At 45.1% G+C, this 71701-nt stretch overlaps 1 protein-coding gene across 8 annotated transcripts; it reads left to right on the plus strand.

The window, feature by feature from the left end:
- The first annotated feature begins 11734 nt into the window (after positions 1–11734).
- IGSF5 (immunoglobulin superfamily member 5) lies at positions 11735–52088 on the plus strand. 8 transcript variants are annotated; one of them, XM_032355302.1, is made up of 9 exons: positions 11745–12336; positions 16454–16532; positions 22632–22949; positions 27727–28026; positions 37718–37861; positions 40633–40657; positions 44084–44184; positions 45450–45523; positions 51122–52088. In XM_032355302.1, the coding sequence occupies exons 2-9, from the start codon at positions 16475–16477 to the stop codon at positions 51215–51217; spliced, it is 1116 nt and encodes a 371-aa protein (XP_032211193.1). In that variant the 5' UTR covers positions 11745–12336; positions 16454–16474; the 3' UTR covers positions 51218–52088. The 8 variants fall into 8 exon arrangements, with proteins under 8 accessions (XP_032211227.1, XP_032211246.1, XP_032211210.1 ...); XM_032355336.1 differs by lacking the exon at positions 44084–44184 and having other exon boundaries at positions 11735–12336; positions 51122–51208; XM_032355319.1 differs by lacking the exon at positions 16454–16532 and having other exon boundaries at positions 11744–12336.
- The last annotated feature ends 19613 nt before the right edge of the window (positions 52089–71701 follow it).

Consider the following 71701-nt stretch of genomic DNA (forward strand, 5'->3'; position numbering starts at 1 on the left):
AAACAGTTGTCATTTGTTTAAGCCACCCAGTATTTAGAATTTTGTAGTGGCATCTTGAGCAGACTAAGACAGTCTCCCTTTCCCTCTCCTTCCCTCTCTCTCTCTGACAGTCTCTCTTTCTCACTCCCCACCCCCATAAACATCCATATACATACATTTTTAAAAATTGCAATTATGTTGCACAATTTTTCTCTATTTTTTCCTTTTCTTTAAAAAATTTTTTTTTCATTATATTCAGTTAGCAAGCATATAGTACATCATAAGTTTTTGATGTAGTGTTCAGTGATTCCTTACTTTAGAGTCTATCCCGTCTCATGACATGGTTCTGCAACTTGGTTCTTATCAACTTTATAAAGTTCCACTAAAGAATTTCCCATTCTTTATTTATTTAGTTAAAGGATCACTATACTACATTTAAGCAATTTCTGCTTTGCTGGTTTGCTTCCATTCTCTCTCTCATATCTATCTATGACAAACTCTCCTTGTTTCTCCTCTACTCAATATTCACCTTGAACACTACTGCGAGGTGTTTCTCCCTGACATCAACAATTCTGTGACACCAGCTGAGTGTCTTCTGATTTGATTCAATTCTGATTTATCTGCCTGGATAGCATCAGATTCACAGGTGAAGGGCAGATGTCGGGACCAGACTATGTTATGTGGGTGAGATGTAGACTTGGGCAATGTGAGGCCACCAAGATTTGGGGTCATTCATTCATGTACACAGAGCCTAGCCCACCCTGACTGATATACTTAACATCAACCACACCCTTAGCTGAAAGAGTATCCCATTACTGTCTTTTGTACCCTCTCTTGTCTTCATAACATATACCACAATCCAACATACACTTATCTGTTCATTTATTGGTGGTTTCCCTCTCAAGCATATGAGCTTCTCCAAAGGGGAGATTTCTGTTCATCACTGTCAAAGCTTAGTATGTAAGTATTATGTGAATTAACCATTATGGAGATCATCAACAATATAAAGAAGCACAAGTACCAGGTGTTGCATAAGGAGTTTATAGTTAGTATCTCAGTCAGTCCTCACAAAGCTGGGTGAGGTTGAGTATTGTTAAGCTTCTTTTTCCTTATAGGTGAATTTTTCTCATTTTATGTACAGGTAATGTATTTGTTAGCTATTTCTGTGTAACAAATGACCACCACAGCAGCTTTAAACAGCACACACTTATTATTTTCTTAGTTGCTGTGGGTCAGGAATCCAGACGCAGCCTGCTGGGTCTCTGTTCAGGGTCCTTGCATGACTGCAGTCAAGAAGTCAGTTAGGACTGATGTCTCATCTGAAGGCATGGCTGGGGAAGGGTCCTCTTCCCAGCTCACATGGCTGCTGGCAGGATACGGTTCCTTGTAAGCTGTTGAACTGAGGGCCTCGGTTCCTAGCTGGCTGCTGACTACTGGAGTCTGGCCTCAGTCACAGTCCTTTGCCCTTGGACATCCCCAGCCTGACTGTGTTCTCCATCAAGGGTGCTGGCAGAGAAGGCAGCAGTGAGCTTCTGCTGGCAAGATCGATGTTACAATCTTACATGATTATGGAGGGGATGTCCCATCACTTTTGCTGTGGTTTGTGGGTTAGAAGCTATTCAGAAATCCCACTCATGCCCAATGAGAGGAATGTACCCCAAAGGCATGATTACCAGAATGCAGGGTCACTGGAGCCATCTGGGAGATCAGAGAGGAGAAGTTACCTGCCCAAGGCCATGTGGCAGGTACATTGGTAAAGACCTTGCTCCCTAGAACTTACCTTACTGAGATGGTAGCAGAACTAAAGGTGAGGGGCACCTGGGTGCCTCAGTCAGTTAAGAGTCCGACTCTTGATTTTGGCTCAGGTCATGATCTCAGGGTTGTGGGATCAAGCCTGGGGTTGGGCTCTGTGCTGAGAATGGAGCCTGCTTGAGATTCTCTCTCCCTCTCTCTACCCCCTGCTCCTGTATGCTCTGTCTTTAAAAACAAAACAAAACAAAACAAAACAAAACAAAACAAACTATTGGTGATTATGGATCAAAAAGACTGTATGCCCTGAAGCATGATGCAAATATTCACGTTGTTCCCATGAGGGTCAGAATCAGGGCTTTGACTAATACACATCCTCTCTTTTCTTTTTTTTTTTTAAATATGAAATAAAAAATTTAGACTTACTTTAAGAAAAAAATCAGTTTTTAATGGTCTGAAATGATAAACAAATTTCTTAAACCTAAAAGTACTTTGTGTCTTCAGGAAATGTAATAAGTTTGTATCCCTACGCGGGTCACAGAAGCCAGTGGACCTATTTCTGTTCACCCCCTTTTTGTCTTTTTATTTGGGCCAACAATGTGTCCAGCTGAAAGATGCAAAAGAGTGCATTTCGCATCCTCTGTGGGCGGCGTGGACATCTGACTGAAGTCTGGCCACAGTGTTATGTGGGGCTCCCAGGAGGTGCCTTGCAGCCGGGTGGCCCAGCCCGCCTGCATGTCCTCTTCAGCTTTCTTCCTTGACGCTCCAGCCTCCAGCTGGGCAGGGAGAGGATGCTGGGAATGAGAGCTTCATGCTGAGGACAGAGAAGAAAAAAGGGCTCTTGGAACTGGTTCAGGACCACGTACCTATAGACTTCTTCTTCTTCTTTTCTTTCCTTTCCTTTTTTTTTTTTTTTTTTTAAGATTTCATTTATTTATTTGAGAGAGAGAGGAAGAGAGAAAGCATGAGCGGGGCGGCAGGGGGCAGAGTGAGAGGGAGAAGCAGCCTTCTCACTGAGCGGGGAGCCTGGCCAGAATTCTGACCTACAGAAATAAATAGGTACTCGGGAAAAAAAAAAAAAAAGAAAGAAAGAAAGAAAAGAAAAGAAATAAATAGGAAATGGGTACTCTTTTAAACCACCAAGTATGTGGTAGTGTGTCACAGAAAACTAATCCAGCGACAGTGTACGAATTTCCTGGTCCAGGCTTTAAAAGACTAGCCGCTTCCGTTTTTTGTATAATGGACCAAAGGCTCTTGGACCCCAGCAGCCGTGCTGTGAGCAAGCTCAGCAGCTCCGAGGAGATGCCCACCTGGAGAAGGACGAAGACCCTCTGTGTAACCACAGCCCCGCTCCCACCACTCCCCAGCCTGGGAACCAGCCGCCTTGTCAGGGGAGCGGCAGGGGTGGGGGTCCTGCAGCCGCAGCTGATCCGTCCCAGCTACAAGCAGACAGGCCACCTCCACTGAGTCCTGCCCAGATTTCAAAATCAATGACTATCCTTGTTTCCAGCCACAAACTTTTGGGGCTCTTGGCCCTGGGCCAGGATTGTTAATTGTTTTTCCCATGGTATGAATGACATTAAAAAGAGGGTAAAGACACTAGCACATTTCTACCTCCAGGGAGAGAAAACAGCCCTGCAACTTCAAGGGCACATTATTCTACCGACTTTCCTCCTGGATTTTATGAATCAAGGACAGGCAGCATTTTGCAAATTCCTACTCACAAGAGGGGTTTATTAACTTTGCATTCTAATGAACCAAGAGGGGTTTATTATTATTCCAATTAACCACACTCACAAATATGGCCGCATCCCATGATGTGGAGGGTGGGGTGAAACAAGTCATCTTCGAAACTGCATATGGGATCCCAAGTTGGCATGGTTCTGGAAACTCTCATAACTTTATCAGTCATTTTAAAGTGACTAATGTTTTCACATGATCCTAAATGAAAAGAGTCTAATGTTGCTATGCACCCCCTGCCCTCTCTGTATATAAATAATGCATGCCGGTGTAATCTGCAACACTAAAAAGATGAAGCCACATGAGGTCTAACCACATGGGTATTCTTATTGTCATTACGATACACTTGTAATGATGCTGTATTCTGTATCATAATAGAGCATGTTATTATGACATTAAGAAGGTGCTCATGAATGGTTTTTAATGATAGGGAACAATGCTTATGATGTAGCGTTAAATTAAGAAGCTATAAAATTACGTTCTACTATAAAATCATGAAAGTAAAACGTGATTCTTCAGGTAAAAGATTTCTAGTCGCTGAAATGTAGATGCAAGTTCATGTTTAATAATAAAGAATTCTTTAAATAACTGATGGTACAGCCACAGACAAGACTTTTTAGGCACCTAAAATTGTTTTGTAAGGGCACACATTTATGGAAAGACACTTAGGCCATGTGGTAAAGTGCTTTTATGAGTTGCCTAGGGCTACTGTCACAAAGTACCACAAAATAAGACACATTAATTCTCTCTGTTCTGGAGGCTGGAGGTCTGACAACGAGGTGCTGGCTTGGCCATACTCCCTCTGATGGCTCTAGGGGAGATGCCTTCCTTGTCTCTCATAGCTTCTGGGGGTCACCAGCAGTCCTTGGTATTTCTGGTAGGTACAACACACCCATCTCCATCTCTGTTGTCACGTGGTACATTCCTGTGTGTGTCTTCACGCAAACGTTCTTCTGTATGTGTATCTGGGTCCACCTTTCTCTCCTCTCCTAAGGACACCAGTCATACTGGATTAGGGCTCTCTGTAATGCAATATGATCTCACCTAATGTAACCAGTTATATCTGCTGAGACCCTATTTCCAAATAAGAACACATTCTGAAGTTCTAGGCAGATAGGAATTTTGGGGAGACACTATCCAATCCAGTTTAGTGGGTTAGGTAAAAAACAAACAGCAGATTTTGTATATAAGATGATATATAATACTTAAATAAAAAGTTATAAGTTATACTCGTCATACACATGTAGACACAGTCATAGACATACACACACACATACACACACATTCAAGATTGGAAGGCTTTATAACAAGTACTCCATAGTGGGTCTCTCTGGATGGCAAGGTTTTGGGTTCTGCCTTTAATGAACTGTTATTATTTTTCCTGAATTTTCCACATTTTCTACATTGACAACACAGTCCTTTTGTAATGAAGACAATACCAAATTAAACAAAATTTGCCAAGTTGTCAAAAATTAAAATAACTGACCGTGTTGATTGCATTGGACATTAGCTGCTGGGGGCTACTGTAACTATCTTGGGAGATTTTGCTAATCCAGAGTATTTTAGACTTCTTGCAATGTGCATGTCTTTTTTTGCAGAGATGCATTAAAAAATAGACTTTTCTTTTCTAGGGCTGTTTTGGGGTCACAGCAAAATTGAACAGACAGACAGTACCAAGAGTCCTCTCCACACATGTATAGTCTGTCCACCGATGCGTCCCAGGCCAGAATGGTACATTCTTTGCAACCGATGCATCTGTAACAACACGTCATAATCACATGAAGTCCACAGTGGGCCTTAGCGTTCACTCTTGGTGTTGTCCATGGTACAGGTTTTGCCAAATGTGTAATGCCACCCACCCACCAGTACGGCACCAGGCAGAGCACTTCCACTGTCCTAAAATTCCTCTTTTTTCTGCTTATTTATTCACCCACCTCCCCAGCAATCATAGACCTTTTTACTGTTTCCATAATAGCAGTTGCATTGTTCAGAATGGATCATAGGGAAATCTTTAGGGGTAGACCCCGGTCCAGCTGCCATGGGGTTCACCACCCACATACGGTGCAAAGCCCGATAGGATCGGCTTTGGTAAGTGGTGCTGCCTTCCGCTGATGCCATTATGCTTAGTCACTCAAAACCCTGTATTTTCTGACTGGGAATAGAGGTTTATAATATATTAAGTAAATAAAAATTGTCTATTAAACAGTGGATCCATATGAACATTTTTTAGCAGATACTCACTGTGTTGTTGACAGCGCTTGTCTGCGTGGTGCGCTTAAAAGCAAGAGGGGAGGGGAAGGGGGCCGCGCTGGCCTGGTGGTGGGTGTGAAGGAGGCACGATTGCATGGAGCCCCGGGGGTGGTGCGTAAACAATGAATCTTGGAACACTGTGTCAAAAACTAGTGGTGTCCTGTATGGTGACTAACAACAGACACACACACACACACACACACACACACACACACAAGCAAGGTGTTTTTAATTTTTCTCCTTTTGGATTACCTGTATTTTCTAACTCTTTTTGAGAGTGACTACGTCTCACTTTGTAAGTAGGGGAACTAATAGGAGCCATTCGTTAAAAGTGGATAATACTCACCCGTGGGTGAATTGGGAGTGTCGATGGTCTTTATTTTATTCCTTATATTAGCTTGAGCCTCATATGAAACTGTTTTCTGTAAGAAAAATAATGGCTACATGTAGGCACTTTTCTATCATTTAAGCTACTACTTCTAGTATTTTAAGAAAGTTCTGTAGGGATTATGACACTTGTTCACTTAAGTTCCTCGAAGGTCTCCTGTTAACGGGATTTAAGACCGTGGCTCTCATACAAATCTAAAAGGAAGACGTGTCCAAGATTTTATTGAACTCTCTAATTGACGAAGGAACCAACCAGCATGATATTGCAACAGGTTCAAAGGAAATTTAAAGAAATTTACACACACATGCTGTTGTAATGTTGAAAATTTATGAATAGATGCAAAACTGGTCCATGTCCAAAGAGCAAGGGTCAGCTGCCTCTCCACCAAATTCACTAGCATATCTGCGTACTAGATCGGTATTACTATCAGTTTCTTACAGCTTTGTGTCAGTCAGGTTCTTTAGAAATAGACCCAGTAGGTGTGTTGTGTGGTACGTGCCGGTGCCTCCACATCCCTGCACACCCCGAGCATCCTGTTGATCACTGTCTGGAGAGTACACAGATCCTGTCCTCCCACTGGATTCCCATCAAGCAGGAAGTGTAGAAAAATATGTTGCTCAAGGGGCGCCTGGGTGGCTCAGTTGGTTAAGTCTCTGCCTTCAGCTCAGGTCATGATCCCAGGGTTCTGGGATTGAACCCCTCATGGGGATCTCTGCTCAGTGGGAGCCTGCTTCTCCCTCTCCCCCATCCTCCCCTGGCTTGTGCTTTCTCAATCTCTCTCAAATAAATAAAATCTTAAGAAAAGAAAGCAGAAAGAAAGAAAGAAAGGAAGAAAGAAAGAAAAAAGGAAGAAAGAAAGAAAAAAGGAAGAAAGAAAGAAAGAAAGAAAGAAAGAAAGAAAGAAAGAGAAAGAGAAAGAAAGAAAGATGTGTTGTTCAGTGTTTGAGGTCAGGCGCTCTGGGGGCAATGAACATGGAATGACCACCTCTGTAATAAGGGTGTCCAGATGGCAGGCCTTGATGTCTTTGGAACGGTGGCCATACAAGGAAAGGAGAGATGACACGAAGTTGCTAAGCTACTTGGTATCTTATGAAAGCAGCAGAAGCTTTGTCCTGTCACCTGCTCCTGGACTCCTTATACGTAAGCTCCGCCAAGAAACCTGCATCTTGATTCCTGTCTCCAAGTCAATTCTCTGGTCTTGTGGGACTGTCATCTGCCCTGGGCTTAGAGTCCGCTGGGGAGCGGCTGAACGGTATGGATGGATTATGAGAAATTAACTCATGCAGTTTTGGAGGCTCAGGAAGTGCAGACCCAGGAGGCCTGGTGCTGTGGGTCCTGTCCAAGTCTGAAGTCCTCACTCCAAGGTCCAAGGGCAGGAGAAGATGGCTGTCCCAGCTAATAAGCAGGGAGAGAAATTTTTCCCTTCTTCACCCTTTTGTCCTATTCAGGCCCTCGTGGATGAGATGAAGTCCACTCACACTGGGGAGGGATATCTGCTTTACTCAGTGTCCTGATTCAAATGCTAACATCTTACAGAGACACCGTCACAGACACACCCAGCCATAATGTCTAACCAGCTCTCTGGGCACCTCTGGCCCACTTTGTACAAACTGTCTCACATTTAAAGTTTTCATTAGCTCAAAGACAGCTCAGGTCCTGTTACACCAGGTCACCACATGTGGACAGCAAGAAGCAGTCACTTACGTCAGACATGACAGAAGGAGCCGAGGGCCTGCAGGGAAGACCAGATATCACCTAGAGCAGCACCGGCCGACCACGCCCCAGAACCGACAACCAGCAGAAGCAGGGGAGGTCTGCAGATCCCAGGACTGACAGCCCTTTACAAAGGGAGAATTTTTGTGGCAAACCGTCAGACTCCTCAGACTCTGACCTCTGCATGTCTGACCACTTCAAACGGCAGCTGCTGCCCAGGACTCTGCCCCACTGATCTCCCGGAAGAACCGAGATCCTTCCCTGTTGGGACATAAGCAGCAGTAAGCGCCGGGAGCTGACCTGAACAGGACCGAGACCTTATCTCAACCACGCGCCCACAGACTGATGTTGTGTGGGGATTGCTGGCTTCTACGTCCTGTTCTACCCAATGTGTTGTGTGGCCCGTGTCGTGCTGTGCTCTGTGTGACCTGTAAGAAGCCGAGGTCAACACGTGGGGAGATGTGACTGTGGAATCCTGACCCTGCCTCATCAGCACGCTAACCTGGAGAAATGAATAAAGCCGGGGCTGGGAAAGATGCACCCTATGTGCACCTTCACACTCACACCATGATCTTTGCTCATTTCCAAGCTTTTTTTTTTTTTTTAACCACTTTTTATGACATTCCTTTTTATACGTGAAGTTAAAAACCCAATTCTTGACTGTAGCTTTCGGTTCGGACCCTGCTTCTCCTCTGGGCTCAGGGAAGGACCTCTCCCCGCCACCAACTCTCACCCTTTTGCATTCAGGCCCCTCTAGGGTCTCCAACTTCTTCTGGCTTGGCTTGTGGGCCTCTGGCCACCCGTCGCAGGAAGCCACCCTTCCCCCCGATCCAGGAGGCAGTCCTCCCCACTCTGCCTTCCTACCCAGTGACCTAACGTGCCCACCGCCACCTGAGCTCAAACTCTGTTTCTCCAGGGAAACCCCCTCCCAGCCCCAGCACCTTTATCAAAGCTTTTTCTTCTTCTTCTTCTTTTTTTTTTTTTTTTGAGATTTTATTTATTTATTTGAAGAGAGAGACATACAGTGAGAGAAGGAACAGGAGCCGGGGGAGTGGGAGAGGGAGAAGCAGGCTCTCCTCCAAGCTAGGAGCCCAATGCGGGCTTGATCCCAGGATCCTGGGATCATGACCCAAACAGAAGGCAGATGCTAAACCGACTGAGCCACCCAACAGCCCCTGTCAAAGCTTTCTTTAGAGCCTTTATCCCAATTTGAGTTTGAGTGTGTATGTTTTATGTAAATTTGAACTTTGTGATTTTCGAATAGCATAGGCTAAAAATATTAGTAAATCCATCTTTATGCTTAAACTTAGAAATAATGCAAACCTCCCAAAGTAACCCCCCCCCCAAAAAAAAACAAGTCCCTTGGAGCTGCATTGCTTCAGAGTTGTGTTTCCAGTGACCTATAAACTGGGTTTCCACTCTGGGTGGCTGTACCCAGGATTAGCAGCGCAGGGGGTAGGGGGGTGGGGGGTGGTGGGGAGAAGACCACCTGTTGTGATGCTTCTCAGCGGGCATTACTATTGTAGTGTATGCATGTAATTGTGGCACTTGCAGGGGGCCGGAACATACTGGAATTATTGTAAGCTGAAAATAACTGAGGAACAGGAGACCCCAAACAAAGTGTGCCCTCTCCTCTCCTGTATGGAGAAGGGCAAAGCTGTGATTTTAACCATGGGACACTCTTACCAGGTTCTACAAAACAAACCTTGCACAACCTCCTCTTCCTTTAAGTCTCCCCCAAGCATTCACCTATCCACGGTTTGCCATGTGTAGAAGCCTACCTTTCTTCTCCTTGGTCATGTCAGTTCTCTTCAGATGTATTGTCTTGTGAAGACTCCTTTGGGTTCCTCAGCACTGAGTTTCCCCTGTCTGTATGCAGGCTGTCTATATCAATAAACTCTCACTATTCTCTCGTTTTTCTCTTGTTAATCTATCTTTTGTGAGTTTAATTTTCAGAACCCACGCCACAAAACCAAGGAGGATGTAAGAACATTCCCCCCCCCCACACACATAGCTATCATAACTTAAAGTTTCTAGAAGGTCTTAACCATATTCTCCAGTAGTCGTGCTGAGGCTAAGACTGTGCTCCGAAGGCCAGTCTTCCTGACTTTTGGTACTGACTGAGACTAAATAGTAGGATTGGAACTGAGGAAATTTTAAAAGCTGTATCAGGGGAAAAAAATCAGCTACACTGGTCTTGGGTTTTCATGTTGTACGATTGTAGAGTTGTCTCACTGAGTTGAAGAATGAGTCTCTCGTGGACAATAGGGTGATGTGAAGTGAAAGTTTATTAAGTGAAGGTGAGAACAGAGAAGGAAAGCTCTTTAGAGTGACAGAGGTCCTGAGTGGGTTCCCACTATGGTTAGTCTTTTCTAGAAAACTGATCAAGGAATTTAAATCTTGACAAGTCACTGGTAGCACCATTGTCTACTTTGAGAGAAAGTTTGGTAACTTTCAGTGGTCCGTTTGTAACTATGATGAAAATACCTGTCTATGACATTTGTGACAAACAAAGTGGTCTCCTTATGTTTCCTTCTCTCTGGTTTCGGACCCCTCAGCATTTCCATATCTGGGTTTTCTGTGAGCCTGGTCACAGAGCCACCTATGTGGGTCTAGTCAGGGGAAAGCGGACCTCCTATCTCTCCCTGCCTATACCTTAACCCTTTTCTTAGTCATTCATTTTTGTGGCTCATTGTTCTGGAATTATTTGAGTTTTGAACTATGCTTGGCCTTTGAGGACATAACTCATAAATAAAAGGCTACAGCCCTGGGTGTATTGGGGAGATTATTTGACTCATGCATGGCCTCCTGGAATCTGTTTTGCTCACCATTTTTTATGACCAGCTTCTAGCACAGGACCTTGTAGGGAAGAGGAAAAAAAAATGCTTTCCTTAACCCTCTTAGGTGCCATGCCTGGGACTTGAGAATTAAATGGACAGAAGACAGGTTAACAAGATAAAGGTTTATTCTGCATGCATATGCATGCATAAAGGTTTATTCTGCATGCATAACAAAGGATTTTTCTGGCTTACTAAGTGGTTAGTTACTGACTTACATACTTTAGTAGGGGAAAGTGAAGGGGACAAAGGAAGGCTTCTTATGGGAAAAACAAGCAGGTTTTGTCTTGTTTTGTTTTTGTTTTTGTTTTTGGAAGGACAAATAGATTTTCAGGAGAAGCGAAAGGAGATGGGAAAATTTGTGATAATGTTTATCTATACATTATCTATACTATCTATATCTATATATATCTATACTATCTATCTATACTATCTATAGTATCTATCTATACTATCTGTATCTATATCTATATAAGAGTGGTCTTTCAATCTTATTCTGGGTCACAAGCTCCCTGTGGAGAAGGGGTCTGGAATAGGCTTTATTTGTGTTCTCCTTTCTGGGGGTAGATCCATCCTGAAGAAGAATTTATGGCAGCCTTATTTCCCAGTAGTGACTGCTTTCAGTCAGCAAAGGGAAGCTCTGAGAAGGCTTTTCAAAAAAGTTGGTTAAATGTCAAATATTTTCAGCTTAAAGTAATCTTCATGCCAAAGGTGCATCTTTTGGAACATATTCTGATCCTGTTCAACCGGGGAGAAACATCCCCTCCCCACCGGGACTGATTTGTGTCGGTGTCTTCCGCGGAGCACATGACCCACATGTTGGTGGCTATTCTGTTTAGAGGCCCTTGACCCTGAGTCCCCTGACAAGATGAAAACGCATCGAGGGAGACAAGCCAGACGCTTAGAGAGAACCGCAGAGAGCGAACAGTTCAGGACCGGGCTACGCAGCGGATTCCAGGTGGTGGCCTTTTCCAGAAGTTTCCACAGTGGTTGGAGAAGCCAAGTTCCTCTGTTCACGCAGAGTGCGGGGTGGCCACATTCCAGAAGGCTCCCCCCTCAGGGCTTCTTTCCTTTCAGCCAAAAACCTGTTCTTGCAGAGGTGCGGGTGCCAGGCCCAGAGAAGGAACCGGCTCCGCCAGCCCCGGGCCCGCACTGACGCCAGAGGGCGGCAAGGTTGTCCAGACCCGCGTCCTGGGGCGGGAAGGCCCCCCAGCCTGGGCAAGAGTGACCACCGGCCAGGCCCACGGGGCACAGGCAGGGCTGCGGGACCAGGACCGAGAGCGGCCCGGGGGAGGAGCCGGGGCGGAGGCCCAGGGCCCGCGGCCGTGACCCCGAGGCGGCCGTGGCGTGTCCAGCCCCACCGCACAGCCCAGGCTGCTGTTTGGGGCTGGCTAATGATTAGCAGGAAAAATGTCAACTCTGGGGCACGCTCACCTTCCGGGAGCGAGAGGCGGGTGGCAGGCAGAGGCCACCTCTGTGTTTATAGCCTGGCCTGTGACGTGGGAGAGCCATTTCGCCGGGAACTTCCTGTTAGCGGGTGACGTGGGTCGGGATTCTCCGGGGGCCGCACAGGTGCGTTCCTGCGTCCGCGCGGAATGGGACCGAACCGTGGCCAGAAGCCCCGGGGGTCCGAGAACCTCCTCTGAAGCCCCGAAGAGGAAGGAGGCCTTCGGGCCCGAGGTAAGGCAGCTCCAGCCAGCGGCCGGGCGTCTGTCTGTCCAGCGGGCTGGTCCCCAGGCACCTGTCTCGGCTGAGGGGCGGGTCGCCCGGCCGCAGGCCTCTAGCTGCTGTCCCAGGAAAAGCGCCCCGCCAGCAAACACACACTCGTTGTGTGTGCGCAAGGGACACAGAGTTAAACATTAAGAGGGGGCTGCCCTGGGCGTTTCGGGACTCAGGAGACTTTCTCCTGGAGCGGGAGCCCCTGTCACAGTGCGCTGCGCTCCGCGCGCAGGGAAAGCCGAGGCGCCGCAGTCTGGGAGCTCAGGCTTCCGGCGCTGGAAAATCCCCGCGGCTCCGCGGTCCATCGCACGCACCTGCAAATGCCGTTTGTGGGAAGGGAAGGAGAGCCGCTCTGAAGTCCGGGGATGTTTCTCCCCGGTTGAACAGGATCAGAATACCGCCGGGCTGTGCTGGTGCCCAGTCACAGGAACGCCCCGACGGCTGCAGGCCGCCCCTTGCACGGATTTTGCGACGGCTGACTCTCAGTCACCCTGAGGGGCCCTGTCCATCCTGTCTGGTCTCGGCTTCAGGCCGCTGCCTGGAACAGAACGTCGGCAGGCGCCTTCGGATTTTACCATCTCAAGCTACTTCCCAGGCCCCAGAAAGAAGGGCTTGTGTGTGGGGCGTCGAGTGAGATGGTAAAGTCCAGCACTGCCCTCCCTGAGACCACGCCTTCTGTTTTTGCCTTGTCTGGGCAGTAGGGGGCTGGTCGGTGGTTCAGCCCTGCCTGTGCCATGCAGTTTAATAAGGTGTGAGATTTTTTTTTTTTTAAAGATTTTATTTATTTATTTGACAGAGAGAGAGATCACAAGTAGGCAGAGGCAGGGATGGGGGGGCAGGCTCCCTGCTGAGCAGAGAGCCCCATTGGGGCTCCATCCCAGGACCCTGGGATCATGACCTGAGCCCAAGGCAGAGGCTTTAACCCACTGAGCCACCCAGGCGCCCCAGGTTTGAGATCTAAGGAGGCTTTGCATCTTCTCACCTGATACCGAAGAGATTACTGCCTGTGCTCTCCTCTAGGATTCTGGTGGATTCCTGCCTCACGTTGAGATCTTTTATCCATTTTGAGTTTCTCTTTGTGTACGGTGTAAGAGAATGGTCGAGTTTCATTCTTCTACATATAGCTGCCCAGTTTTCCCAGCACCATTGATTGAAGAGACTGTCTTTTTTCCACTGTATATTTTTTCCTGTTTTGTCGAAGATTATTTGCCCATAGAGTTGAGGGTCCATATCTGGGCTCTCTACTCTGTTCCACTGGTCTATGTGTCTGTTTTTGTGCCAGTACCATGCTGTCTTGGTGATCACAGCTTTGTAGTAAAGCATGAAATCAGGTAACCTGATGCCCCCAGTTTTATTTTTGTTTTTCAACATTTCCTTAGCGATTCGGGGTCTCTTCCGATTCCATGCAAATTTTTGGATTATTTGCTCCAGCTCTTTGAACAATACCGGTGGAATTTTGATCAGAATGGCATTAAAAGTATAGATTGCTCTAGGCAGTATAGACATTTTAACAATGTTTATTCTTCCGATCCAAGAGCATGGAATGGTCTTCCATCTTTTTGTGTCTTCTTCAATTTCTTTCATGAGTGTTCTGTAGTTGCTCGAGCACAGATCCTTTACCTCTTTGGTTAGGTTTATTCCCAGGTATCTTACGGTTCTTGGTGGAAGGGGGCACTTCCAATCTTCCATCACAAAAGGAATGAGATCAACTCAGGGATCTGTCCCGCTTCTCCCTAGAGATATTAACTTGCAAATTACTTGCCGTAGCTTCTAATTTAATTAAAGCGAAATGTCTGAGTTCAGTTAAAACTTGAAATCGGCTTCCTGACGGCAGGCACCCTCACAGGGAGCCGGGCGCGCATCAGCGTCTGCGGGAATCCCGCTCGAGGTCCTGCAGCTCTCGGGAGCTCCTGACCCGCCCGCCCTGGGGGTTCCGCTGGGCTCTGTGGAAACCAAGTGCCGGTCGACGGAGAGGCCAGGGCCCGAGAGGATGGTGGCAGAACGGAGCCTGCCGCAAACACAGCCCTCTGGCCGCGGGCCGGCGCCCGACTCAGCTGGGTTATCAGCATCCGCGGTGGACCTTACCCCACCACCGCAGTTTCAATAGCGCTGGCTGCGCCCTTGGCATTTATTGCTTTCGGTGAAATGTGTAAGCTTCTATGACGTGATGGTTCAGCTTCGCCTCCAGCTGCTGCTGGGGTGCAGCTCTCTGGGCTACACCCGCAGTGGACTAGTGCGGTGCCTGGCCTGCTGCCTTGTGCTCATCGAACTTTGACAGTTAGTAAATGATTTATTTGGCGCTTCATGATTCGGGATCTGGAACCGGTCCGGGAAGGCTGTGATTGCACTTTGGGTGTTTGTGCACTTGCTGCTGAGACGTATTTGTGCGGGTCCCTAAGCCTGTTTTAGATTACGGCCGGGGCGGGGTCCACCTCCGCTGGGGCCGTGGCACACATTCTTTGAATTTTACCTTAAGCCCATGAGTGGTTATGGTTGAGCACACATGCTCAGTTTTGCTTTCCCAACACATCGGAGAAACAAAGGGGGTAGAAAGCCTATGTTCCTCCTCGTGAGTTGTGAATGCCCAGGATCTCGCTAGGAGGGAAAGTGGGTTACAGGGCTGAGTATCTTTGCCATGCTTCAAACCACTGCTCAGGTGTCTTTGCGACCCGCATGCTGTGTGCTCTGCAGACTGAGGCGTGGCGGGTTTTAGTCTGTGCCCCGTCTCCCTGCTTGTATTTCTGCTTGTGTGTTGCTGTGAGGTCTGTCTCTTTTGGTCTGTACCAGAAGAAAGGGGACTGAAGCCCTGGACAGGTGTCAGCTCGTGACAAAATCCCACGGTTGGGGAGGTGTTTCTCCCGGAACCCAGCACCCCACATTTTGGAGGGTTTGGTTGGGCTCCCCCGGGTTCTCCCCCACCGGCTGATGGGGCCCTGAAATCTCTGTCCATGCCAAAGCCACAGAAGACCATTCCCCGGCTAGGGAGCTGTGTGCCACATGGTGGTGTTGAAGAATGTTTGAAAGAAAAAGACCCTTTTCTGTGGCTAAGGGTCTGTCGTTTTTGCGGACAGTTCCCGGCCTGTTCAGTGCATGATGTCCTTTAAACGCTCCAGTGGGACCTCCTGGAGCGTGTGACTTCATCACATAGGCTGGTCGCAGGGGAGAAGGGGGAAATCACAAGGTAGCATGTGGGGTGTAGGGTGAGCGGAGGGTTATCCACGAACAAGGGATTCAAAGGAAGGGCCAAGAGGTGTACATGACAGGATCTCCCTGTGCTGTCAAGGGGCCAGTAAGGCCTTACTCAGTCTACCCTGGCCTCCTCTAGCTCTGACCTCTCCCCCTTTCCCTCGCTCCTCACTCTGCCCCAGCCCTGGAGCCCTCTCAAACATGCCAGGCACCATCCCACCCCAGGGCCTTTGTACCTGCTGCTCTGCTGCCTGGAAAGCTCCTCTGAAGATGCCCCCGGGGCTGTCAACCTCACCTCCTTCACTGTTCACAGGCAGCTTCTCGGGAGCCTTTCTCCAACTTCCCTAGTTGTGGTCATAGCCAGCCCACCCCATGCACACTTGTACACACTCTCCTATTCTATTTTTATTCATAGCTTTGGCACCTTCTAATAAGCTTATGTTCTATTTTTTTCTTGCCATTTTGTTGCCTCTTTTTGATAATGTGAACTTCTCATAGGCAGGATTTCTTTTTCCCAGTGATTAAAACACCATGATTGAAATGAAGAGCAGTAAGCCCGCACCCCTGCATCTTGGTGAGGGCTTCTGCGGTAATGGTATACCATCTGCATTCCGTAATTTATACATGGGCTTGGGAGTAAGATCAATTAATACAGTGATTCTCAAACTTGAGCACGTGCCAGAACTGGCTCCTTGTTGCATTGCTTAGACAGATCTCTGGGCTTGCCCCTGGAGCTTCTGATCCAGCAGGTGGAAGGGTGTGGCTGGTGCCGTGACCATGCCGAGAAGCTCTAACCCATCCATGGACCCATGCGCTAGGAGGGGCTCTGTGTGCTCTGAATGGCAGATGTTCATCAGTGGCAGACTGTGACCTGCCTGCTTTGTTTCTCCAGGGGTGAAGAAAACGTGTGGGGATGGAATGCAGCTGGAAAGGCATCCTGGCCACACTGGTTGTCCTGGCCGGGCTGGCAGGTAGGGCTCTTGGGAGGTTGGTGGAACTTTCATGGGCATCCACTAAAGTGGGCAGAAGGGAACCCAGAGGAGGCAGCCTGGACAGGTGACTGCCAGAAGCTTCTGCCTTGGACCCTTCCCACAGTGGGGTCTCTTCGGTTGGGCCCATTTCCCAGCTCTGCTGACTGAGCTGTGGAAGAAGTCCTTCATGGGCATTTGGCCCAATAGTCCTGTTCATTGGGTTGTCGCTGGTGTGGGCCTTTGCCTTCTGTACCTTCCCATACTCATGCTTTTACTGAAATGTCCCATCCTCTTCCTGGTTTTCTTGTCTTCCATTTATAGTTGGCCTTCAAGGAAGGCCCAGTTCCTCCTGCCTGAAGCCCTCCTGACCTGGCAGTGTTCAGGGTGATAATCCCAGCTCCTGTTTATTGACGGGGCGGCGGGGGGAGGGGCATGCGGATGCCTGTGAGGCCTGACATTTCTCCCATCGGCTTCTCCTCATCCTGGATCTCCCTCAGGGTGTTAGCTGGAATGGACTCCAGGGTATCCCTGGCCAGGGCCTCCTCATCTGACTTCACTTTGCAGGAGAAGGAGCGAGCAGACTAAGGGGTCCTTAGGGCGCGTGGAGTTGGCTCCCCCAGCTTTGTCTCATTATGTCTTGTCTAGATTTCTTTGCTTCAGGTGTGTTTGTCTTGTCTTCTCAACTAGGTGTTTTTTTTTTTTTTAAGATTTATTTTTTTATTTGACAGGCAGAGATCACAAGTAAGCAGAGAGGCAGGCAGAGAGAGAGAGAGGAGGAAGCAGGCTCCCCACTGAGCAGACAGCCTGACGCGGGGCTCGATCCCAGGACCCTGGGATCATGACCTGAGCCGAAGGCCGAGGCTTAACCCACTGAGCCACCCAGGCACCCCTCAACTAGGTTTTAAACTGCAAAGCTATCTGCGCTGTATTCCTTATGTGGTGACTTGAAGGCATTGTACTTAAGCATAATAAACATAGAGAAAAGCGCACAAGTCATAGAGGTGTCGTTTGATGACTTTTCACAAACTGAATACCTTTGTGTATCAACAGTGACATCAAGCACCTCCCACGAATGCCCCCTTTCAGACACTCTGATATCCCCTCCCCCAATATTCAATATTTATTGAAAAAACGGAAAAGACATAAAACAGTATAGGCACTATTGGGGTGTGTTATGGGCAGTAGGGACTGTTTTGTGAGTTTTGGTTTGGGTGTGTGGAGACATTAAACCCAGGGGACCAGGCTGTGGTGTTACAAGTTTTTGGGCACCAAGATGTTTGGAAACTCCTGGCTTTCAGTGCACAGTGAGAGATGTTTAGTAGCTGCTGGACAAACATTTGTTTGTAGAGTGGAGAGTGAACACTGTCCCCACTGGTGTGGAGCTTAGGACTTATCTTGGGGCTAGTAGACCACACTCAGCACACATTTTAGGGACAAGGCTCTACCGTGGCTATTTCAGCCACAGCAGCAAAGATCTCTTCTAGCAGCTCAGCAGGAAACTGATATGCCAGGGGGTCTACCGTTTTTCTGAGGTATTTTTCCCCGACTCTCTATTTTGGACAAAGGGATGGCTCTGGTTGAGGTGTGGAGATGGTTGTTCCAGGAGGGAAGAGGGTATGGGCTAATTCCTATGCCCCCTGGGAGATGGGGTCCATCACAAAAGCCTGGGCCCCTTGGATGTTTCATCTTGGAAAGTCTTGGAGTAGAGACACTTTCATGTGTGTCTGTGCATCCAGAGGGTTCCTGTCAGCTCTCTTCTCTCTACCTTCCCCAGTGTAATGGGTTATTTAGAACCCAACACCCTTACTTATTTACTCAGTGAGTATTCCCTGAGGGCCTGTTCGGTGCCATTTAGTTGCAGGCACTAGGATGTGGTGATGAGCAAAACCAGGCATAGTCAGTCCCTGCTAACAAATATCTTACAGTCTAGCAGGGGAATCAGGCATTAGGTGAAAAATCAATATAAAATCACCATTGTGATAATTGCTTCTTTGATTTGAAAGCCAGTTATAGGATAATTCAACCTAATAGTCTGGGAAGGCTTCCCTGGGGAGGAGACAACTAGACTGGGAGCTGAGGTGTAAGCAAGACTGGTATGCCAGGCTGAACACTGTCTGTGCAAAGGCCCTGGGGCCAGAAAGACTTGGTGAGTTTGATAAATTTAGGATAGTCTGGTGGCCAGAGTCTGGAGTTTGGGGCAGAAGGAAGTTAATGTGAGACTAAGTAAGGTCTTAAAATATGGTAATGGTAAGGGTTATCTGGTCTTTATCTAAAGTGGATGTGTTTAGAATATTTAAACAAAGTCTGAGTATGGAGGTGGGAGGTGGAGGAGGGGTCTGTGATTACACTGGTTTGCTGAGAAGATCTCACTGGTTGGTTGTCATGTAGATAACAGTTCTGGGTGCTGGTGGCACAGCAGTGATTGCGGGGACTCTGCAGGTGTTTCAGAACCCCTCCCTCACTTCCCAGTTTCCTTCCGACTGTCCCAATCACTGATGTGTTCCAACTCCCGTTTTCTTTCTCAGAGCTGTCATACCAAACCATTTCTCTGCTGCTAAATCCATTTCATTTCCCTTTGACCCTTCTGCTTTTAATTGTCTGCTTTTTGATTCCTTTCCAGTGCTGAGTAAGAGAAGGGGGAAGGTGAGGGGTCCTCAGGTACAGTGAGGAGCCTGCTGGAGGAGAGTGGAAGAATAGGGGGGTCTAACCTCCTGCCAGGGAGACGGCCAGCTGCTCCCACAGGGAGCTATGAGACCGCTTTTGCAGAAGGTTGGTATCATCCATGTTTAGGATCAAGTGATGGAGGGCTGGTGGGAGGCACGGAAGCAGGCAGAGGAGCCACGGTTGGAGTGATTCCCATTTTGCAGATGGGAAGGTGCAGTGACTCAAAGAGATGCACTTCAGTCTGGGCTGCAGCCCGTCATTCATAGAGATGCCTGGTGAAGTAGGATCCACGGCAGGGAGGAAGCAGGGTGTTGGGATGCTAAGATGGAAATTAGAGTGTGCGTGTGAGTGAGGATCCTGGAAGTGGATGGACTCCTGAGTTGGGCGACCACCACAGTTGGCGGCCAGGAAGTGTCTGGGAGGGGGACCCTGATCTTTGCCGTGGCTCTGCCCCAATTTGCCTGTTTGCTCTACAGAATGAAAGGGGGAGGAGAAGGAAAGGCAGGTTTTGTGTTTGATGAAGGTCTTATTTACAGTTTTCTCCTATTTGTTCTGTTCAGGGCAGGGTTACACACACCATAGCTGATAGGACTCAGGGAGAGGAAGGAGGCTCCAGGACCTCACATTATCGGGATATAGCTTCTGAGTTACGAGGCAGGCCTAACGATGGGTTTACCCTTGGTGGGAAGTCAAGACTGCGGGTGACGCTGTCAGGGGAATGGAGTGCTTAAGACGGGGTGCCTCCTGTTTAATTTAGAGGGCAGGCTCAAACTCAAGGTGTTTCCATTTGGCCTTCCTCTGCCTCACCTCCCACCTGTGAAGTAAGGTATGTGGCCTACGTGTTGTCTTGGTCACACGCAGCAGTCTGCTGGCTTGGAGTGAAATAAGCTGTCTACCCCCACCAGGCCATGGGGAGTCATGGTTCTGAACGAGTCTGCGTATTCAGTGGGACTGCTTGGACCGAGCTCCTGGCGGGGAAGCCTGGCTCTCAGCCATCCGAGTTCTGTCCACATCCAAACCTGGGTTCTGTCCACTTAGCTCTTGTGACCTGCATCAGGAACAGGAGAAGAGCACTGTTGTCACACTGTGGGGTGGAGAGAGTGTGTGTCTTTCCTCAGGGTGTCGATTTGGCTCTTTCTTTTCTTTTGTCCTTCTTCTTAAGGTGTGGCTCAGGGCTTGTAGAGAGAGCTGAGTTGTCACAGAGGATGTGGCTTCCCTGGGGAATCAATTCTGATTTCCCTCCTCAAGCTTTTTTCTTTTTCTAAAATCCCAGATCAAAGGGATCCTTGGATCAGAGGCACTTGTCCAGGGATAAGGGAGGATACCCAGTAATGGCTGTTCTTTTAGGATCTCACCATCTCTCATTTCCTATCACACCCAGAGACCCGCCTCCCTCCAAAAAGAAAAAAAAAAATGAATAGCCATCATGCTTACCCAAACACAGCAACCGTTTTAGTTAATTCTGATTTGCCCTCGGTTCTGCCTCTTTGGACTCCACAGGATCCCTTCCTTGACCGTGACCCTGGCTGCCTCTCCCGCAGGTCCTGTTTGCCTCTGGGACACTGTCTGTGCAGCAGACAGTGCATTCTAGGCGCTCAGGTGATGTGTTAACATGATAATGCCTGTCCAGGGTGTGGTGTCTCCCCAGGAAGCTGTAGGGCTGTAATGAGATTCTTTTAGAACCTGTAATACAAGTTGACCTTATGAAGCTGGAAGGGCGGGGGGGGGGGGGGGGCTGCAGTGATTTGGGGCAATCAGTGTATATGGCTGGCTGCCTGGTGGACCCACCAGAATCATAAAGCTCCGGAAAGTCAGAGGAATCCATTGTTGTCTTACTGATGAAGCAGGGAGGGCTGAGAAGAAACCACCGGGCATGGTCTGCCAGGGGTCCTTTTTGCTGTAAACCCTGAGTGAGATCAGAAGGGAAAGGAAGAAAGAGAGAAGGTCCGAGTTTGGGTCTCAGCTCACCGCTGTGGTCCAAGTCCTGGGCATTGCTGCTCTTTACTTCTTTGTTGTTAAACAATAGGTGGTAAAAACATGAGCATTCAGAGATTTTGAAGACTATCCTTTGCTGTGCAAGTTTTACTTTGGATTTTTATTATAAACATGGGAAGGCCTTAAAAACTTTCACTGCTGGTTGGCTCCTCTAAGATGATTAGAACTTCGGTCCTAAATGCCCAGAAGATATCCTGAGCTCTTCTGGTGTAGAGCAATCCATCTCAGGTGATTATGGCTGAGGTCACGTGAGCTGGAGAGCCCTTGGTGTACCCCATGTGGAATACCAGTCAGGAGCTGTCACTCCAGATTTCACTGGAGTCACGGTGCATCTGGTGAGCTAAGGGTTGAATGTGGTGTAAAGGGTGAAGGAAGAAATTTTACTTCAATCTGTGACATCCTTGGCTTGTTGCATGTCACATAGAAATGACATTTGCTGAGGGCTTGGGGGTCCTCTGAAGGACGTCAAGTGGATTATCATATTTGGCTTTTGAAACAAGTTGCCGTAGTATTAGTGACTGTGTTTGCAGCTGAGGGGAGTGGGGCATGGAGAAGTTGAGATTGCTTGTCCATTGAGTCAGGAGTCTCACCTGAGAGACCGTGGTCTTACGCTTGTGAGCACCTGACTGTCTGCTGGGGTTTAAAACCCAGTGCTCAGGGTGGTGAGACTTGGACGAGGCTGCGGGACGCATCGCTTGGATAGGAAAGCCCATCCCCACATCCTTCTATCTACCCTATTCCCTCTCTTTGTATCTCCCCACTGAGGTCTCTTCTGGACCTTAAGAGGAGAAGTGTGACTCAATGATAGTGCGGTTCTCTTGATACTTGGTGACTGACGGACCTATCACTCCATGACAGCGTACTCAGGACGCAGCTGTTGTCTTTTTCCAACTGGATTCCTTCTCTCTTGACCTTGTTTATTCTCCAGCCCAGACACTGTCCTAAGCATCCCACTTGGGGGCTCTAAGAGGGCAGGGTACACACGGGGCTGTGATCACCGCATATTGTGTTCCCCATTCTCTTTGTGAAGAGAAGCCTTGGGATTTCCTCAGAGGTGGGAATCAAAGATCCTTCCCCTTTTACTGGGAAGATAACTCCCATTTCATAGTAAAGGTGAAAAAAACTTTTCTTGGCAGAGCTGGGCTACAGGGTGCTCGTGGGCAGGCTGGGATCAGGTATTCAAGGTAACATATCTCTGGAGGTTGAGGAAAGCATCTTTTTTTGCTTCCAGTTTGGTGGGAGTGCTGAGAACTGTGAAGGGAGGGATTGGAAAGGAGGGATGTGTGGCTTCCTGTCACATGGTGTCGGGATCCGGAAGACATGGAGTCTGACCACTGGGTCTCCAGAGGTCACAGCTGGTAAATACAGAAGGGTTAAACCATACGGTTGACTTACATAGATCCGCTCACTTACCTCCTTGAAAAACTGGCTGCCTTCCAGCTTCTGGATCCAGCTATCAAATCATAGAAGGCCCCAAGAATGCAACGGTGCTGGAGGGCTCGGAGGCTCGCTTCAACTGCACCGTCTCGCCGGGCTGGAGGCTCATCATGTGGGCTCTGAATGACACGGTGGTGCTGAGCGTCACGCCCACAGAGCCCATCATCACCAACGACCGCTTTACCTCCGCCAGCTATGAAGAGGGCGGCAACTCCATCTCTGAGATGATAATCCGTGACGTGCAGCTCGGGGACACCGGGCGCATCAAATGCAGCCTCCAGAACAGCGACCGGGATGCCTCTGCCTTCCTTTCCGTCCAAGGTGGGTACACAGGGGCCCCTGGGCGGAGCAGGTGGCATCTGCTGGGTCAGACACCAGGGGAATGGAGGGACCCTTCGGAGTTCATGTACGTGTGATGATGGGTCTGCTGGCTCCTGGACTTACACTTGGAATGATCCCAAACCAACGAATATCGATCTCACCCCCTCCCTCACTGATTCTCTTTCTACTTCCCTTCTTGCTGTTTCTCTCGTCTCTTGTCTCCTTTCCTGTTTCTCTCACTAAGATTCTTAAACACAGGTCTTACCGCTTTCCATCTGGACTGTATCCGTGCTGATAGCTTTTGTGACACTTAGCCCGGATTCTCCCCAGGCCAGTTGTGGTCACTGCTCTTTGATTTAGGGAGGACTGCCAATCCCTGCCTTTTCTCTAGTTTTTTATGCACTTGACTTTGTCTCTTTGCCTTACGTCCTGTAGGCACTTTGAATCATGCTTTGCCCTTTACCCCTTTCCAGCTGAACTCTGCCCATCTGCTCTTCTCTCCTGCCTCCAGAAGTTCTTATAGTCAAAGATGTGTGTTCACTAAGTATACCACGTGTTTTAGAGAAGAGTGAATGAAACTTACTGTAATGGATGACTTATTTTTCATTCTTAGAGGGAATTGTGAGATGCTCAATTGTGAGATGCTCCAAAACACTCCATATAGTGAAAAAAAAGGATGTTTTACAAGAATTCAGAACATCTTTATCAAAGTTTGATCACTTTGCACTCTTTTTGTAATTCGGTGATATTTTTAGATGCACTGGAGCTGGTAGAGCTTCTGATTTCTGTGGCAGCATTTCTTACAGCAGACCACATCATATGTTTGAAAGTTTTCTTATGTCTATTTATTTGCTTATCTAGGAGAAGTTTCCAAACGTTGGATTTGTGTTAATGTTGCATCAAATCCAGTTTGATAACACTTGGTAGAGATGCATGCCTACATATTTCTACTCTTTTTTTTTCTTAGTGATTGTTGTCAATTGTTAGTCAAATTGTTGTCTCTTTATGTTTATGTGTCTTTAATTTTATGAGGTTTGATGACATTTTCTGAATAGTGCTTTTCTGAGACTACCTAGATTATTGGCTTAGTTTGCACGACTAGATTCTTATTATAATAATTTGTGGTATAAGGGAATGAACACAGGAGAAAGGGAATCAAAGATTTGAGTTCTGATTTGGCTTTCATCAATTACCAGCTTGGTGACCCCTGAGGAGGCTCCACTTCTTCATCTCTAAGATGGGGATAAAGCTTCCCTGTCCACCTTGCTGGTTTACTGTGAGGATTTGATGAAACAGTGACAGAGGATGGTTTGAAGACTCCAAAGTCCTGTCTGGTTCAGCTCATTGCACATGTAGTTGGGAGCCAGAGTGGTCTGGTGGTTCATGATGCAGGCTGGGACCTGTATGCTAGATGAAGATTCCAGCTTCATCACTTACTAACTGTGTGACCTTGGCCATGTTATCTGATGCCTCATGCCCTAGTTTTCTCAGTATAGGGTAGTTGTGGGATCACATGAGTAGGTTCATGTAAAGCCTTTAAAATAGCTCCTGGGTTCTAGCAGTCTCCATATAGCTAACTGCTATTACTTATTGCCTGCCCAATAAGAGCACGCCCTTGTGTGAGGCATCTGAAGGGGGTCTCAGAGATGAGTAGGATAAGGCAGAGTCTTGCCCTTAAGGACCTTACATGAAGAGTAGATAAAGCAAAGGCATGAATAGCATTGGTGCATTGGAGAGACTGGCAAGGACCCTGAGTGGGAGACAAGCTTAGGTTTGAATTGGGAAGGGGGAAGAGAGAATAAGCCAAGATTTCATGGATGACTCCATAGTGAGGTGCCTTTTTGTGCTTGGGGGTCTGAGGATGATAGGTAAGATGGAAAAGTGAGAGAAGAAGAGAGCGCCCCTGGGTCAAGAAAGTAGGGTCAAAGGCATGACTTCTTGATATGCTTATAGCCTATCAAGTTCATCAATCCATGTGGTTTTATAGCAGCTTTCTCAAAGCTATGCATCTATGAAGTTGTCTGAATATACCCACACAAGCATTTTTATTTGTTGGTAATTATTGTAGCTTTTGGCTTTAATACAAATGGAAAAACAAGCTTCTATGGAGATTAAATTCTTTCCCAAGGTCATGCAGAAGAAACTTTACAGCAGGGACCAAACGTGGTCGCACTGCCCAGGTTGCAGTGTCCGGAATGGTGCTTTGTTTCTAGAGGAACAAATGTTCTCCGCACAGCAGGATCTCTTTCAAGGGAAAAGAATCTTCAAAAAAGAGGAGGCATCCATTTTATTTTTAAAACGAATTATCCAAAGATTTATTTTTTCCTCCTCGTGTATCAGCAATAAAAATAAAGACAGCTTGCATAACTCCATGTTGAGTCATCCAAAATCTATGTGAATGTTCTAGTCATCACCTTTGTATAAAGTGTTTGTCGTGCTGCTTGATAAGTTCTGTGAAAGCCAATGGGAAAAGTTGAATCACAAATATATATAGAAAAAGGAAATGCTTCAGACTGTTTCACTTGTCCAGTCTATCAACCATGCACCAAATTCTAGTTCTCTTGTATTTTTTTCTTTTTGTTTTTTTAAAATTTTATTTATTTGACACAGAGAGAGAGAGAGAGAGACAGTGAGAGAGAGAAGCAGGGAGAGTGGGAGAGGGAGAAGCAGACTTCCTGCTAAGCAGGGACCCCGATGTGGGGCTTGATCCCAGGACCCTGGGATTATGAACCAAGCAGAAGGCAGATGTCCAGCGACCGAGCCACCTAGGTGCCCAGACCTCTTGTGTTTTGAGGGCCACTAGACTTCAGTTCAAGATCATCCGTTATTAATTGAGGCAATACCATTCCTTCCGGTTTCTGTCATCTTAAACCTGTCCATCATATGAAACAATGAATGGAGGAAAAGGAATAAGGACAAAATCCAGTTTGAAGGACAAATCTATTCCCTCTCATTGTTGCATTTGTAGTAATCCTCGCATTAGCAAAGGTGCTCTACTTATTCCAAGAGACTGCTGAGGAAAGTCATAATCGGAAATGTAACGTCTCAGAGTAAGAAGAGCTTTCAGAGCTGACCCAGTTCCCTGTAGTTGGGGAACCCCTGGGCATCCCCTAGACCCTTTCAGGGTCTGTGAGGTCACAACTGCCCCCTAATAATACTAAGATGTGAGTTGCCTTTCCTGTTGTCATTGTAGTAGGTGCACAGGGAGGCTCTCACGGTACATTCGGAAAGTCTGCATAACTCTGTGGACCCTCATTCCCTAAATTATCAAGGGATAATGATACAAAGGAATGCAAGAGTGAAAGATCAATTGAAGTGCCAGATAGAAGAGTGGGTTTTAACGTAAAAGGAAAGGAAAATTCCTTTATACAGGTTCAGTTTCCACAATGTGACTAGCCTGTAAGAAACCACTACTTGTGAGGTTTTGGTACAGTATCAAAGACTGTCCTGATTTTCTGAAAAGCCTTCTTACTGTTCCACCGATATACCCACGGGGGGTCAGATGTTTCTAATATATTTCAACTAAAGCAATATATTGCAAAAGAGTGAATGCAGAAGCTGATATGAGAATCCAGCCAGGGATTAAAGAGACTCGCATAACTATAAGACAATGATTTTTCAAATAATTTATTTTGGTTTAGAAATAGAGGTATATTTTCACAAATACATGTGGGTTATCATTGTTGTTATAAGATAAATATTTAAAAGTTTCGATTTCAAGTATGGTAAATATTGGTAGGAAGAATCCACATAAAGTCTTTGGAGTCTTCATGATTTTTAAGGTTTTAAAAGATACTGAAACCTAAACATTGGAAAACCTCTGATTTAGTCAAATTATTTCACTTGTCCAGTGAAAAACGGAGCCTGAAAATGTCAGTGACTTGCTGCAGGTGATGGTGACTGTGTGTGGTGTCCAGGAGGGAGAGCAGAGTTTTGGATCCTCAGTCCAGTGTTCTTCCCCTTATACTACGCAACAGGAAGGCTGTTTTATTTGGGATGTTCCAATATTTATGTGTTTCACTAAGGCTGTGTCTTTACCGGAGCCAGTCCTCAGGTGACCTGGTTAATAGCAGCACGCACAAGCACTCCGTCCAGACGGCTTGCCCACAGTGTTCACACTGGCATGGGCAGGTGGGACTTTAATAAAATCCTGAAAATACTTTGTCAGAGTATTCTATTCTGATATGTGATTTAGGGGAACCGTTTTTGCCATTAGATTTGATTTTGATTCAATTTGTAATTGGAAATATACTTTAAGGAACTGTCATAAGAAGCTACGTTCAAAATGTGTGACCCAAAAAATAGATAAAATGAATCTGACTGACCAAAGGCCAGGAGAGACTTGCTTTTCCATCAGACTTTGAGATGTGATCTCCTTTCAATGGAGAAGAATGTAAAGGTTTTTCCCTTTTTGCTTTGGCTCCCAGGACAACTTGGCAACCCCACTTTGTTGTGGTTCTGTAGCCTCTTAGGGCAGGCACGTTTGCTCTCTTTTCCATATAATTTATACTCCCCTGGATCCTGATTTTTATTTATTCATTTTCTCTGGAATTATTTGTTTTCTGATGAGCAACCTCACCTTCTTTCATGAACTTGGTGGGAATCAATTATCAGTAACACAGATAAAACCTGAGTGAAGTTTCTCGATACAGACACAGCCAGTTTGGACTTGGGAAGATAATGCTAGTGATATGTGATTTGAAGGAAAAAGTAAAGAAAACTTGGAACCAAGAGAGTCATGGTCACTCCTTCAGAACGTTTCTCTTTTCTTCTCTAGTTATGGGGGAGTTGCTCATTCCCAGAGGCAACCTTGTAGTCACTGAGGATAAACCCTGTAATGTGACTTGTCATGCATTGGGCTGGATCCCTCTCCCGGATATTTCCTGGGAGATCGGCGTTCCAGTGAGCCACTCAAGCTATTATTCTGGTCTGGAGCCCGACGACCTCCAAAGTGCAGTGAGCGTCCTGACTCTCACGCCACAGGGCAACGGGACTCTGACATGCCTGGCTAACATGAAGGGCCTGAATGCCCACAAGTCTGTAACTGTGAATCTTACTGTGGTTCAGCCTTCTTGGGGTAAGTGAAGACATTTTGCTTTATATAAAAAAAATTATTGTTGCATGCTTATACTTTATATGTGGTGCTCTTAATCAACAATGCCTAGGACAATTGTAGAGTGACCTTGACTTTGGGTAGGGATGGTAATGGGGACAATCAGCATCGGCTTCTTGACCCTATGATTCCACTTGCTTTTAAATTTCATCTTCGGTGTGTCTTTCTTTTCTACTCACTGTGGAAACCATTAAGAACTTTGACGATTATTTATCACAAAACAGCATCAGTTCAGTGATAAATACTTGAAGTCAGTGTTTCTCTGTATCTTTTAATCATTGTTTCATTTAATCTCATCCCCTGCGCCAGTATGAGACAAGTTCTTCTAATATTTGAGGGGCGTGTACAGATGCTATTGGATTCCTTCCAATCTTAGTAGATTATGGTTTCACTTTTTTTAAACTGGCAAATCCACAGTGTATTTGAATGTACCAAGTCTTATACTCCTTAAAACCCAACAAAGTGACATAAATGAGATGAACTCTGAGAGGGAGACAAACTATACGAGACTCTAAACTATGGTAAACAAACTGAGGGTTGCTGGAGAGGAGTTGGGTGGGGGAATGGGGTAACTGAGTGATGGGTATTAAGGAAGGCGCTTCATGTGATGAGCATGGGGTGTTGTATGCAACTGATGGATCACTAGACTCTACCTCTGAAACTAACAATACACTGTATGTTAATTAATTGGTTTTAAATAAAAATAATTTAAAGTTTAGATCTCCAGGAGAACGCACTGTAGGGTACTCGGCATACCAAAACCTTTAATTACGCAGCGTAAAGGGCTGCAGAGACTGCTTGAGCTCGGGGTCAGCCCAGGCCAATGAGAAAACAGGGGACCCAGAGCTGGAGATTTACTTGAAGTCCTTCATTTTGCAAGAGGGTAGAAAGGGAGGCCCAGAGATGTGCTGTGCTCTATTCCAGGTCATGCATTGGGTTGGGGTGGAACAGGGGCCAGAAGCCAGGAAAGGGTTCCCTCTTGGTGCAAAGATTGTCCCACTACAAAAGCAACTTTATTAGAAGTTCGGAACAAAGCTATAGCCAGAGCAAGACTGATGATGATGAAGAAGAAGAGGAGGAGGAGGAGGGGGAGGGGGAGGAGGAGGAGAAACAGAAGAAGAGGAAAGAGAAGGAGGGGGAAGGAGGGGAGAAGGAGGAGAGGAAGAGGGGGAAGAGGAAGAAGATGAAACAGTGCTTCACAGCATTTGCCAAGTAAAGACTCTGTTTTAAGTGCTTCTCTGATGTTAACCAAATTGACCTGCACAACAGGACTATGACTGGCTCCTCATCTAGCTAGATGTTTGAATCAAGGGGTTGGTAGGGTTGGTTGTTTCAGAAGATTATAAGGGAATGATCTCTAGTCCTCTTTCTTAGCTTCTGGTATTTTCTGGCAGTCTTTGGTGTTTCTTGGCTTCTAGCAGCATCAACCTAACCTCTGTTTTCATTTTCACATGGTTTTTCCTGTGTGCTTCTCTGTGTCCAAATTTCTCTTTTTTTAAAATAAAGACTCTAGTCATATTGGATTAGAGGACCCATCCCATCCAGTATAAACTGATCTTAGTTAAATTATGTCTGCAATACTCTATTTCCAAGTAAGCTCACATTCTGGGAGCACTGGGAGTTAGTAGTTAAACATATGAATTTTAGGGAGACACAAGTCAACCCATGATAATGTCTCCATGAACCTCTAAAAATCCATTCAGAGTCTACCCTGTGGTCAATACCAGGGATTCTGTGCTTTGCACAGCAGGGATTGATCCTCAGTGCAGTAAGCACAAGCTTGCTCCCCTGTTGTTAGGACTTTGCCTCCTGTCTCTGACTCAGATGCTCCCAGAGACCAGGTAGACAACAGAAATGAAAGTGTGAATGAATACATGTGTCAGGTAGAAGACAGAGTGCATGGGCCCATTGGGACACAGCCATCAAACTCCATCCACATGGAGCAGCCGTACCAGTACCAGCTTTTGCTAGCAGGAAAAGGGATCCAGGACTGCCAGATCTTTGACATGGATCTGGTGAACATCAATGCTTTTGAGGCTAAAGGATGCAGAAATCTGTGTTTCTTTTATTTTAAGTCAAGATCAACTTATTTTAGCATATTTAAAAATGTTTTTTAAAGATTTTATTTGAGAAAGAGAGAGAGAGAACACAAGCAGGGGGACAGCCATGGGCAGAGGGAGAAGCAGACTCCCCACTGAGCAGGGGGCCCAAAGCAGGGCTCAATCCCAGGACCTGGAGATCATGTCCTGAGCTGAAGGCAGATGCTTAACTGACTGAGCCACCCAGGTGCCCCTCCAGTTTATTATTTTTAACAACTAAAACATTTAGCAAAGTTGCAAGACTAGTACAATGAATACCCATGGACCTTGACCTAGATAACTAATGTTAATATTCGTCATGTTTGCCTTTCTCTCAGCTTTTTTTTTTTCTGAACCATTTCAGAGTTTATGACAGTCTACCCCTAAATACCTCAGCATGTATATCACAAGATCAAAGGCATTCTATTTAACCACACCCAGTGTAGTTGACAATCAGGAAATGTGACATTGACACAAGACTGTTATATAATACACAGTCCCTATTAAAGTGTCACTAAGTATCCTTTATAGCAATTTTCTTCTCTAAAACAATGTCCAGTCAAGGACCATGCATTGCCCTTGGCTGTCAGGTGTAGTCTCTTCCCTTTACTCTTGAATGCTTCCCTCACCTTTTCTGTCTTTCCTGACATAAACATGTTTGAAGGGTCCAGGCCATTTTCGCAAGACGCCCTTCAATTCGGATTTGTCTGAGGTTTTCCAGCATAATTTGATTTGAGGGTAAATATTCTAGGCAAGTCATGGGTAATGTCACGTGGGCTCATGATGCCGATTTTTTCTATCATTGGTAATAAGTTTGATCATTCGGTTAATGATTTCTCCATTGTAAAGGTCCCTTTCTCCATTGTAACTAATATGTATTCATTGAATACTGTACGAGTAGTTTATTTCCCAGCAGTCTTTCCCCTAATAGTTTTTGCATTCATCGATAAGTCAGTGCCTGAATCTGTTGTTTCCATGGTGATTGTGAAAGAAGGATTTTCTGGCTCCATCATATTTTCATATTTGTTGGTTGGTAGTCTTCTGTAAGAAGAAACTTCTCTCACGTTTCCTTTTCCTTTTTTCAAAAGGTTTTAGGATGGACTCATTTTTATTCAATACACTATGAACTCCTCCTGTCCTTATTCATTTTGATGCTCAGAATGCTCCAGATTTGGCGAGCGGGAATCCCTTCCAGCTGGCTCTGGTGTCCTTTTGACCTGGCCCTATTAGTTTTCAAGCACTTGGCCCAAAATGATGTTATGAACTCCCTTTGCGTTTTCCCTGTTCTATCCCGGAATCAGCCATGTCTCCAAGGAGCCAATCCAGCTGGCTTTGAAGCTATTAAATTATGTTAAAGTATGGTCCAAGCTTTGAAAGGAAAGATTAAAAAAAAGTTCCATTAACACCAAATGGAATGAAATCGATGGTTTAAACCACACATCTTAACAAGGTAACAGTGCAACAAAGAGGTCTGGTCTGATTGATGATGCCCCGTAGAGATGAATTTTAGAGATTCACTTGCCTGCAAAGTTCTTCTTTTGTAGGGAAGGGCAAGGGGCACTTACTTTCCCCTGACCAGGTTTCATTCAGCGGAGTGCTTCCTTGGTCGGCTCGGACTAGGGAAGTTAGCAGCCTTAATGATGGCAGCTGCAGTCCCCACAGCCTCAAAGGGGAGCTCATCGGGTGCCTTGCAATGAATCTTACTTTATTGGACCCATTTGGAAAAGGGTAATTTGTTTCTAAATTATTCATCAAGATCCAGAGCAGCTGGTGGCTGGCTGCGTGTTGTGTATTTTATGCAAGTTGTAGTAGCTGAAGACCTCATTACAGCCCCGGCTGCTCCTGTCTGGGAGGCTTCCAGGAGCACAGCTGGGGGTGCAGAGAGCCCAGAACGAGCCCGCCTGTGCTGTGCAGGCTTCTCCAGGAACCGATAAGCATCCATCTCGCCACCCATCTCCTCCTGAAAGTGCCAGGAGTCTGTGTCCGTTGTGTTCATTTCTGGAACAGTCCCCGTGAGCCGTTGCAGGGAGGACACCAGCAGTTTGGGAAGGTTAATTAGTCCGAGCCGGACGATCACTGGTTCTTGAAAGAAAAGCATACTGCAAAGGGTACTGCTAATGTTTTTGAAAAGACCGATTTTCTTGATTCCAGAAGCAGCACAGACTTCAAGCCCTGCAGACACGGGTACCAGTGAAAGGTGGGACCCCCTCCCCTGCCCGGTTGGGACGAGCACTGTCCGCTCTCGTTGCTCCCAGGTGCCTTGCTTTGTTTTCTCGCTCAGGTGTACAGGCTGTGAATCGTTAGAGCAAAACAACATTCTGGGGACGGGGAAGCACCTGGTCTCTAGAGCACAGAGATTCCTGGTTATAACCTAGTTTTGTGAGGAGTGGCAATTTTGAGGGCAGACCGAGTAGAGGCTCACAGTCCTGGGTCACAGCCCTGGGTCTGGCTGTGAGACTCTGGGCAAGTCGCTGACCTCCGCAGCTCAGTTCCTTGCTTGTAAAATGAGAGGGAGAAGAATAGGGCAGAAGCTCTCTCTCCCGGCTGCCGTTAGTCTCCAGGACTTTCAGTGCACAGGATGGGGCTCAGGCTCCTCCCTGGAGGTTCTGACTGAATTGGTTTGTGTGCAGCCTGGAAATTGACATTTTTTTTTTCCTCTAAAGATTTTATCTACTTGACAGAGAGAGATCACAAGTAGGCCTAGAGGCAAGCAGAGAGAGAGAGAGGGGGAAGCAGGCTCCCTGCTGAGCAGAGAGCCCAATGCGGAACTCGATCCCAGGACCCCGAGATCATGACCTGAGCCGAAGACAGAGGCTTAACCCACTGAACCACCCAGGCAGCCCTGAAAATTGACATTTTTAAGAAAACTCTCTGATCACTGGGCAGTCACACCTGGGGGCTGCCCAGCAGGGAGATCCTGAAGAAGGCCTCACCTCCTGACCCAGCCTCCTGACCCAGCCTCCTGACCCAGCCTCTTCAGGTGCTTGGACACCAGACAGCCTGGGCTCCGATCCCAGCTCACCTACTTACTTGCTTTGTGGCTTTGGGCAAGTTACTTAACCTCTCTGTGCCTCAGTTTTCTCATCTGTAAAGCTGAGATAATAATAATAATATCTACGTTATGGGCTTGTTGTTGGTGTGAGAAGTAAGCGGGTTAACATGTCTGAGGCACTCAGGACAGTCCCTGCCACAGAGCCCACAGGGCAGGTGAGGGGATGGCTGCGACCCCTTGTTTCACTGATTCAGAGACCTCCTGTGTCCCCCCACAGTGAGCATAGGAGCACACTTTGCACACGCTGCTGGTGACATTTTGTACTGATCTAGTTGGTTTCGAGAAATTCCATGTGGCCTTTTTTTTTTTTTTTTAAAGATTTTATTTATTTATTTGACAGAGATCACAAGTAGGCAGAGAGGCAGGCAGAGAGAGAGAGGGGGAAGCAGGCTCCCTGCTGAGCAGAGAGCCCGATGTGGGACCCGATCCCAGGACCCTGAGATCATGACCTGAGCCGAAGGCAGAGGTTTTAACCCACTGAGTCACCCAGGCACCCCTCCATGTGGCCTTTTAAAACTCTGAGCATTTCTATGAGAGCGTCTGGGAAGTACTTCTTCCTTTTCTGCACAGATGGAAAAAGGGCAGTCCTGATGCTAAAAGTTGCAAAATTCAGTTGTGTGGTCCTGACGTGCACAGATGTGTAAGGGAACACAGGGAGGAAGGCAAGCGGTGTTGAATGTGGAGGTCATCTTCCTTGGTCATCAGGGGCACATATGCATCCTTTCCAGCAACTCAAGCATTTGCCTTAAGCCGTTATGTTCCCACCCTTCGCTAGCGCACAAGTCAGGGACCAGTGCCCACACAGACTCCCCATTTCCCATAAGACCTGGGCTGTATCTTCCCAGAAGATACTCCAAGTTGGACACACAAAATGAGTAGAAAGACAAGACTCACAACCCCGGGTTTTCTCCTTTTTCTGAGTGCCCTTGTCCAGTTTACTGAGCCTCTTTGTCCCAAGAATCTTATCCGTACAGTAAAGGGGTTGGATTGTGCACAAGGTCATTCCAAGATTCCGTGCTTTCTGTCCACTGCCCTGCTTTTTATCAATATATGATCATTATTTATTTTTATTTCAATGCATTGTAAATGTACTCATTTAAAAATTAGCATCACACTGAATCATCTACGATATATATGCACGTGTGTTTTCGTGTATATATCATATATGATGAATTAAAAATTATTATTAAAATAAGGAAGGTTCTTCTGTGCAGCTCTGGTTCCAAATTGTCCCTCCTCATGGCTCATATGCCGTGCTTCTTTGGGAGAGCTCCACTGGAGTAGAGAGAGAACGTAAGTTTTCTCTTGGTGTGGAACTCCGGGAGATTACACTGAGACTCTCAGTGTACTGTGGTCATAGCATATTGGAAGCGAAAGAAAGAGTCATGTGGCTTCTGAGATAAACTGCTGTTTTGGTGAGAGTTTGGGCTTTTAGAAGAGAGCGGCATCACTTTGCTAAACTTCGTAGTTAAATTAAGAGACAAGAGAGTTATGAGGTCACAATATCACCTGCTGTCTTCCTTGGTTTGAGTACCAAATCCGGTGAGATGACCCTTCCCTCTCTTTAAACAACTCCTCCCTGATGAAAAGCAGCTGTTTCTGTGCTAGATCAGAGGAAAGGTTGTCACGTCAAGACGTGATTGACAGACGCTTGGCACACTGAACGTTTTCTCCAGTAAGGGAGGAAATACCCGGAGAGGGAACGTTGGAGTAAGTCAACAATGTGTGTTGACTTTTTCCAGAAGGAATCTCCATCCCATTTCTGGAATCTTGAGCCAGACCTTAATGCTTAACACCAGCTGTCTCCCTTATTATGAAGCGTTCTAATATTTGCAAACTTCAGCTCGTGACAAGTTCATCAGACTGATTTGGGATGATGTCAGCCGTCTTGAATGTGTCATACCCTGCAGTGTTCTCAGCACTTTCAGACACAGCCTGAGTCTCTGAACAGTCTGGGGGGTGGGTGGGGGCAGGAATTGTTGCGGATGAGTGACCAGTGGCCAGAGGGAGCACAGAAACAGTGGCCATGAAATTTCCCTGGATCCACTGAGCCCAAAGCTCTTTGTCAGTCACAAAGCTTCTGTGCGGTGATCTGAGTTTTAACTCCAGATTGTGATTATCATAAACGTGGTTTTGGATTAATTTTTCTTTTCTTTTTTTTTTTTTTATCACATCCACAAGAGGGAGATTATGGGAACATCCTGTAATGTGGCAGTTTGCTTGGGAAGCGTTTCCATTTCGGGCATTCTTAGTGTGTGAGTCCACCAAACACATACATTCCAGACCCCCTGACTTGGCACCACAGCAGGCAGCCTCTGAATCTGCTTGTGTAACAACCATTCCTGGTGATGCCTGGGAATTTTGCTGTCTGTGTAGCAAGTGGGTAACTTGTATTACTCTCTGCGTGTGAAGACGCTGGCTTGTTTGAAAGCTCCAGTTGTGGGGCGCCTGGGTGGTTCCATTCGTTTATAGTGTCTGACTCTTGATTTTGGCTCAGGTCATGATCTCAGGGTCGTGAAATAAGGCCCTGCGTTGGACTCTGAACTCAGGACAGAGTGTTGCCTGTCCGTCTCCCTCTGCTCCTTCTCCGGCTCTTTCTCTTTCTCTCTCAAATAAATAGATAAAAATAAAATCTTAAAGCTCTAGTCCTGGGGCTGAGGAGGGGTGATATAGGAAGGGCAGAATATTGTCCCCAGCACCTCCTACCTTTCCTGGGGAACTCTTTTCAATCTTTATCTGTCCCAACTCCTCTCAGAAAAATGGGTGATGTGGAGACCCATCCTCCCCTCCCCACATTCATCCTATGTGCCCAGTATGTGTCAGGTGCTTGGGATATAAGGAAAATAAGACGGTCCTTGACTTTGAGGGGACTAACTTTCATTTAGAGAGTAGCAGGTGTGTAAGGAGAGCTGGAAGTGATAGCAAGCAATTTCACAAACATTTAAGGTGAAGATGAATAGGAGATTTTTTTTTAAAGGAAATTAAACAAAAAGCTATCACAGGTCATGCAGAGGAGCTTTGCACCAAGAGCAGAAGATGCATATATTTTTATATTATGTAATTCTTCAAAGCACAGAGTTCTCTGAGTTTTAGCACTTGCCTGGAGATTAGTCCTTGTGTTACTTTGTAGTGGAATCCTTACTTGTCCATGAGTCATAATCCAGCTGGTTGATGGTCACAAAAACCAGGGCATTCGTGATCATGTCTAACCATTGCCACAAGGTACTCTGAGCTTTTCACTTTGACACAGGATTAGCAAATTATGATTTCAAGGTCAATTTTCATGGAAAACTCTAAGGGAAAACACGTAAGAATGGGTTTCCCCTATAAGCGCTAGTTCCAGCGAGCTGGAAGGTTGTGGATTTACAGACTGTATCTTCCTTCACAAGAAGTCTGTGGTTTCAGTATTTCCCGATGATTTGCATTTAATAAATAGCATTCATCCACAGTGAGAGTCCAACCAAGCACTCAGCTGAGTGACAGACTTTACTGAGAAGCACTTCACGTTTGAACAGATCGACTTAGATGCAACTTGACCTCAGCGTGTTTCAGGAGGGGAAACGCAATGCTGGATAGGACCTCCTTGCAGTTCTCACAAACCCGGTGCTGGGTGGTGCAGTCCAGCGGGACTTTCTGTGACGAGCGCAATGCTCTACACCTGTTGGAATCGGGCACTTGAAATGTGACGAGTGCGACTGAGGAGTTGAGTATTTAGTGCTTATCATTTTGGTTCATTTAATTCGAATTTAGATAACTGCATGGAGCGTGCTGGACAGCTCTGGCTAAGACAGGACTGCCCTACTCAAAATGGCTTTCTCTTCTCCCTTCCCTCCTGCCCCACTCCCCGCTGGCGGCTGCCTGTCCATTCTTTCCCCAAGTCCGTAACTACTGCATACAGCAAGAGGACAAAGCGGACATTAAAGAAGGTGGCTCCTGAAGAGCCATGGGAAACAGCAATCAGCTGATGAGAGAAGCGTTCTGTATGTGGAGTCTCGGTGGGCTGGGGCTGAAAGGCTTGTAGGACACTCCTTTAGATGTGACACCTCTACAGCTTGTTCTCATTTCTTTTGGACTCTGGATCCCTGAAGGATGGGGACATGGGAGGGAGAACCAAACACCAGTCTTGCAGTCTTTGTCCAGCAGTAGCTGCTCAGTAAGGATTCTGCGGCTAAATAAAGGATACTGGAGTGTGGTAATTTCTACTTCAACCTGGGAGCTGTCTCCTTTTGCCATCTACCCTCCCTGAAGGACTGGTAGAGGCACTAACCAATGGACACTGGGGCTGTGGTGCTCAGCGGTATTTATTGGCAGCACTAAGTATTGTAATGGAAGATCCTGTAGAGAATTGAGTATCTGAGCACGCTCAAGAGAAGTTGGCCTATGACAACCACCTGTAGTGGGCCACAGAGTTATATTATTGGAAAAAAAGTCTGACTTACAGGGTAGCAGAATCAGTGCTTACGTACTCTAGACAGTGGCAAGCACCAGTAAATTAATTTTTTGTTCTCTCTTTTCAACCTTATAGGCAGCATTGATAAAGCAGGGACAGCCTTGCCTACCTGGGCCATAGCTCTGCTTGCAGTATCCCTGTCATTGCTTTTCATCCTGATAATTGTTCTGATTATAATATTCTGCTGTTGCTGTGTCTCCTCAAGACAAGGGAAAAAAGGTAATTTTTGGTTCATATAGATTTGTGTATATTTTTCAACTTTTGGTACAAGCACTTGAAACCCATTAGCTCCTTAGCAATTTCATAAGATGCATTGACCTTGAGAGCGTCCTTCACTTGGAAGTGGACATTTGAGCTTCAGAGTATGAAAGGACTTTCTGAAAAGGGTTACATTCCTTTGGGGCCTGGTGTAACCCCTCCGGGGAAGACCTAGATCTTCACACTTATAGGAAGGTGAAGAGACAGCACCTTTCTGAGCAAAGACATCGACTACTTGAATTTTGTGCTTATTTTCGAGGATGTAAGGGCATTATAATCTGCCTTTCAGGTGCTATGCTTTTTTTCCTATCTGAGCACATTAAAAGATTATTTCCTATTTTGTGTAATTCCAAATTGCCTTTTGTAGGAAAATGTTGTAGTTGGTAGGAAGAAAAAGAAGGTCTTCTGTCAAGTAAAAATAATACAGATAAAATTAATAAAGGTAATTATGCATCTCTTCTGAATGAGGTCTTTTGGAGTACTCAAAGCAGTGACCTTGTTTGGGGGTCAGGCTTGAATTCGAGGTTGGGGTGGGCTTGTGGTAGAATTCAGCTGTCTATGACTCCAGGAACCACAGGATCTTTTTATGTGGATGTCTTAGGACTTTCCAAGTGCTCAATGTATGTCCAGCCTTACCTTTCTTTGTCTCTTAAAAGCTTACCTATATGCCAATTTGAATATTTTCTACAGTTAAGGTATTTTTCTTAAAATCAGACTTATGATATTAGGCTATGTGTCAGTTCAATTGCATTTAAAATTTTATTAATGCTAATTGCCATTCGATGAGCACTTTTTGTGGCTGTCAGTCACCGTGTTAATTACCTTACATGGAATGCCTCTGTTACTGAGATATTCTGTGTAAAGTGCATAGTTACGCTCTATCTAGGCTAATTGTCGAGCCCGAACCCATGCGTGGATTTGCTTTGGGATTGGGAATTAATTCTGTCATACGACTTTATTCCCTAGGAAACAGAACATGAAAGGTAGTAAGCCTCTGTTGGCCCAGATTTGATGGAATTTGCTTTTACCTGGGAGTTACCCTATACGCCACAGACGGATTATTCAAATAAAATACACTGGATTTTAAGTGAAAACTATGGATAACTTAAATTTTAAGTGAGAAGTGACTAGGATTGTTCCGCGCCTTCACATTATTATTTTCAACATCAGCTGCTGTGGTGTTGAGGACTTTCTGGTTGTTTGGGTTGCTGCTTCTCTTCCGCTGTTTTTTGTCTGTTCCACAACAGCCTCATAAGATGGTTGTGAGGGTTGGTGGCCCACGTTAAGATGTGCACCAGGGTGACTCTGATTCTTAGCATCTTCATTTACAAGCTGGGAATAAGTTCCATCCTATAGACTGGTTGTGACAATAAAATAAAATGGTAGACGAAACTGTTTCTACCCTAGATTTTATCCTTTATTTAACACTGAGATGAAAAGCTCATGTAAGAGTGAGCTGTTTTTATTGCCCTTGTTCAAAACAAGTCTAGGTAAGGGCTATGGACAGCGCCTGTGACAGCCTACTTACAAGTCCACTGCATTGGGTAGAATTCACAGAGGACACTACACTTCCCCTTGACATAAATGTAAAAGATCAGGGAGGTCTGGATTTCCCCATAATTATCTCTATGCTTGAAAGCAACAAACATCAGTTTTCTTCAGAAGTATTTTCTGGCACATTGCTTTGCCAGTGTCTGGGAATTCTCAGTGCTCTGACTGGTTAACTGGGGACTGGCGAGGAGGGGTGAGGACCCCACTCAGTGTGGTCTGAAGGCCTTGGGATTGCTTCTGCTAATAGAGCAGAGAAACCGAGAGCCATCTCCTGGAGTGCGTTCCTTATGGGAATGCTAGTGACATTTCAGACTGTCATTCTCTTTCATTTCAAATAAGATTGCTTCTTAGGTCCATTTTGGGTTGTGAATTGGCAGATGTTATTTCAACTGGAAGTAAGTGAGAACATACCTAAAAATGAGGAAAATAAATTTTTTTTTAGATTTCAGTAATAGAAGGTCTAGACAGGAAAGCAGAGTTGCAAAGAACATTGGCTTTTGAGACAGTTGATTGGGGACTGGTGTGTGGTTCTCTTACTCCCTATTTTCAGGTTCTATGTCCCCTCCAGTCCAAGAATCCATTGATTAAAAACATTAGTAATTTAATGACAGCTTCTAGGGGTGGATGCAACTCCATGCATTAATACCATTACTACATACTGATTGAAAATGTATCTTAGAATCAAGGAAGTATGGTGCTTATACAATGTAATTCCTTATTTGTTATACTATGGTAATAAAATATAATAGTGTCTACTTTGTTAAAAATATGATGTTGCTAACACCTACCTCTTGGGTTGTTGTAAAGATAAAAATGAAATAATCTCTGTGATAGTGCTGGCACACAGTGAGTACTGAACAAATGGCAGAAGGTACTGGGAATGCCTCATGCCTCTTCCTAGTGAATAGAGTCTTTGTATTTCCCTAATCAATTCACTATTAAATACTTAATAGGTACCCACTATACTTCAGGTGCAGTAGTTATGATAGTTACTAGTGAATTCTACTTTCCTTATGCTTGAAAATTATTTGGTAACTTGGTATGGGGGAATTTAATAATACTCTAAGGGGTCACAAATACTCAGCAATGTACTTAAAATCAGGGGGATATTTTCAGAATAGCTATCTTGATTTTGCTAATGTGATTTCTGTCCCCACCCCTCCCCCCCCTTTTTTTTGCAGAGTCTAGTTATCAAAGTGAAATAAGGTAAGTTTGAAATCACATCAATTTTCTGAAAACAAAAACAAACAACTGAAAAATAACCAAACAACACCAACCCTACTACCACTAACATATACAGCTGTGGGATTTCAGGATTATGTTACTCAAAATAAAATACCAAAAATGGACAACTCTGAAAAACATGTATGCCAAACACAAACTCATATGGCAAAAACAACTGTAGAATAAAATAAGGGATGGAGCTACTGCCTACATCTGACTTGCTCTAGCTCACTTTGGAAACAGATTTTCTGCTTAGTGTCTGACATTCGCAGCTCTTTCCACAAGAGGACACTATGCACCATGACTGTTGCCCCTCCTGTTCTGAGTCAATGCAGGGGACTTGAGGACTATTTCAAGGGTAAAGAACAAGGCAGAGGCCCTGCTGGAATTTCTGGGACCGTGGAGAGCAGTGAGGCCAGCTGAATGGCTTCAGGCACATGAAACTGAACAGGGAGACAAATTAGGTAGTGTTCACTGCTTGTGCAACTAATGTGGGAGGGGACAGAAAAACCCCTGGCATTCCCATGGCTGCCCTGAAATGGCTGCAAGTACTTTTAAGGAAGCTGTGTCAGGGACCTACAATAATACAATAACCAGTTTAAATGTCTCAATATTTACACAAGTATAAACGCAGTAAGGGGAGGGATTTTTAGACAGAGCTCATTTTGCTGGGAGGTGTTATAACAAAACCACGGCTAATTTTCAGTATTTTATTAGATACTTTTAGTTTTTGAAATGCTGAGATTTTAAAACACCTTTTGGCTATCCATGGTGAACAAAGATGTGTACAGTCATCGTGTAACAGACACTAGCCATACTCCCTCTGACCCCGGAGGCTTACTGGTGATGATGTGGTGCTGGGGGAGCGGGCTGTGGTCTCTCTCAGGACGCCACAAAGCCGCAGTCTGAAACCACCTCCTTTGGAGCTTGACTTGGGACAAGAGGAGAGGACGGGAAATGGACTCCAGTAATTATTCTAGCATTTCTCTTGATGGCTGTCTCCAGCAAGCAGGGTGGCGGCCTGGATTCTTCCTTTCACCATTATGGACTTTGTAGTATTTTTTAATCTCTATTCTCTGGGATCTTAGATGATTTCAGGACCTAGAACAGTGGTCAGCAGCTATTTGGGGTCACAGATAGAGGATGAGAAGAATAAGGACAACAGCAGCAGTAATACGGCCGTAGGGATGACAATCGCTAGTGCACGCTGAGTGCTGAACGTGTGTTAGGTCCAGCGAGGAAAGGCAGGGCGGCTCACTGGCACCCCCGTATCCCACCTGGCTTCCCTGCTCTGTGCAAACTCCAGCTGCTCCCAGGCTCCTTCTGCAGTAAAATCATGCACACATTCCTTCCTATAGAACCAATGCTTGTTTATTATAGAAAAAATTAAAAATTTACTTTTAGGAGTGATTTTGAGGGGCCCTGGGGGTACAGTCTGTTGAGCATCCGACTCTTGATTTCTGCTGGGTCGTGATCTGAGGGACGTGAGACTGAGCCCTCCATGGGGCTCCGTGCCCAACGCGGAGTCTGTTTGAGACCTTCTCTCCCTCTGCAACTCCCCCCATAAAATAAATGAGTAAATCTTTAAAAACAGAGAAATGATTTTGAAATCACCCCTAATTCTACTGTTCGGAAGCAGGTATTGTTAAGTAAGTATGTACCTGCTCTCACACACATGTGCTCACATAGGTACATGCACATATGCATTTTGTGAAATTTGGATCAGCATGAATCTAATTTCGTAACTTGCTTGTCTTACTTGGCACTATTCTGAAGATTATTTCTGTTAATAAATTTCTGTAATAAATACATTTCTGTTAATAAATGGTAAAAATAAATTTCTGCTTAATAAAAATATCTTACTCAAGTATGAGTTCAGGGATACAAATTGTAGGTGTGTAGCTCAATTACTTTTCACAAAGCATACGGACCTTGAGTGGGGACATGCTGAACTAGAGTACCCTCAACACTCCAAACTCCCCATGCCCCTCAAATCACTGTCTGACCCTTCCTCAAAGGTCATGTCTTTTTTTTTTTTTTTTTTTTTAAGAGAGACAGAGTGAGAGAGAGGGGCCAAGGAGGGACAGAGAGAACCTTAAGCAGACTCCACGCCCAGTGCAGAGCCCAACACTGGGCTGGATCTCACAACCCTGATTCCAAATCAAGAGTCAGACATCCAGGCATCCCAAAGGTTATGTCTTCTGACCTCTATGCCCACATCCCCCGAGATTAGGTTCATATGAACTTTAAGTAAATGGAATCATATTGTGTATACTCATGCATTTTGGTTTTCTTAAGCATCACACTGTGAGATTGGTCCATATTGTTCAGTGAAGAGGTAGATGGTTTACTATTACATAATAGCAGACTGTGGGTATATATGCAATTGATTTTTCCTTTATACAGGCATTTGGATAGTTTTTGGAGTTATTATGAATTCTGTGGCACTAAACAGTTATGGATCTTTGGTGACGCGCTCATTAGTACTCCTCTCTGTATTCTCCCCGGGTGGGTGCAGGTGTACCAGTGAGCGCCGGGTAGGTGGAATCAATACCCCACAGTTTTCTAAAGTGGGTGTGCCAGTGTATACTTCCACCACAGTATGTGAGAGCTCTCATCTGTAATAATTTTTACAGGTGGCATGGAGTTTCATTTTAGAGATGTATTGTCATTTATTTCACTAGTCCTCTATGGTGGGGCACCTGTGTCATTTGCAGTTTTTGCTATTACAACATTCTTTCAAGTAAATCTTTGCACATACCTGGTTATTTCCCAAGAAGTCCTCCGTGGTCAAACACGAATATCTTTAACTCTTTGGATTTCCACTGCCAAGTTTTCTTCCCCTAGGATGTTGCCCAAATTTTTACTTTATTTCAGAGATTGGCATATGTTCTCTATAAAGGGCCAGATTGTAAATATTTTGCTTTTGCCGGCCGCATGCTCTCTATCACGGTTACTCAGTTTTGGCGTGGTACCATGCAGACAGCCAAAATTATATGGAAGCAGACAGGTGTGGCTGTGTTCCAGTGAAACTTTAATTACAGGAGGAGGTGGATTTGCCCTATGGGTCGCAGTTTTCCAAGCCTGCTTAATTTGGTCACTGGCTTCTGGGGGTTGATTGTGGATGGGGGAATGGAGTCCATGGGCATATTTCTGTCCACCTCAATGGGAGTGTGAGCAGGCAGACCACCTACACAGTCGTGCTGGTGCCTATAAGTTTCCATCCTGATGCTGTGGTTTAACAAGTAAGAGTGCTCTGGGCGAACCAGAGTGAACCCAACATCCATGGCTGGTTAACATTTGGCTTTTTAAAAATAAGTAATAAATTAAGTAAAATTAATTAATGAAATTAAAATTTAAATTAAGCAAAATAAAATTAAGTAATAAAATAAAATGGTCTAATTCCAGAAAATCCGCAAGTATGAAGACAAACAAAGAAAGTTTAGAGACAAATGTGAAAAGTGGGAGTGAAAACAATGCCTACAGCCCAGATGAACCCAGGATGGCAAGTGAGTGGGTGGGTGGGGCTGTCGGAAGACCTGAAGGGGAGTGTGGGGGAGGGGCTTGCTGACCCTGACAAGGCACCAGCTGCACAAGGCAGGGGACTCAGCCCTTGCTGGTCATTCTTTTTTGAGAAATTTTCAGAAGAAGGAGAAATTTCAGGGCTGGAAGAATATAGGAATATAGGAATATTCTAGAATATAGAAATATTCTATAAAAAGTAAAAATCTACCTATTTCCCCAAAGTTTAAAATAGAGTGGAATGATAATTTAAGGGCTTTAAAATAAATATTCTTTTTTTTTTAAATGCTTTCTCTTTTGTTAAAGCCATCTAGCTTTAGAAAAGCGTTTGAGGAGGGATTTTAATATATTGAGGGTCTCTTTCCCAAAATGTCAGATAAAACCGAAACTCAGCGAGAAATCTGTTCCTACTGAGCTTTGGACTGTGTGCAATGTTGAAGAACAAAACCCAATTTCAAAAAGTCTTTGTAGTGCCGGAATGTCTTCCCTTTGGAGGACAGAGTCCTTGAAGGGACATCTCGGAAGGCTTGGCCACTGGGAGGCAGCAGGGATCTGGTTTGATCTGAGATCCTTCTGGAAGGTAGATGAGAGAGGGGACGAGTGTGAATGGTCTGGAGAGGGAGACCCTAACAAGTTGCCTGGCAGAACAAATTCCTTGGAGAGATGTTTCATTAATCAGTTCTTGCTGAGAGCCCCCCCACCCCTCCTGCAAATTGTTTTCACTAAGACTGGGGCCGCCCTCCCAGCCCATTCCCCCCTTCACCATGGCGGTCTCCCACGTCCATTCCGAATGGCTCACTTCAGATTCTTAAAAAGTCTACGAAGCATGACTGTGTCCTTTCATATTCTGATCACAGCTTACAAAATTCCCTGGGGGCGAATATTTATTCATTAGTGTTTTGAGCAATTAATCAAGTAGTTTGACCAAAATCTAGGCCCAAACCAAACCTCTCTGTCTTTTTGTCCTCTTGTGTCATGTGTTTATTTTCCTTGGTCAGCATTAAAGCCACAGATTCACCTTGTCTCTGGATGAGACTCAGGAAGGACTGCATTGTGAGTTTTCCATGTTTTTATTTCATTAGAAGAATAAGTTTCCTCAAGGAAACTCTAAAGACAAGTCTGTTTATGGTTAAGGATTGCTTTATGCTTGGGTTACTGTATAAAAGCAAATGTGTTTCCTTATAAATCAGAATTGCTGGACTATTATTTGGGTTTTGTTACTTATCACTCTAAAATCACTCTTCCATTGCAGAGCTTGCTTCTCTCGCTCAAGAGTCCTCTGAATCCAGTGTTCGGGAACAACAAGGAAATAGACAACCTTATCAGGTGACTCAGATCATTTTCCAGATTTTGAGATTTTTTTTTGCCATTTAAAATCCGTTGCCTGATGGTAGGTGATTATAAAATGGTGCTTATAACCTGTGCTCACTGGTTAACCCGTTAGCATGGAGGACGTACACATCTCTTGCACAAAAGTGTAGGTGTGGGCTTGTAGACCTTGGGGTATCTCTTACATGCCCACCTAGAGATGATGAGTGGGCGGTTAGATGTATAGGTCTGGAGCTCCAGGGGAGGAATGCTAGTTGTAGATACTGTTGGTTGTTTGACAAACTCTGATGGGCCCCTTCTTTCCAAAGAACATGAAGAACACAGTCACCCAGGAACCATGAGGACATGGTATGTTATTTTTCTGGCACAGAGTCAGTGTTGGTTGCCACAGATGAGTGAACTGGAGCGCATACACAGAAAAAACGATTCTTCGTATCCACAGTCATATTAGGCAAAATACGTATTTTCTGACCTTCACGAAGTCACCTTCAAATGAGAAGCACTTTGATGTGACTCTGCGATGCTGTCCCTCATAGGCATGGGTATTCTCCTCTTTAGCTTTTAGAAAAGGCAGATTTGCAGATTGGGCTCCTGAAGCAAGTGAGTTCCCGAGGTCTTGGCTGTGTTCTGCCTACAAATCGCCATCGGTCTGAAGTGCCGCTGCTGGGAATGCCTCTCGACCCATCATTCTCTCTTGGGCTAGATATCGACTTGGGTTTCTGGGCCACTCCAGGCCGTAATACTCCTCCCTGCAGTTGGGATTCAGCTCAATCCATATATCTTGCCAGTGACGTGTGCCTTCTAGGCCTTTGTGGGGGGAGGGGTGAGTTTCGATTGATGCTCAGCTGTGTTTTGGGAGGACCTAAGTGATGTCACTACTGGAAAACCAGTGGTAGCCAGATGGGAAGACATATAAGGATCTATGGCACCAAAGAACATTGGCCCAAGTGACATTGTTGGGGACAAGTTCAGGCTCTGTCCTTAGGCTGGTGTCAGGAAAATGGAGAGGAAAATTCCCTCCCATTAAGGCTCTTGTCTTTGACACAATGTCATCGTTGTCTTCTTCTTCTTCTTCTTCTTCTTTATTTTTAACATATAATGCATTATTTGCCCCAGGAATACAGATCTGTGAATCACTGGGCTTACACATTTCACAGCACTCACCATAGCAGGCACATATGTCTTCTGATGCATCAGTCTGGCCCTGGGAGGGAAGGCTATAGAGATGCAACCGATTCTCCTCCGAGGGGTCATCTCTTGAGTAAGGGGCGGCTGGCCAAAGGGAGTTATCACTAGGCTGTGAAGGATGTTTCCTGTCAAACCTCTACAACTAGACCTGAATGGGAGCTGTGGCTGATGGAAGGGTTTTCTTCACCTAGTACCAAGCATGGTCACCCAGGAACACACTTCCTCCAGCCTTTATTTCTGTGGCTTTTCTATGGTTACCTTTTACGGTCATGTGTGTTTCCATCAGAGAAGCTGATGTACTTATTTCTGGGGTTGGGAGCATGGGGTAAGCAGGGAGGGAGTCAGAAAGGTCATGTCAGATGATCTCCCCCTGAAGTAGAAATGAGGACAAAGGGGGAACTCCAGATGGTTTTGGATATAGGAATGGAGAATGACATTTTGGAGCTTGGAGTAGATGCTTCTTAGGCTTGAAGTGTTTTGAAAATACGCATCGAGAGAAACTTAAGAAGTTTCTGCTACTTAAACATGTAACCAGCTAAATAATCTATTGGTGGAAAAAGAACAGTGGCCCAGAGTTGCTGGGCCCTGGGGAATGGTCACGCACACCTGTGTTTCTTGAAGAGTCTGTCAGTCTTCTAGGGAAGGGTTTATCTTGGCCCAGAACATCAAGGTCCTTAAGAAACCAACAGAAGACAAAGAAGAATAGCTGTTTTTGCCTGGGCTAAAGCCCGGTGGGGGCTGCTTAAATAGCTGGGTTCTTCTGCGTAGAGTTGGGGCACTTCAGTGCAAAGACAGTTTTGAAGAGGCCCCTCTCTGATCGTGATTCTCAGGGACAGGCCTAGGCTCTGTCCGTAGGTTGTTCATTTGGAGAACGTGAACCCGAGAGGTGGGTTATGCTTTTCGTGAGCACATACGGAAGGGATGGAGCAAGACGGATGGTGGAGAAAGTGGCTGGGCTTTGGAGCTCGTGGCCCAGAGAGGTCATAGTCCTGCATGTTGGCCGCTGGCCACTTGAGAGCTGCCAAGTGGCCAAGCCACTCCCTACTGAAGAGGTCAAGGTGAGCTGCGGCACCCCGGGGCCAGACCTGTAGCCGTGCCTGGTGCAGGATGCCATGCTGTCTCTGTGCAGGTGGAAGACGTCCTTCCTCAGAATGTTTTCTTTTCTCTTAGCCTTTCTCCATTCTGTAGGGAGCCTTGACCCCTAATGGACCAGGAGAGGCAGCTGAGAGCTTCTTAGAGCTCCTTCATCTGTTTTTCACCCCAGCCTCTTCTTCTTGGGCCTCAGTGTGCCTCCTGCCTGTGACAGAGCCGCCAGGGCTGCTGCGGGGTCCTTCCATGCACATGGGCTCCAGTGGGGCTCCTGCCCAAGAAGCTGGCTTGCGGGAGTTTAGGTCTGTTGACCCAGACTACACGATTGTGCAGAGTATCTGCACTAGCCTCGGGTCCTGCATAGCCTGTAGCTCCAGCTGAGAGATTTCCAGCTGGCAGGCAGCCTGCAGCCAAAGTTCTTCCAGCCCCAGCACCTCGGAGCTGGTAGAGGCAGATGCATGTCCGATCCGTGGAGGCGAGGTGCCTACGTCAATGACCGAGGCTCCCGTTTTGTATTAATAGGTCTCACAGTGGGGCGATCTTGGCTTTGCCAACAGCACAGCCACTGTAGAGTCTGTGCTCCCGTTCTCTCTTCATGCTGGCTTTCTCATCTGCTCAACCTGCTGCTCTTATTTTCGCTCAGCACTTTCAGATCTTAACTAACGGGTGGCCATGGACCACATGCAGTCTAGCGCAGCATTCCCGGGTGCTCATTAAAAAGTTGTTTGTTAAAGTGGAGAATGTCTTCAGTGCCTCGACTTCTGCTGTCACAGGCCAGGCGATACAAGACATGTGCATGCAGTAGACACAGTCCCTTTGCGGAGAATCACAATCTAGTCATGATAAGCAGTATTATTAGACCGATATAGATGAATACGCTACATAAAAATGCTGTGTTTTGGGTCATTGAGGAGAGGTATATAATTCCACGTCAGATTGTCACTTTGCTTGTTTGCAGTCTTGGGCACTTTTTTTTTTTTCCCCAAGGGATTCCTGTTTAGACATGATACAAGAAAGGGAAAGCCTGAAGGGCCAGGGGCGACGTATGGGAATTATTATTTTTTTTAAATTTTTTTAAAAATTTATTTTCAGCATAACAGTATTCATTGTTTTTGCACCACACCCAGTGCTCCATGCAATCCATGCCCTCTCCAATACCCACCACCTGGTTCCCCCAACCTCCCATCCCCCGCCCCTTCAAACCCCTCAGATTGTTTTTCAGAGTCCATAGACATATGGGAATTATTGATACAGCTTTTAGGATGCCCAGATTCTTGATCCCACCTATAGACTCCTGGCTCAGTGGACTTGGGGTGCAGCCTGAGTGTGTCTGAATTTTAAGACAACATGGAGGGATTGTCTAGGTGACCAGGTCTATGGGTAATTGACTACCTTATAACAAGATGGAAATGAGGGGCTTTGGGGCTGCAGAGACCCTGGAGCATGCATTAAGCTACAGGAAGGGTCAGAAAGGAAAACAAGAGTAATGTTCCAAACGGATGCATACCAAAATGTGATGCTTCTCTCCACTGATGATTCCTATCCGGGCTGGACTTACCGTTCAGGATATGTAATACCAACTTTGTTTCTAGGAAGGAGTTTCTGTTGGTGAAGTGCAGTAAACTCAGGTGTAACTGCCCATGAAACACATGAGGACAAAATTAATAAATAAAATTAGAAAGTCTCACTAACAATTACAGCTAACGGGAAGGACAAGCACCCTTTGTTTTATTTTATTTTATTTTATTTTAAATTTTTTCAATTTATTTATTTTCAGAAAAACAGTATTCATTATTTTTTCACCACACCCAGTGCTCCATGCAATCCGTGCCCTCTATAATACCCACCACCTGGTACCCCAACCTCCCACACCCCGCCACTTCAAACCCCCCAGATTGTTTTTCAGAGTCCATAGTCTCTCATGGTTCACCTCCCCTTCCAATTTACCCAACTCCCTTCTCCTCTCTAACACCCCTTGTCCTCCATGCTATTTGTTATGCTCCACAAATAAGCGAAACCATACGATAATTGGCTCTCTCTGCTTGACTTATTTCACTCAGCATCATCTCTTCCAGTCCTGTCCATGTTGCTACAAAAGTTGGGTATTTGTCCTTTCTGATGGAGGCATAATACTCCATAATGTATATGGACCACATCTTTGTTTTATATGAAGTCATGGGCTTTGCAAATGTTTTCCATCCTGGTGACTAGTTAACACAAAGGGTCCCCCTTTTCCTTTCCTGTTTCCAGGGCTCAACTCCCTGCCAGTCAATTTTTCTGTTTATTTTGGGCAACTCTGTTTCTTTCTCTCCGGAGTCTGTCAGTTTTGAACGGTGAGCGCATGGAGGTCTTGAAACGCAGATCAAGTCTTCCCCGCTAATCACCACCCTTCTGAGATAAACAGAAATACACTCTTGATAAATTTAGAAAACAGCAATGTGTTAGCGTAGCCCAACAGGGAAAACAAAAGGCAAACCACAAATGCAAAAATGTCAAGCCTATTCACAGCAGAAGGCCAGTTCTTAGAGCAGGGTGGTGAGGTGGCTCCCCCAGCTTCCTGTTCTCCCCGCATGACTGGGAGTCGCTAAGTTAAGCCCCAGAGCCAGAGTGATTCTATCCTCAAGACTTAATGACATTCCATTGCGACGTAAATAATGCATGGTGCCCAGTTACATTATTTAGGATGTGCAAGGCAGCTGCAGTGCCCTGGAATCTGAGCTGACAGTCTCAGAACTGGCAGGAAAACATAGCGCATGCTTTGCAATAGGGTAGTACTGCTGGGCAAGCACTGGCCCGTCTGGAGGAGTGTGCGGAGTGCCTGCAGACACATTTCCCAAGGGGAATGGCAAAGACCACGTTTCTGAGAGGAGGCAGCTGCGTGGCCTCCCAGGGAGAGAGCAGGCTGACCTGTACAGACAGTTCAATTTTGCTCCTCGCCTTTAGAATCAAAGTCTGTTTTTAAAGAAGGTTAGAAATATTTTATATTTTCATGCTGATTAGAATTTCCTTAGGAAGATTGAAAAAAAGAAAAAAAAAAAAGAAAACAAACCAGAAGAGTGCATCTTTCCTGTCATTTGCCTTCATACAAACAAATTCTGGATTCTTTGAACTGCATTACTCGTTAGGCCCGGAGCTTGGACACCTCTGGAGCGTGTGGTTATTGAAATAAGGCAAGAAAGGAAGGATGTGTGTTAACATCTTTGGTTCCTCTCTGGGCCCTCATGCGTCTTCTTATCTGATGAGTGGAGCTATCGGCTCAAATTTGCCTTTTATGTCGCTCTCCACTGATAAAACCCACCCTCCTCCCTTTGTCCCCAGGGACCTGACCACCGGTTGCCGGGACCCGCAGGTCGTCCACAGGTTTCCTTCATCATGACCAGTCCCAAGACTGTCAGGAATGCAACTCTGGTCTAGCCAAGATGTCCCTCCAGTTCCATTTTGCACGTGGCTGATGCCCTGCCTCACGCCGACACGGTTTCGACTTCCTCTCCGTCCCGAGGCTGGGCTCCCACTTCACTAGCGTTTCAGGGACAGAGCGAGGCTGGAGTGATCAGAATGGACACTTCGTGTGGGGAGAAAGAGTCCATTTCCCCACCTTCCAGGGTAAAATTTGGCTTTTGAAATGTTTCAAGATTTTCATGAATTCCACCAAGTTTCTAAGTAAAGCTGCAAATTCATCATCTTAATTTACTTGTCACTCGACACTCCTTCTTGCCAATCCCATCAATGGCGGATAAACCTCTATCTTACCACGACTTTTAAAAAATATTTTTGTTCTGTTATGTCCTATGAAGACAATATTTATGTGTGTTTAGCACGTGGGGCATTACTGTATATTATCTGTGAAAAAGGAGCATATGCATTAGGATCAATCAGAAATGTAAGATTTCCTGGAAAATCAGAAGTTATAGATTAAGAATAAGATTAAATTCAAAGCCAATGGGCATACTATGAAATATCTCATTATTGGATATTTATGTGAAGGCATTCACTTTTATCTGCTCCTTATCAGGCTGCTGTCATGTTGTCCGATGAGTTAGATGTGGATTATGATTTGTGGGGGACATACCTTACATGCTACAAATGCCGTGAAAAAGCTGGAAATGGGTAACATGTTCTTTAATAAATAAAAGAGAAAACACCAAAGAATGTTATTGCCTTTCTGAGTTCTGAACTATTCAGGTGGTGGCTGAAGGAATCATGACATTTAGGAGACTCTATTAAAAAAAATCACATTCTTCAATTTCTTTCATGAGTGTTCTATAGTTCCTCGAGTACAGTTCCTTTACCTCTTTGGTTAGGTTTATTCCCAGGTATCTTATGGTTCTTGGTGCTAGAGTAAACTGAATTGATTCTCTAATTTCCCTTTCTGTATTTTCATTGTTAGTGTATAAGAAAGCCACTGATTTCTGTACATTGACTTTGTATCCTGCCACGTTGTTGAATTGCTGTATGAGTTTTAGTAGTTGGGGGGTGGAGTCTTTTGAATTTTCCACATAAAGAATCATGTCATCTGTGAAGAGAGAGAGTTTGACTTCTTCATTGCCAATTTGGATACCTTTTATTTCTCTTTGTTGTCTGATTGCTGTTGCTAAGACTTCTAATACTATGTTGAACAAGAGTGGTAAGAGTGGGCATCCTTGTCGTGTTCCTGATCTCAAAGGGAAGGCTGAAAGCTTTTTCCCATTGAGGATGATATTTGCTGTGGATCTTTCATAGATAGACTTTATGAAGTTCAGGAATGTTCCCTCTATCCCTATACTTTGAAGCGTTTTAATCAGGAACGGATGCTGGATTTTGTCAAGTGCTTTTTCTGAAAAAATGTTCATCATCACTAGCCATCAGAGAGATTCAAATTAAAACTCATTGAGATACCATCTTACACCAGTTAGAATGGCCAAAATTAGAAAGACAGGAAACAACATGTGTTGGAGAGGATGTGGAGAAAGGGGAACCCTCTTACACTATTGATGGGAATGCAAGTTGGTGCAGCCACTTTGGAAAACAGTGTGGAGATTCCTCAAGAAATTAAAAATAGAGCTTCCCTATGACCCTGTGATCGCACTACTGGGTATTTACCCCAAAGATACAGATGTCGTGAAAAGAAGGGCCATCTGTACCCCAATGTTTATAGCAGCAATGGCCACGGTCGCCAAACTGTGGAAAGAACCAAGATGCCCTTCAGCGGACGAATGGATAAGGAAGATGTGGTCCATATACACTATGGAGTATGATGCCTCCATCAGAAAGGATGAATACCCAACTTTTGTAGCAACATGGACAGGACTGGAAGAGATTATGCTGAGTGAAATAAGTCAAGCAGAGAGAGCCAATTATCATATGGTTTCACTTATTTGTGGAGCATAACAAATAGCATGGAGGACAAGGGGAGTTAGAGAGGAGAAGGGATTGGGGGACATTGGAAGGGGAGGTGAACCATGAGAGACTATGGACTCTGAAAAACAATCTGAGGGTTTTGAAGGGGCGGAGCGTGGGAGGTTGGGGGAACCAGGTAGTGGCTATTAGAGAGGGCACGGATTGCATGGAGCACTGGGTGTGGTGCAAAAACAATGAATACTGTTATGCTCAAAAGAAATTAAAAAAAATTTTCTAATGGCACCACAAAGAGTAATAAAATGGATTTGATATAACAAAAATAAAATTCATTTGTTTAAAAAAAAGAGAGATGCAGTCTGTTCTACTCCTTGAAAAAAAAAATCACATTTTCATATTAGTCTTTGATTATTGTACATTTATCCCATAGAAGTTAATATGAATGTTGCTATAAAGAATAAAATTGCTGCCTTTTCCAGATATATATTTTTTTCATGTGAATGTTGTCAGTGAATTTCCTGCCCACCCGTCTCTTCATGTTTACCCCAGAGGCAGGGCTGTTATTTGGCAGAGAGCTGAGCCAGTTGGTACAGATTTCTTTGATGGTTAGTAATTAGCAACTGCTCAGTAATTAACAACATACCCAACCTTGGTACTGCTAACATGGAATGTGACTTTTAAAATGTGTTAAGGTTTTAGTGCTGCCTTAGAATTAGGCAGTAGCGATGACAGTCGCTAGTATGTGCTGAGTGCCGAACATATGTTAAGCCTGGGGAGGAAAGGTGGGGGGACTCACTGGGACCCCAAATCCCACCAGCTTTCCCTGCACTGTCTCCATTGTGCAAACACCAGCTGCTCCCAGGCTCCTTCTGCAGTAAAATAATAGACATACTTCTTCCTATAGAATCAATGCATGTTTATTATTAAAAAAGTAAAAATACAGTGTTAAGAAATGATTTTAAAATCACCCCCAATTCTATTGTTCAGAAGCAGGTCTTACCAGGTAAGAATATATCTGCTCACACACACACATATGTTCACATGGTTACACACACATACATATTTTGTGGAATTTGGACCATCGTAAACCTTACTTCATAGCTCGCTCTTCTCACTTGACACTATTCTGAGGATTATTTCTGCTAATAAATACTTGCCTACAACATTTTACTTCATTTGCTGAAGTAAATGTGAATATCTTCCTGAAGTGTAAGTCCAGAAAAGTACACGAACTGTCGGTGTGTAGTTTGGTTACTGTTCACAATGCATATGGGGCTTGAGTGGGGACATGCAGAACGGGAGCGCCCTAGCACCCCAACCTCCCCATGTCCCTCAAACCACTGTCTGCCCCTTCCTCAAAGGTAACCTTTCTCAAAGTTTCCTTAAAATGTGTTACGATCTTAGTGATTCTTCAGAGTAAAAGTTGTCAATTCCTCATGGTGATGTTTCTCCTCATTTAACACTCTGCTTGCAAATCCACTCAGTGGTCGACAGACCTGCATACCACCATGATTAATAAAATATTTTTATGATCTTGAATCACATTCTGCCTCTACCCTGAGTCCCCTCGTGTGAATCAACCACTAATTCCAGGGCTGGTTGCTGGCACACACATTGGGCTGCGTCAGGTGTTCATTCTGATTCACTGGTGCTCATACATTTTCTGTTCTGAGGGGCTGGTTCTCTTGCTGTATGGGTTGTCATATATTTTGAGGATCACCACCACTTAGAGGATCCTGAAAAAAATGTCATCTCTTCCAGGACTGTGTCCCTACAGGGAGGGAATTGGCTGCCTATTTCCTTTGAAGTAGAGGTAAAACGCAAAATGTTTTTTTAAAAATTTTTATTTAATTTTTTAAAATTTCTTTTCAGTGTTCCAGTATTCATTGTTTATGCACCACACCCAGTGCTCAATGCAATACATGCCCTCCACAACACCCACCACCAGGCTCACCCAACCCCCCACCCCCTGCCCCTCCAAAACCCTCAGATTGTTATTTTATTTTATTTATTTATTTGACAGACAGATATCCCAAGCAGGCAGAGAGGCAGGCAGAGAGAGAGAGAGAGAAGAAGTAGTCTCCCTGCTGAGCAGACAGCCCGATGGAGGACTCGATCCCTGGACCCTGAGATCATGAACTGAGCCGAAGGCAGAGGCTTAACCCACTGAAAAACCCAGGCACCCCCTCAGATTGTTTTTTCAGAGACCACAGTCTCTCATGGTTCATTTCTCCCTCCAAATTTCCCTCAGCTCCCTTCTTCTCTCCATCTCCCCACGTCCTCTGTGTTATTTCTTATGCTCCACAAATAAGCAAAACCATATGATAATTCACTCTCTCTGCTTGACTTATTTCACTCAGCATAATCTCTTCCAGGCCCATCCATGTTGATACAAAAGTTGGGTATTCGTCCTTTCTGATGGAGGCATAATACTCCATAGTGTACAAGGACCACATCTTCCTTATCTATTAGTCTGTTGAAGGGCATCTTGGTGCTTTACAGTTTGGTGACTGTGGCCATTGTTGCTATGCACAGTGGGGTACAGATGGTCCTTCTTTTCACTCCATCCGTATCTTTGGGGTAAATACCCATTAGTGCAGTTGCAGAGTCATAGGGAAGCTGGGGAAGCAGGCTCCCTGCTGAGCAGAGAGTCCGATGCCAGGCTTGATCCCAGGACCCTGAGATCATGACCAGAGCCAAAGGCAGAGGCTTAACCCACTGAGCCACCCAGGTGCCCCTCTATTTTTATTTCTTGAGGAATCTTCACACTGTTTTCCAAAGTGGCTGCACCAACTTGCATTCCCACCAACAGTGTAAGAGGGTTCTCCTTTCTCCACGTTCTCTCCAACACATGTTGTTTCCTGTCTTGTTAATTTTGTTCATTATAACTGGTGTAAAGTGGTTTTGGTTTTAATCTTCCTGATGACTTGTGATGATGAACATTTTTTCATGTGTCTGACAGCCATTTGTATGTCCTTATTGGAGAAGTGTCTGTTCATGTCTTCTACCCATTTTTTTTTTTGACATGTTTATCTGTTTTGTGTGTGTCGAGTTTGAGGAGTTCTTTTTTTTTTTATAAAGATTTTATTTATTTATTTGACAGATAGATCACAAGTAGGCAGAGAGGCAGGCAGAGAGAGAAAGGGAAGCAGGCTCCCTGCTGAGCAGAGAGCCCGATGCGGGGCTTGATCCCATGACCTGAGCCGAAAGCAGAGGCTTTAACCCACTGAGCCACCCAGGTGCCCCGAGGAGTTCTTTATAGATCCTGGATATCAGCCCTTTGTATTGTCATTTGTGAATATCCTCTTTCATTCTGTGGGTTGCCTCTTTGTTTTGTTGACTGTTTCCTTTGCTGTGCAGAAGTTTTTGATCTTGATGAAGTCCCCCAAATTCATTTTTGCTTTTGTTTCCTTTGTCTTTGGAAACATATCTTGAAAGATGTTGCTGTGGCTGATGTTGAAGAGATTACTGCCTATGTTTTCCTCTAGCATTCTGATGGATTCCTGCCTCACATTGAGGTATTTCATCCATTTTGAGTTTATCTTTGTATATGGTGTAAGATAAATGGATGAATTTCATTATTCTATACATAGGTGTCCAATTTTCCCAGCACCATTTATTGAAAAGACTTTTTTCCACTGTATATTTTTTCCTGCTTTGTCAAAGATTATTTGACCATAGAGTTGAGGGTCCATATCTGGGCTCTCTACTCTGTTCCACTGTTCTATGTATCTGTTTTTCTGCCAGTACCATGCTGTCTTGGTGTTCCAGCTTTGTAGTAAAGCTTGAAATCAGGCAACGTTATGCCCTCAGTTTTTTCTTTTTCAACATTTCCTTAGAAATTTGGGGTCTCTTCTGATTCCACACAAATTTTAGGATTGTTTGTTCCAGTTCTTTGAAAAATGTTGGTGGAATTTTGATCAGAATGGCATTGAAAGTATAGATTGCTCTAGGCACTAATTCAAAAGAAAAGAGAGAAGACCCAAATTAATAACATTATGAATGAAAAGGGAGAGATCACAACTAACACCAAGGAAATAAAAACAATAATCAGAAATTATTATGAACAGTTATATGCCAATAAGTTAAGCAACCTAGATGAAATGGATGCTTTCCTGGAAAACTATAAACATCCAAAACTGAAACAGGAAGAAATTGACAGTCTGAATGGACCAATATCTAGTAATGAGATTGAAGCAGTTATCAAAAACCTCCCAAAAAACAAGAGCCCAGGGCCTGACAGATTCCCTGAGGAATTCTACCAAACTTTCAAAGAAGAAATAATACTTATTCTTCTGAAGCTGTTTCAAAAAATTGAAGCAGAAGGAAAACTTCCAGACTCTTTATGAGGCCAGCATTACCCTGATCCCCAAACCAGGCAAAGATCCCATCAAAAAGGAGAATTTCAGACCAATGTCCCTGATAAATATGGATGCTAAGATTCTCAACAAGATCCTAACTAATAGGATCCAATAGTACATTAAAAAGAGTAGCCACCATGACCAGGTGGGATTTATCCCTGGGTTGCATGTGTGGTTCAACATTCGCAAATCAATCAATGTGATAGAACAAATCAATAAGGGAAGAGAGAAGAACCACATGGTTTTCTCAATTGATGTAGAAAAAGCATTTGACAAAATCCAGCATCCATTCCTGATTAAAACACTTCAAAGTCTAGGGATAGAGGGAACATTCCTAAACTTCATTAAATCGATCTATGAAAAACTCACAGCAAATATCATCCTCAATGGGAAAAAGCTGACAGCCTTCCCTTTGAGATCAGGGACATGACAAGGATGCCCACTCTCACCACTCTTGTTCAACACGGTACTAAAAGTCCTAGCAACAGCAATCAGACAACAAAGAGAAATAAAAAGTATTCAAATTGGCAATGAAGAAGTCAAACTCTCTCTCTTCGAAGATGAAATGATCTTTACATGGAAAACCCAAAAGACTTCACCCCCAAACTACTAGAACTCATTCAGCAATTCAGCAACGTGGCAGGATACAAAATCAATGTACAGAAATCAGTTGCTTTTTTATACATTAACAATGAAAATACAGAAAGGGGAATTAGAGAACAGATTCCATTTACTATAGCACCAAGAACCATAAAATACCTGAGAATAAACCTAACCAAAAAGGATCTGTACTCGAGCAACTACAGAACACTCATGAAAGAAATTGAAGAAGACACAAGAAGATGGAAGACCATTCCATGCTCATGGATTGGAAGAATAAACATTGTTAAAATGCAAAATGTTTAAAACCCATGATTATTGTTGTATTATTTTCCCAAGGTACTTTTATGGGCAAAAACATTGCTAATTCACCTGGTTAACGACGAGACCCTTGCTTATCATAACTTCTTTACTCTGTGCCAATATGGGTCTCTCTCCCAGCACCATCCTTGAGTGGATAAAGTCAAGCAGAAAGGTAAGGGCATCGTGAGACCCTTTGGGCAGAGCTGGTCAATGAGCAAACTCCATACTCTTCACTTCATGATTTGCTCTCCTTAAACCACCACAGCTCCCCGATCCAGAAACAAGGCAAATGTCATGTCAGTTATGCCTTTTGTAACCTTTGCAGAAGCTAGCATTCTGTAGGCGTTCAGTAAATACTGAGATCAAACAGGTCAATATTGAGAAAGACCGTATATCGAAGTGTAACGAATATTCACCATCTGCCTGCTGTAAGAATTGTATTTCTGTGGTTATTCTAGGAGACAGTAGGAGTTGCATGTAGAATGTCCTTGAACTTTAAGTTTTGAACTCTGCAGAACAATGCCAAAGCAATTTCATGGAAATGTCTCCAACTCAGGACTTCCTTTCAGTAGCTTATTGCAGATTAAGATTTCTCAGCCAGTTTTTATTGCACAAGATGTGGCAAGTTATTTGAACAGAATTATCCATAGCTGCATTGTCCAATGCCTTTGCACATGAGGTTGTTTGCATTTAAATTATTTGAAAGGAAATAAAATGTAAGATCCATTTTCTGGGTCCCACAAGCCACACATCAAGTGCTCAGTAGTCACGTGTGGCTAGTGGCCACCAGCTGGGCAGTGCAGATGGAAGATTTCGCTGCTGCAGAAAATTCTACAGGACAGTGTTGACCTAGAGTTAGCTGCTTGGAAATGACCTTGATGTGTCAAGGATGGGCTTTTTTACACACACACAGTCAATTGGTGTTTTCTGTCAGTCTTATGTCTGTGTACTTGCCAGTTTCTATTTAGGAACCCTGTAACCCCCAAGGAAGCTCTCCACTGAAAATGGTATTTTGCTGGTCTGGTAAATTCATCTCTTCCTTCCGCATTGCAGAGAGCTGAAGCAGGCTCAGGGGGATGCAGTGAGAGGGATCAGTCACAGCAAAATGTCATGGCCAAAGGCAGTCCCATCAGGGGCATTCCACAGCTTACTTGGAGTAGGACGTAAGTAGTAACATCAACACACAGAAGATAATTGGAGACCTCAGATAGAAATGTTTCCTTTGTTCTATGTGACCCTGACCTTGGAAACCATTAGAGGCATTCAAGTTGTCTTGCCTGATCCTGGGAGTTTGATGACCAAAAGCATGAATGGATGCTGCCAAACGTATAGGAGACACTGTGTCCACAACCAAGCCTTGCCGTGGGAGTGCTCCCGTTGTCGTTGGGGAAGAGTGCTCCATCTCATGTGAAGTCCTCCCCGTGGAGCACCTGAGATCTTGCAGCAGAGATGAGAAGGGTGTGGGAGGACAGTAAAGAAGGGCTGGGAGGGCAGCAGGATAGGACAGGGGGTGGAGCTGTTATCATCCTCAGAGCTGACGGGCCAGGGAGAGGTGGCTAGACTGGGATGGAGAGGCCCTTAGGTGAAGGGACGCTGCCAAGACCTGGATGCCTGGCAGTGGGGAGGAAGGTACCAAGACCCTTCTCCTCACGCTCCTGCTCATATCTCCCGTTGGCCAAGCACTACCAGAACCAGAGATCCATGGGGCCCTCTGATGTTGTCCATACAGGACAGAGAAGGGCAGAAAATGGATGTGGACAGCAGGCAGGCAGAAGGTGTCCAGCCTAGAGGATCTGGAAACATTTGGGAAACGGAAATCAAGGAAGGGAGAATGTGTTTGTAAACTCATTGGGAAAGATGTGTGGTTGAGTAGCATTCCACTCTTTCCTTCCCTTAGGGATGAATCCATTGACCAAAAGAGGACACCATTTGGGAAAAAGGAATTTGAAACACTGAACTTGAGTAGGTCATGGCTTTGGTGACACATCAGCAGACAAAAGAGTGGATGGCAGACCCATGAAGTCTCTTCTGGCACTTGCCTTTGTCAAGATGTTTTCTCTCTCTCTCTCTCTCTCTGTCACACACACACACACACACACACACACACACACACACACATACACACACACCCCTGCCCCATCCTCACCTGACACGGCCCAGCTGCCGGGACCAAAACTGCTCCTAGGTTGAGTGTGTGCAGATGTCCCTGGTCCCTGCTGCACGGGGAGGGAGCTATGCTCGTCTGCAGATGGCAAATATTTAACTCTCACCTAGTTCAGCCTGTAAATCATGCCATGGGCTACGGCCTTGGGTGAGACACTGTCTCCAGCATTTCTGAAACAGGTGCTCTGACATCTCCCTGGACCTGGGTGACATGCAGAGCTGGAGGTGGCAGGCTGGGTCTTGGGCTGTGAACCACCCATTTGCCTTCCCTCCTTTGTTGGCAGAGGCATGTTATTTCTTGCAACACAATGCGATTTGGAACCCACAGACTGACGAGAAGATTTATGAGACTTACTGCCCTGCCAATGGCTTCGGACTGAGAGATTCGTGACCAGCATGTAATCCTACTGGGCTGACAGAGCAGATAATGAGGGATTCCAGTAAAGTCTGTGGGGGAAATATGGTGGAGAATATAGTGATGATTGTTCTGTTCAGAAACCTTAAGAATCTATGCTATTTTACAGCATAACTTAATTTGAGAACAATTGCTAATATTATGCCTCAATTTCATGGCTCATAAAGTCTGAGGTAGTTCAAATAATAGCAAATTATTGTCTAAATCAAAAACTAATTTTAAACACTATAGTTGGTCTAGTTTTTTCCTTAGAAAGTGCAAATAGTGTGGGATTAGGTGAAATGTGGTTACCCTGAATGCTTGTATCCTCGCAGTAGCAGGAGATGGAAGGAAGTGCCCATTCCTTCTGCATCTTCAGAGTTATGTGGTATGTGGCTGTGTGTGCATGCTTGCATGTGTGTGCCTGTGTGTGTGCATGTTTGAGGTATTCATAATGTGACGTACATACGTGTGCATGTAAGTGGTTGTGTCTGTGTGGTATGTGTGCATCTGTGTGCGTGTTTGCCTGTGTGTGGTGTTCATTGCGTAATGTGCATGTGTGTACATGCATTTGTCTGTGTCTCTGTGTAATATGTTTGCATGCATGTGCATGTGTATATGCCTGTGTGTGGTGTTCATTGTGTGATGTGCATGTGTGGTGTGCAAGCATGTGTGTGTGAAGGAGCAAGGACAGGCGAGAGGTAATTGTTCAGTGTGAGCTACAGGAGCTGGTAGACTAAAGCCCGTGAGTCCAGTTCAGTCTGATGCTTACATTTGTATGGCCCCACACTAAGAATGGTTTTTAATTTTTAAATGGTTGAAAAGAATCAAAAGAAGAATAATATTTCATTATGTGTGAAAATTATATGGAATCTAAATTTCAGTGTCTGTAGTAGTTTTGTTGGGATGCAGCCATGGTTATGGATTGTCTGTGGCTCCTTGCAGGCTGCAGGGGCAGAAGCATGGAGCAGAGGCTGTGTGGTCCACAGAGCGTGAAGTAATGACTGCATGGCACTTTGCAGAAAGTGTGGTCTTCTGCACATGGGCAATTTCATGGGTTAGTTCACTTAATCCTTACTTAATCCTGTGGTGTGCTTTTGTCTCCATTGTATCAATGAGCAAAGTGAAGTCGTATGATATGTTCCCAGAGTGACATGCCTGTCTTCTGATCCCAGGTCTTTCTGATTCCAAAACTAGTTCTCTGTCTTCTCTCCATGCTGGGTGACATCTTCCCCCAGATCTCCACCACTCTAAGGATAAAATCTAAAATCCTATCATGCCCTGAGGCCCAGTTGGCTCTACCCCAACTCTCCTCGGCCATTTACCACTCTCTCCAAGTCACACTCTAGAGCAGGAGATTCCACAGTGGTCCATGGTGCTGCCCACCTCAGGGCCTTTGCACATGCCTGGAACATTCACCTCCTCCCTCTTTATTTGTCTACCTCCACCTGATCTTTTGGACTGTCCTTGGTGAAACCATCTGCATGGTTTTGTGCTGGGTCCACTCGTTATTCTTCTCACTATGGTTCTGGGTGGGAGTTGACAGCAGAGGAACATGTCCAAGATGTGGAAGGTAAATATGAAGGCCCAGTGACTACATGCTCTTCTGAGATGAATGATGCTCAGATGCCTTAAAGCTAACACATGTTGGCCCTCCAGCACCCTGGACCTCCTGACCTCCTTCTGCTCCTCTGGGTCCTGGGCAAGGGTATGTGCAGGCCTTAAGGGGCAGGGGGCTGCCTTCTGCAGGGTGCCTATGTCATGGGGGTCAGGAGAGCTGGGAGAAAACCAGGGGTCCCAGTTTTTCTTCCCAGATCCAAGTTTGCATTCCTGCTGTCCTGCTATTCTAGCTAATGGCAGTGAAAACAGGCCCATCCTGGACATAGAGGTAGGAGCTCGCTGTGGATTCTCATGGGCTTCCTTTCACAGTCTCCGGTGAGAGACTCTCCTGATCTTCTCACCTCTCACTTCTGGGCCTGTATTTCCCCAGCATCTCCTATGATTGTGTGAAGCTTGAGTCGCTATAATGAACCCCTTACTCACCCTTTATGTCACTGGGAGGGTTCTGCTCCCTTGATGGAACTCTAACAAACCTACTCCCTGTTGGGTTAATGCCTTGACTACGTTAACATATCACCTTAGACTTCTACATTGTGCTACCTAGGGGCATGATTATTTGTATGACAAGTTACTGAATGCCTCCTTCCCCTTTCAGTTCTGTGAAGGTGGGCATCTCCATGGCTGCCTTGTTCCCTGTGTAGCCTGGGCAGGCCCATTCCGTGTGCTCAGTACATACTTGTACAATGAACGATTTATGCCAAGAGCATGTGAACACTGATTTTGTTTTCAGGCAATTGTTTTGTTTTCGGCACCTCTAGGCTGTCAAGATCCATGGGCTAATGCCCTTTAGCAGCCACTTTCCACTCATTGGCTCACCTGGTGCCAGAAACGAAGGGGCCACAAGCTCCCACCTGCTGTTAAAACACAACACCGTTAAGGTCATCACCATGAGTGTTTTGGTCAGGGGATCCTTGTTGAGTTGCATTTTCCCTCTTGGAGGTCTGGAGGACCCCACTAGCATGATACAGGGGAAAGAGCTGTAGAGAGGCAATGGGACTTGCTGTCCAGGTGACCTTGGTCATGCCACCTGACTCACGTGAGCCATATCACACTGGGAAAACGTGTGAGTGTGGTTGGGTGCTTGAAGTTCTTAATGACTGACAGGTGCCAGTGGCTTTCAGTTGAGGGCAGGTTTCCTCAGGAGAACCCTGCAAAACTCTCAAATGATGGATAGTGAGAGACCTGTTTATATGAGCTTATGTTTTACTGTAAATATTTCACAGTAAATAAAAGCATAAAATTTGTTGTGCATGGAGGGCACCAAATTTTCCACGAATTCAATGGCTTGGAAAGATTGCAGTTGGTTTTGGGAGGGGCTTCATCCAGGGTGATTTGCCCTTTTGGCAAGCTGCATCACCAAGAGCACCACCACCTGTAGTCTCTGAGTTGCTTTCAGGAGACACAGGGACGAAGCCAGAATCAGAGCTGTGGTGTTCCCGGTGATTCTCAGTGTGGAGGCTGGGACTGGACGGCTTCCAGTGTCCTGGATGGAGTTCCATGGAGCATTGCCTTTGCTCTCTTATAAACAGCTTCCCTGTTAAATCTCCTTTATACCATATATAGGGCGTTATGTGGGGGGTTTTTTAAAAAATTTTTTTGTATCTTGAAACTGAGGCATCTAAGGAAGTTATGTTGTCTATGAATTTAATTTCAGAATAGTAGAACAGTCATTGCAAAGTAGTTTTTTTTTTTTTTTTAAGATTTTATTTATTTGACACAGAGAGAGTGAGCACAAGCAGGGAGACTGGGAGAGAGAGAAGCAGACTCCCCACTGAGCAGGGAGCATGATGCAGGGGTCGATCCCAGGACCTTGGGATCGTGACTAGAGCTGAAAGCAGATGCTTAACTGACTGAACCACCCAGGTGCCCTACAAAAACATTGTTATTCAAAATGGTGTTACATTCAAAAGGATAGGAGCCTTCAGACTACCTGTCAATGTCCTTCTAGCTTCATGGCATCACCGCATCTCCCCCATCCCCACAGCATCACATTTGACTTCCTGAGGAGCTTTGGCAAAGGGCAAGAAGAAGAACTCTCCATGTTACCATGTTTGGGTATGGATTTCTTCTCTTTCAATCTATTGTTCCCCTTACCTATGTGTTTACATGTAATTAGTTGAAAATATTTGAGTGATGGAGAATTACCAGTGACATCAGAGCCCCGTTGGAGAGCTTTCTAGCACTATGCTTGACATTTGTCTGTTGGCAGGATACATTTCTTCTTGTGCTGAAGTCAGCATTTACAGGCAGCAAACTGGCTGCTTAACATTGGATAGGGACTCTAATTTTGCTCAGGGTAGAGACTGCTGGAAAAAACAGTCAGTCAGACTTCAATGATAAAATGCTGGAGAAAGTAAAAAATTGTGGCCTTTCCTGAAGCCATAGAAGTCAGAGATCTAAGATCACAGGGCAACAGAATAGCCCGAAATCCAAAGAGACAGAGCCCTTCCCCTAGGAAAGGCAGGACATTAGCAGTGGGACAGAACATAGGAGGAAGTCCCCTGTACTATACAAGTTTCAAGGAAATCAGCTAAAATTTTAAGTGATTGCTCCTAGGCTGGTGTGGAGTAGCATGCCAGCAGAGAGTCCCTGGGAGCAGCAGACACAAAAGGGTTCACACTCACTCACAGACTCTGTTCCTTGCATCTCCATCAGGGACTCTCCAGAAAGACTAGGGTGGGAGGCTGAAGAGAGCCTTGTGGGATTGCGGTCAGTCACCTTCTCCCTGTGTCCTCACGTGGTTGTGTCTCTGTGCATATGCATTCTTGGTCTCTTCCTCTTCTTATAAAATCAGCAGTCAGATTGGATTAGAGTCCATTCCTTATGACCTTATATTGCCTTTATCACTTCCATAAAGACACTCCCATTGCCAAAGTCAGTCACATTCTGAAGTACTGGGGGTAGGGCTTCAACATATATGGCTTTGGGGGGAAACAACTCAATCCATAATGATACCAATAACTAAAACAACACAAACCCAGTTCCATCCTAACTAATTTACTCAAGCCTCACCACTTAAAAAAAATAACTTGTCATCCTATTATTAGTGTTTCCATATTGCTGTAGTCACTATGGTTGCCATGATTAAAGGCTAGATAATATTTCTTTCAGTGGATTTGTCATTCCTGTGTTCTTTCCTACTGTTGTGCATTTTAGGTTAGTTCCTTTTTTTTTTTTTTTTTTGCAAGGAAAAATTTTTTGCACCTATTTTCCATAATTTGGAATAGTGTGTTAGGATAGATTCTAAAAAGAGAAATTAGTGCGTGGAAGGGGATGACTCTCTTCATGTGGTGAATTGTGTTCCCTGCAAATTCATGTATTGAGCCCCAACTTTCATTATAATGGTATTTAGAGGTGGGGCCTTTGGGAGGTAATAAGGGATAAATGATGTCATGAGGGTAGGTCCCTAATCTGATGAGATCAGTGTCCCTGTAAGAGGAGGAGGAGGCACCAGTGCCCCTTCCCCACACCTCACCCCTAGTGTGTGCCTACAGAAGAAAGGCCATGTGAGCACACAGACAGAGCAGACTACTACAACCTCTTTGACATGTTACACGTGCATTACATTCCCCCAGTAAAGTCATCTACCTTTTCTTCTGGCCATTTACATAAAGTTCTCTGTGTGACCCCCTTTGAATGACTTCTATAAAAGTCTATAAACTTAAGATATTCAAATTCATGTCCTCATTTAAATAATTTATGCAGATATATGTCAGATCCCAGCACTGATATCCCACAACTGAAAGTCATGAATTTTGTACCTTTTTTTTTTTTTTAAGATTTTATTTATTTATTTGACAGACAGAGATCACAAGTCGGCAGAGAGGCAGGCAGAGAGGGAGGAAGGGAAGCAGGTTCCCTGCTGAGCAGAGAGCCCGATGTGGGGCTTGATCCCAGGACCCTGAGATCATGACCTGATCCGAAGGCAGAGGCTTCAACCCACTGAGCCACCCAGGCACCCCATGAATTTTGTATCTTTCAGCTTATCAATAACAAAGCAATACACTAATTCCAACATTTCTTTCTTTATTTTTAGATCAGCCCTTTCATGTACTGGGAAATATACATATGACCAAATGACCAAAATGAAACCAAAACCCAATAAAGCCCCAAGTCCCCCAAACTGAAAAGTCCCTGGAGTTAAATAAATTCATGCATAAACTTTATAATTATTTTATCATAGCCATTTCCCAAAGTATGTTTTTTTGTATCTTCATACACAAGAGTATTATCTGAATACATGTTGCTTTAATATGATTTATGTTAGTTTAAGACACAGGAAAACTTCGATGAAATACTCCTCTGTCATGTGTGTCAGCAAATACTGGGAGTGAGATCATGTAAAAATTAAGAATGAGTAACCAAGGAAAGATCGGCCATCACTCGATGATCTGACTTCTCTGATCATCCAAACATTTTTCCCCCTGGTATGTGGGTTCTCTGGGACCACGGGAGAGGGGCAAATTTTGTTTCAGGGCCTTTGTTTTGCTGTCTTCAATAGAAGCTAAGGAGTCAGTCAATGAACATTTATTGATTTTTTAAGGTTCTTAGGAGGCAAAGAATAAGATACTGCCTATTTGGACTTTTTGAGTCATTGGTTTTGTCAAAGTGCTATTCTAAGGCTGACTGCTGCTCACAATGGTGCCCTGGGGACCTGCCCTGGGTTTTCACATGAGTTATATCATCTGAAAGAGAGACACGTCATCTCTGCTTCTCAGGTCTGTCTACTTTACATTTCCTTAAAGACTGTTTATATTGGAGCCAAAGTATAGATCAGGACTTTTTGAGGGAAATTTTCAGATGATTCCAGATTGTCACTTAACGTTAAAATGGGTTCATCCATCCCATTATCCCCTCACTCAAATTCCTGACTTACACACACAGCAAAATTGATGGGGGTGGGGGAGGCTTTAGTTCAACTCTGAAGAAGGTGACTCCTGGAAGCAGGAGTTAGGGAGTAGGAGAGTGAGGTGGGGAGGAAGAAGAGAGCAGGTATGGATGTTATCTCTAATATGCACAAACCAACAGGACTTGCAGCTGTGAGGGCTCAGGCTGGGGCTGTTCCTACAAGAAGCTTGGGTGTCCCCAGAAAGGCGTACCTGAAGGACAGCAGGTTTATTCTCCTGCTTATTCCCACTGACTGGGGACGTTACTGTCCTTCTCCCTTTCTCCCAGCTACCAAGAAGATGCTGGAGTAGAAATGGGGGAGGCTCAGGGGCTGCCTGAGGTGGGATGTTGAAGAGTTCAGGGTTAGTCTGAGCACACTGGGAACTCTTCACCACATCTGTGACAGTGTGCTGGGGAGATGGGATTTGGGGAGCCAGCGGCATTGGCCTCAGTGACTTTGTCTCCCTTTCCTTTTCTTATCTGACCCTGTAACCAAACAAAGGAAGATCAGGAGAGGATAGAGTGAGGATTCAAGCTTCTGATATTAAGACTCGAACAGTCTAAGTCTTGCTTTTTTGGCAAACTGCTGAGAAAGTGTGCAATACTTGCAGCTGCACTTAGATCATGATAATTATAAGGAAACAAATTAATGAAGAAGCCTGGGGATACTGACGAGCATTCTTCCATTGTCACAGATATGCAAGTGGTTCTCTTAAAGACCTATAGGACCAAATAGACTTAAAAATTAACCAGAACAACATGCTTTAAACTCATATATTTTTTCAGGGCAAACAAGGGCAAGTACAATTACTTGCAACCTGCAAAATGCAAAATTTAGGTCTGTTCTCTGGAAAATGCAAACTCTGAGTTTCAAGACCAATGGCTAACTGTGGTGGAGGGCAACTGTATGGCTACAGTTGGCCATGTTTTAGGGTAGCACCAATATACCCTTGACTTTTTATTTCATCATCAAGATAAAAATACTAATGTCTATTTGAATGTGGTACTACATAATATAAAGATGTGATTTCTGCCTTCTCAAAAGCTTAAGATATAGAAGACACCACTAGGGGAGAGGCTAAATAATGCAGAGTCAGTCAAGAAAACAATTAAATGAATGTTTAAAAAAGCGAGCCATTGGCCTCATTACCAAATGGCAAGGTTGTGAGTGTGCTTATGAGTTCTTGTTTTGGGGAGGGTGCTTGGGAGATTTTGCTGTTGTTTTCCTGTAGTGGAGAGTTCTTTGAGAGAAATGGGTTTCAAGGACTGCTTATATTTAGGAAGAGGTAATGATAAGAGAGATCATCCATGGCTAGAGTGGGACTCCTGGGATGACCTGGAGATGGAACTATGGCAAACACTACAATGAGTACATTTCTAGAGAAGAACACACATTTTTGCAACTTGAAAGAGTTTTGTTGTAAGGTGGGTTCTTAGTAATGTTGGAGGAATGGCTAAAGAGACATGGTGTGTGACGTGCATAAGCCCAAGGGAAGGCTGGAAGACAATGGTGAGGTGGTGGGTTTTGTGCCAATTTACTGTGCAAGGGAGGAAGGGCACCAAGGGGAGAGAAGTCACCAGAAGAGGAAGAAACATTACCAGGGGTCAGAGGACAGCCCAGGAGAATTCTAAGCAGCAGACCTCACTGGTCTAGTGAGGAACAGGAGTCAGTGAGGAGTGAAACCGAGAGTGGGGAAAGTGGGAAACATAAAAAAGGACCTACCCTTGGCTGGGTTTTCCATAATTTGTATGTGATGGGTTCCTGAGGATCTTCTGAGGGAGACGTTCTGAATGGCCAGATTCTCTTTGGAGGACTTTAACCATGAATCATCCTCCATTATGTAACCGAAGTGCTGAATTTTACCTCTCGTTCTCTTGATGGTTGCTGGTGACTTGAGGTGAATCTGTATGGAAACGGGCCTGGTAGGAGCCCCTCAGCAGTGGCCGAGTGCTCAGCCACAGATTTCTGCAAGTGACACTACCTGTCTGTAGCATGCATCTCATTGCAGCATTTAAGAGGGAGGACCGTACAGGAGAGGCAATCCTGACAAGACCTCACCTCCCCCAGCCTCCCTGTCTGAGGATGAGATGAGAGCTATTTACCTACTTTCTCTCAGAGACCATCAAGAATAATTCCATTGCTCTGTATGCATATCTCTTTTTAGGTCAGTGTCCATTAGAGAACCAAGTCTTTTAGCTGGTCTTTTCCCACCCTGATTTGTGCCTCTTAAGGTTCTTTATATTCCCTTAAAAAAAAGAGAGATTTTATTTATTTATTTGAAAGACAAAGAGAGAGAGAGAGAACTTGAGAAGGGGGAGGGTCAGAGGGAGAAGCGACTTCCCGCTGAGCAGGGAGCTTGATGTGAGACTTGATTCTGGGACTCCAGTATCGTGACCTGAACCAAAGGCAGTTGCTTAACCAACTGAGCCAACCAGGTGCCCAGATCCTTTATATTCCTTAAGAGGACTCTGTCTCCCACCTCTTCCCTACCACTCAAAACATTCTACTGTGTCCTCTGCCATCTGGTCTGTCACCAGCAAAATCCCCTGGAGCTTCAAGTTGTTCTCAGAAAGTTTCCTTCTTTCTCAGAATGGGGTCTGCTCTCCCCCGAGGGAACCATAGGCCTCTTGAGTATTCTTCTCTAGTTCCCATGGAGCACAGGCCTGGGAAGAGGGTGGGCATCCTTTCTGCTTCTCATGGCCTCTTCCCCACCATTTCCTTCCTACTTCCCTCAAAAATTCTGGCCTTATCGGATAGCTACCATTACTGTATGTATTCATCTGGGTTCTCCAGAGAAACAGAGGCAGTCTCCTCTAATAGATAACATTATTATGTTATATTACAATATTATGTTTATATATAGGATGTACTGTGTATATATTGATGTTAAGGAACTGGATCCCATGATTATGGAGGAGTCCAAGATCTGTAATTGGCAAGTGAAGACCCAGGAGAGCTAAGGGTCTAGTTCTAGTCTGAGTTCAAAGGCTTGAGAACCAGGAGAGTGAATTTGTGTGTGAGATCCTGTCCGAATCTGAGTCTGAAGGCAGGAGAAGACCAGTGTCCCAGCTCAAATACAGGGAGGAGAGAGAAGAGATTCTTACTCTGTCTTTTACTCTATCTGAACACGCAGTGGATTGGAAGAGGCCCACCCTAATGGGAGAGGGCGCTCCACTCTACTCAGCTCGCTGATTCAGACGCGAGTCTCCTGCAGACTCCCTCCCAGACACATCCAGAGTAAGGGTTAGACAAATACTGGGGTGCCCCATGACATGTACAGTCAAGCATCATACCATACTGTCCTGTCACTGTCCTCCGCTGACCTCCTGGTCACTTCCCCATGTTCGTGGAAAAGTTGGACCCTTCATCCCTATCGTTCCCTGGGGAACCGTAGAGAAAATATTTTTATGTTTCTGCACAGTTAGAGTATTCTGAGCACATTTTACTAACCTTGAGGCCTGGGCTGAAAGAGCAAGCCTGGGAATTTGAAGTATGATTAGACAGGGAGAACTTTCCAGAGAGATTTGCCTCCCTGGAAGTGTATGTTTATAGTTCAAGGTGGGGATGAGACCCAGGACTATCCCTGAGACACTAATCTCTTCCTCTTGGAGTCATTTATTTACATTCCAAAGGGTGAGAACCCAGGATCCTTTCCAAGGAGAATTTATTTACACTAGGGAGTGACAAAGATTCTTTGTTTGACCAAACTTTAGTCAGGCTCCTGAACCTTCTCCTGGACCTGTCTGTGTGCTTCCTTGTAAAATCTAGTTTTATCAAGGAAACTGCCCAGACAGTTTAACCAGCAGCTCCCACCCTGGATGTCTGGTCAGGTTGCTCATCCTCCTCTTCTGCCCCAGGTGGGGTCTGATCACCTGGCCTGCCTTCAGCAAGAATCCCATGAGGTCAGTTTTGCCAGAATCCCCCTTAGCCCTGGGGTCTCTTCTTAGAAATGTTTTATCCACTGTCTCACACGTGCTCCTTGGCCATAATTTCTACTTGCTTATGCTGTATCAGCGTTGAGCCTGGCCTATAGTCAAATATATTTTCCCCTATTTTAATCATTCTGAATAAAATCTGTTTTTACTGCTTAACCTACTGTCCAACTCTGGTTTTCCTTAGACAAGAAATAAGTTCTATTTTCCTTTTTCAGAACAGGAGGAGGACTATGACACAAGCCATCCTATATCACCACCCAGATTGATTTATATATATATATATATATGTATATATATATA

The sequence above is a fragment of the Mustela erminea genome, chromosome 1 (assembly GCF_009829155.1).
Source record: "Mustela erminea isolate mMusErm1 chromosome 1, mMusErm1.Pri, whole genome shotgun sequence".
Lineage (NCBI taxonomy): Eukaryota > Metazoa > Chordata > Mammalia > Carnivora > Mustelidae > Mustela > Mustela erminea.

Bases quoted from the DNA above. Each gene is read 5' to 3' on its own strand.
- IGSF5 (XM_032355302.1), top strand. From the start codon at position 16,475: ATGGAATGCAGCTGGAAAGGCATCCTGGCCACACTGGTTGTCCTGGCC. The intron at 22,950-27,726 runs GTGGGTACACAG...TTTCTTCTCTAG, and splicing joins TGCCTTCCTTTCCGTCCAAG to TTATGGGGGAGTTGCTCATT. The intron at 40,658-44,083 runs GTAAGTTTGAAA...GTCTAATTCCAG, and splicing joins AGTTATCAAAGTGAAATAAG to AAAATCCGCAAGTATGAAGA.